Source organism: Citrus clementina, unplaced genomic scaffold (genome assembly GCF_000493195.1).
Source record: "Citrus clementina cultivar Clemenules unplaced genomic scaffold, Citrus_clementina_v1.0 scaffold_1, whole genome shotgun sequence".
Taxonomy (NCBI): Eukaryota; Viridiplantae; Streptophyta; class Magnoliopsida; order Sapindales; family Rutaceae; genus Citrus; species Citrus x clementina.
The window spans coordinates 22,599,900-22,669,014 of record NW_006263303.1 but is presented as its reverse complement, the minus strand read 5'-3'; the positions used below and the strand labels follow the sequence as shown (position 1 = coordinate 22,669,014).

General features: G+C 34.1%; 9 protein-coding genes across 15 annotated transcripts in view; 6 read left to right on the top strand and 3 right to left on the bottom strand.

Moving 5' to 3' along the window:
• Positions 1-3,518, top strand: part of LOC18055208 (UPF0505 protein C16orf62) — a 9,684-nt gene extending 6,166 nt beyond the window's left edge. Inside the window, exons 14-23 of one of the 2 annotated variants that reach the window (XM_006452361.2) lie at positions 2-140; positions 257-340; positions 419-580; positions 658-745; positions 1,626-1,703; positions 2,404-2,470; positions 2,576-2,672; positions 2,786-2,902; positions 2,986-3,042; positions 3,208-3,518. In XM_006452361.2, coding sequence (XP_006452424.1) covers positions 2-140; positions 257-340; positions 419-580; positions 658-745; positions 1,626-1,703; positions 2,404-2,470; positions 2,576-2,672; positions 2,786-2,902; positions 2,986-3,042; positions 3,208-3,357 — 1,039 coding nt within the window. In that variant the 3' untranslated portion in view covers positions 3,358-3,518. The other variant, XM_024177543.1, reaches the window with a different exon arrangement.
• A 950-nt stretch (positions 3,519-4,468) lies between these two features.
• Positions 4,469-8,669, top strand: LOC18055207 (splicing factor, suppressor of white-apricot homolog). Of its 6 annotated transcripts, none has more exons than XM_006452359.2 (4): positions 4,469-4,895; positions 5,443-5,600; positions 6,090-6,860; positions 7,171-8,669. In XM_006452359.2, exons 1-4 carry the CDS (start codon positions 4,628-4,630, stop codon positions 8,584-8,586), a joined length of 2,613 nt encoding a protein of 870 aa, XP_006452422.1. In that variant the 5' UTR covers positions 4,469-4,627; the 3' UTR covers positions 8,587-8,669. The 6 variants fall into 6 exon arrangements, with proteins under 6 accessions (XP_006452422.1, XP_024033255.1, XP_006452421.1 ...); XM_024177487.1 differs by having other exon boundaries at positions 4,808-4,895; positions 5,275-5,600; XM_006452358.2 differs by lacking the exon at positions 4,469-4,895 and adding an exon at positions 5,752-5,927 and having other exon boundaries at positions 5,522-5,600.
• Positions 8,670-15,520: 6,851 nt separating this feature from the next.
• Positions 15,521-18,218, top strand: LOC18055206 (probable WRKY transcription factor 31). The gene is made up of 6 exons (XM_006452353.2): positions 15,521-15,799; positions 15,898-16,008; positions 16,149-16,316; positions 16,448-16,828; positions 17,209-17,322; positions 17,559-18,218. Exons 1-6 carry the CDS (start codon positions 15,521-15,523, stop codon positions 18,213-18,215), a joined length of 1,710 nt encoding a protein of 569 aa, XP_006452416.2. The 3' UTR covers positions 18,216-18,218.
• Positions 18,219-21,267: 3,049 nt separating this feature from the next.
• Positions 21,268-26,855, top strand: LOC18055205 (aspartic proteinase A1). Its single transcript, XM_006452352.2, has 14 exons — positions 21,268-21,529; positions 22,207-22,590; positions 22,703-22,763; positions 23,299-23,393; positions 23,499-23,611; positions 23,726-23,894; positions 23,986-24,025; positions 24,122-24,186; positions 24,825-24,938; positions 25,040-25,104; positions 25,289-25,445; positions 25,578-25,697; positions 26,341-26,429; positions 26,538-26,855. The coding sequence occupies exons 2-14, from the start codon at positions 22,219-22,221 to the stop codon at positions 26,620-26,622; spliced, it is 1,545 nt and encodes a 514-aa protein (XP_006452415.1). The 5' UTR covers positions 21,268-21,529; positions 22,207-22,218; the 3' UTR covers positions 26,623-26,855.
• Positions 26,856-32,113: 5,258 nt separating this feature from the next.
• LOC18055204 (mitogen-activated protein kinase kinase kinase 18) lies at positions 32,114-34,355 on the top strand. Its single transcript, XM_024177883.1, has 2 exons — positions 32,114-33,485; positions 34,291-34,355. The coding sequence occupies exons 1-2, from the start codon at positions 32,168-32,170 to the stop codon at positions 34,353-34,355; spliced, it is 1,383 nt and encodes a 460-aa protein (XP_024033651.1). The 5' UTR covers positions 32,114-32,167.
• A 635-nt stretch (positions 34,356-34,990) lies between these two features.
• Positions 34,991-35,613, bottom strand: LOC112095418. The gene is made up of 2 exons (XM_006452350.2): positions 35,367-35,613; positions 34,991-35,137 (listed from the first exon to the last, which is right to left on the bottom strand). The coding sequence occupies exons 1-2, from the start codon at positions 35,611-35,613 to the stop codon at positions 35,031-35,033; spliced, it is 354 nt and encodes a 117-aa protein (XP_006452413.2). The 3' UTR covers positions 34,991-35,030.
• Positions 35,614-36,609: 996 nt separating this feature from the next.
• On the bottom strand, positions 36,610-37,265 carry LOC18054607. Its single transcript, XM_006452348.2, has 2 exons — positions 36,983-37,265; positions 36,610-36,761 (listed from the first exon to the last, which is right to left on the bottom strand). Exons 1-2 carry the CDS (start codon positions 37,263-37,265, stop codon positions 36,649-36,651), a joined length of 396 nt encoding a protein of 131 aa, XP_006452411.1. The 3' UTR covers positions 36,610-36,648.
• A 700-nt stretch (positions 37,266-37,965) lies between these two features.
• LOC18054606 (syntaxin-61) lies at positions 37,966-41,068 on the bottom strand. The gene is made up of 9 exons (XM_006452347.2): positions 40,885-41,068; positions 40,686-40,763; positions 40,486-40,548; positions 40,161-40,274; positions 39,478-39,591; positions 39,072-39,262; positions 38,827-38,917; positions 38,532-38,597; positions 37,966-38,365 (listed from the first exon to the last, which is right to left on the bottom strand). Exons 3-9 carry the CDS (start codon positions 40,537-40,539, stop codon positions 38,255-38,257), a joined length of 741 nt encoding a protein of 246 aa, XP_006452410.1. The 5' UTR covers positions 40,540-40,548; positions 40,686-40,763; positions 40,885-41,068; the 3' UTR covers positions 37,966-38,254.
• A 17,721-nt stretch (positions 41,069-58,789) lies between these two features.
• On the top strand, positions 58,790-65,031 carry LOC18054605 (imidazole glycerol phosphate synthase hisHF, chloroplastic). The gene is made up of 19 exons (XM_006452346.2): positions 58,790-59,066; positions 59,215-59,297; positions 59,499-59,593; positions 59,822-59,925; positions 60,213-60,382; positions 60,515-60,629; positions 60,938-60,993; positions 61,079-61,117; positions 61,261-61,359; positions 61,536-61,598; positions 61,743-61,805; positions 61,911-61,993; positions 62,181-62,289; positions 62,395-62,448; positions 62,546-62,633; positions 63,294-63,331; positions 63,661-63,766; positions 64,026-64,192; positions 64,459-65,031. The coding sequence occupies exons 1-19, from the start codon at positions 58,889-58,891 to the stop codon at positions 64,516-64,518; spliced, it is 1,770 nt and encodes a 589-aa protein (XP_006452409.1). The 5' UTR covers positions 58,790-58,888; the 3' UTR covers positions 64,519-65,031.
• Positions 65,032-69,115: the final 4,084 nt, after the last annotated feature.

Below are 69,115 nucleotides of genomic sequence, written 5' to 3'. Positions count from 1 at the left end.
GAAATGGTTGTATAAATGATCCTACTACCGTACAGTTGCTTTTTGAAATTTGTCAGGCTCTACATGATGGTATAGATTTTGTAAACTCCAAAGGTGATGATTATCAAGCGGCACGTCTGATTTCTCGTTTTGTCCTCATGGTATTAAATTTAACTACATATATCAGATCCTCAAAAATTGAGCTCTTTAAGTTTTGACAATGTTATGGCTATCAATTTCATTTGTTTGAGATTCATTGTTTGCTCTTTACTGTTAGGTTGACTATGGAGCAGAGATGGAACGACATTTAACATTTCTAGTTGAATGTCGTGGAGCTTTTGGTAGCATAAATGAACTTAAGGTCTGCAGTTTTTCTTTTTTTTTTGGTACTTCTTTTCTCTCTTTCAAACATATTAATATAATTGTTGATGTACTTCAGGAAACTCTTGTTCACTCAAGCAATCATTTAGCGACTAAAGCTTTGAAAGATGGAAGGAAACATTTAAGTTTTGTAAAATCTTGCATAGCATTTAGCGAAGTCACTATACCTTCAATTTCAGATCACATTAGGCAGTTAAATCTATACATTGAGACTTCCGAGGTAACGCTTTCTTCTTTTGATGTGTTTCTGTTGATGTCAGCTACTCCATGTTACTAATTCAATTTTTAACAAATCAGGTTGCCTTGTTAGCTGGTTTAATTTCTCATTCAGATGGACTGGTAGACTCAGCAATCAGCTGTTTACAAAGTGTTGACTTGATAAACGGTTGGTTCTTTAATTTATTATGGTGAAACACTTGCTTAAGAAGGTGCTTTGCAACTGTTACAAACTTTTCACTGTACTAAAAGTTGATTGTTGATATTTATTGGACTTCAATAATCATGTCCATGTTTCCACGCAATCGACTCTTGCTTCTTTCTATGCGGCTCTTAGATTGTAACCTTCTGATGTAACCTTTGTGGATACAAATGATTTAAGTTCTGGGGTCCGGCTACGGTGCAACAGTGGTACCGTGCCACCGTTGCATCCAGCCGTTGGATCCACTTGAATAGATGGATCCATTGGGGATCCAACGGCTGGGTGCAACGGTGGCACGGTACCACCGTTGCACCATAGTTTTCTCCTAAGTTCTGTGAACTGATGGTGGATGAATATTAGGAAATAGCATTTATGGAGCCTTTTAAAGCTTGGATCTGCAACATGGGAAAATCTTACATTAAGAAAATAATTGAATCATTTGTGGGATAAGAATTGGCTTTAGTTTTGAAGATTAGGAGACCAACGCAATCACAGTCAAAGTGTTTAATTTTTTTTTAAAAAAAAAATCTAGAACACCAAGAGATTCATTTTAGATTTCAGCTCAGATGCAAATGGTTGCATGGTGACAGATCACAGTATCATCATTCTAGCACATGACTGTTCAATGCTATTTCTTTATTCCTCCAAATTTGCTGTTTAAATTTAGTTCCATCCCTTTCAAGTTTATTTTGTTATTGCTTTTATTAGATTGCTTATATTCCTTATGTTTCTTCATTTCGTTAATGGTGCAGTAATCATTTTTGGTTTATGTTCTGAGTTGTGAGAATGTTTTGGTTTTCACAGGTTTCTAATTTGTTATTTATTTATTTATTTTTTCCCCCGATAGGCTCCCTAACACCAGTTGATGTTGATGGTATGGTAACCTCAATTCAAAAATTATGCAGCCTCTTGGTTATTGTTCCAGGTCGGTAAACTACTTTTTCTGTTATTTAAGTTCTTAACTTTTTTGTGGCATATTTAGAATTATAATGGAGCTTAAATCACATCCTTCATTCTTTTTATTTTCTTTCAGGGGCCTTGCAGTATTGTATTGAAATGAGACATATACTTAAAAATAAGAAATCCCGAAAAATAAAGGTTATCATGTTTAAATGCTGTGAATGGTTGTTTGGATCAGATCATTTTGAGGGGACTTCTTAGATTATTTGGAAGGAATTGATGGTTGCTTGGTTTGTGTTAAAACAACAGTGAAACCGGTGAATGTGTGATGAAAACTTCTCTTTGGCTTGAAGAGAATCATTTTCTTGTCAGTGCAGAGAAGAAAATTCTCTTATATGCGGAGAAGAAGGGATTTATTTATTTATTATTTTTTAATGAAAAATTCAAGGAGAATTGATATTTCTCTTTATTATTAAGATCTTCCTGAGCTTCCCCTGGAACTTCTTTTCTAAAACATCAAACTTTTGAGTACTGCAAAAATATTTTGAACCATGTGTGATGCTACTTTGTTATTATATTTTTCTTCTACTTTCTTCCTTAAAAGCATCTTAAGCGTAGGATACTCTGTTTGTTTATGGAAATTTCATCTAAGATATATCTGTATGCATGTGTGTGGTACCCTCGTGCACGTATAATTCATATTATTTTCTTTTGTCCATTTGAAGGTAATCCTGAACTAGGGTTTACACACACTCTTAAGAGTATACTTTCTCTCATTACCTCCCAATCATGGTAAGCCTTTCCTCTCCTTTTCCATGCCGAAACCTTACTTCAGTTTCATTCTCTAGTCAATCTTCATTTTGGATAACAGTATAATGTTTTACAAAACCATTGTAGGATCACATCAAAAATAAAGATAAGGATATCTTGTGCTATTGTTTCATTGTCAGCAACTCTTTCTCAAAATAAGCTGCCATACAATGCAGATCTCGAGGTGTTTCTACACACAATTTTCTATTTAATTTTTTTTAAGTTTTGATGGATTTTCAGAATTCAGAAGTCCTTAACAATCATTTATCTGAATCTCTCTCCCTTTTATTTTTGCAGATTTTGAGTAATGACTTGTTGTTCTACGGTGATTCATCCTATGTACAAGAACTTCTCTCTTTTTCTGAGCATGTACTTCAGAATTTAGTTGAAATCATTGAACAAGAGCCTTCAGGGGTAACAGTTGCTTTGAATTTATTATTGCAGTATTTTTATTTCATATTTTTTTATACATGTTGACTATGCTATACTGGAACTAGGCTGCTCGCGGAAGCATGGCACTTGAAGCTTGCAACTGCATAGCAGCATCATTCAAGGTTTGGTTCCTTTCATGTTTTGATGGCACTCTTGATTTTACTACAAGGCAATGATTTCATCTTGCATTCTTCCTGTGTGAAGCCTATTACGTACTCATCTCAATGTTTTGTATTATTCTTTGCTCCTTGATTGATAACTTCCTTTTGTCTTTGTAAATCAAGCAGATCAATCACAATATACAACCAGTTTGCTCCAAACTCATTGAAACTGCCAAATCGAATTTGAGCACCAATGACGCGTATCTGCAGTCCACCATCAAGGTTTTGGATAAGCACTTGCCAACTTCTGGAATTTCAGCTTCTACAACCATCTGACATAACAGTACTTGGGTGAATAGTTTAGGAAACATCAGTTATTCTTTGATTGTTATTTGGTATTTGATCTCTTCATTAGACAAAATAAATACTAGAAGCAAAGCACATTCGTTGTGTACAGAAGTTCTATGATTGTAGATTAATTGCTTCAATCCCATTAATTATTGGACTCTTTTTTTTTTCTTTTTGGGGAAAATCTATGTCTAGCTAATTTCCTTTTTCCCAAAAATAAAAAATAAAAAATGGTAAATTATCAGTAATCTACCTTAAAAAGTTTATTATCTTATCAAAAATATTATAAAAGTTTAAATTTGTTTAAATTTCTATCCTAAATCTTTAATTTGTATCAACCATTAAAAAAATAATTACCTTTAAAAATGATAAAAATAAAAGTAAATGCAAATTATAGTATTAGTTACTTTGTAAACGTAATTTTGTTTTCATTGTAGATGATTGATGCACGTTATAAACTTATGGTGAGGAATTAAAGAAATTTATAGTCTTTTTTTTTATAATAGAATAAACTTAGGGTGGATAGCTAATAATTTTTTTATAAAAACATTTATGGAGAGCGTGTGAAAGACAAACTAATAATTAATGTGAAATATATATATTTTTTATTTTGGATATATTTTTTGAACCAGTTGTAAAATATATATTTGTTGTCTCTACTATTATTTGTATATATTATGATAATAACAATAATAAATTTGAAATAATAATAATAATTTTTATTATTATATTACTAATAAATAATAAAGGACCCATTTAAAAAGAGTATAGAATTTTTGGGTGTTTTCATAAATTTTGGAGGGATGAAAATATAAAAAGACAGAATTTAATTGAGTGTAATTTGCAGATTATGAAAATTCAATAAAAATAAATATAGATAGTTTTTTGGAATAGAATTCTGATTTCCAAGCACTGAAAAGTTAGATCTAGAGAATGATTGTAATTTATAGATTTTACACTTTTTAAAAAATAAATACTATCATTCATTATAATTTTGAACTCCGATTCCCCAATTTGCAAGTAAACACACCCGTAAAATTTGGGAATTCTTCCTTCTAAACTCTTTTTGTTCTTTTTCGTAGTGTCAATTGCAAAAAAGCAAAAGGAAAATTTAAAAAAAAAACAAAAAAAGGCCGCCTGTCAGGCCGCACGTGCGTACATTCGACCACAATAAACTCAAAAAGATCATCACCTCTGTGAAAACCAAAATTAGGGTTTCCTTAGATCTTCCGTTGCACAATCCAACGGCCAAAACTCAATGGATCTCGAGGTAGTGGGCCGCCACGCACTGCTCTTCGACGACGACGGCAGCGCATCGTTCGTGAACTCACCAGACGCCTTGGTCGAATGGAACTCGCTCACCATCGACCGTTACGATGTCCGGCACCTCCTCTCCGCCCTTCCGCCACGTTCCAAGCGTCGCCAACTCTCTCCGCCACGTCATCCAGATTCCCCCTCCGAATCGGAGCTCGATCACGAAAGATATCTGGACTTACCCTCCACGTCACCGGAACACGAACAACAAGGTATAAATCAAATTCGCGTAGCTCATCGTATTATTATATTTCTTATCTTTTGTCCATTGGCGCTGTATTGATATTTAAAAACAAAAAAATTTTAGTGCTTTAATTGTTATCGATATTTTGAATTTGTAATTTACAGTTAGCTGCATAACTAATCTGCTAGTTTAATTGGCATTTACTTTATGTGCTTATGGAATATCTCATTAGTTAAAACTCTTATACTACTTGAAAGCATTAGAAGTTATGCAAACTGATGAGGGATGACCATGTGATGTGTCATGTCATGTAATTTAAACTCGGGCATTCTATGGGTTGTTAGTTTGATGTGTATAGTATGATGGTGTGGCATGTGTCGAATGTTTATTTGCATTAATCTTCCAAGGTTGCAGGAAGAAATGTAGTTTCAAACAGTTTCGTCATTCAGAGAAACAAGTAAGGATTATTTCTCAACCCCGGCTTTTCCTTAAGTTTTTGTAGTGCTGTTGATGCTGGGTACTAGTAATGGTCCGATATGAGCTTGGTTATTAATCCTCTTTTCTTTTATTTCCAGATTTAGATAATGGTGCTCAACCTGTGAATAATGGAGGCTTCAATGCTGTTCCTTTTTCATATGGAAACACTGATGAATCGACCGAGCAAAGGATTGCAGATGCTGAGTCTGGTTTTCGGCCACCCTTCTCACTGCCTGAAAGTTTATTACAAAACCTAGTAAGTATATACCTGGCTGATTTTTTATTTATATTGTGATTTTTAGTGTAATTAACATATAATGGTTTGTTTGATGCTTAATCAGCATGGCCGAATGATAGTTGTGTAAGGTGATTTTGTTATTCTAAGGTTTACAATGTCTAAGTTTCAGATGCTCGAAGCAGAGATGGAAGTTCTTGTGACCCAAGGTTGCCATACGTGGGCTCCTTGTTTCCTTGTGATGTCATGACAAGGGGCCATGCAGGTGGGATTAGGATGATAGGAATTTGTTGCTTTTCAGAAATCTTAACCCCTGAGAGCAAACTGGCTGATACATATCTTCGTACAGTTCTGTTTCTTGATCTTTATGGTTATTTGAATATTAGTGCGATTTATTTGTTTTCTTTTCTTCTTTTTTGGGACATTAGTAAAATTTTATGTATTCTGCAATCTTTTTCTGGTTGAGTTCCACTGTTTGAGACAAATGCATCTCTTTTTCTGTTTTTTCAGCCTCCTTCAGAGAAGGTACATCAGATCATTGCAAGGACTGCTATGTTTGTGAGCCAGCATGGCGGGCAATCAGAAATTGTTCTGAGGGTAAAACAAGGAGACAACCCCACATTTGGGTTCTTGATGCCTGATCATCATCTACATGCATACTTTAGGTTCCTTGTTGATCACCCAGAACTTCTGAGTGAAGAAAACAAGACCAAAAGTGGACCTGATGCTGGAGGAGGTGGTGCATTGTCTTTGCTTGGTTCCATCTATGGAACTGGAGAGGATGAAGATGGTGCAAATGAGGATGCCCCTGAACTTCAAAGAAATAAATCTGATGAAGCTTTTTGTGCTGTTAAAGTTTCCTTTTCAAATGCATCAGAACAGATAGAACCTTCTGGAAATGTATCAGGGAAAGATGAGACAGTTTCAAAGCATTCACTTGCTTCTAGGAAAGAAAAAGTTCCTTTGATTAAAAAAAATCAATCCATTACTGCAGTAAAGGCTAGAACCTCATGTGGGACAAAAACAGAAGGTGATACTGCTGCGGGTAAGTCAGAAACTTCTGCGTTGCCTAGGTTGTCCAAGGCGAACGTACCTGTCTTGGAGCCTCCATCTGATATGAAGAGGGCAGTTGATAAAATAGTTGAGTTTATCATGAGAAATGGGAAAGAATTTGAGGCTGTTCTTGTTGAACAGGATCGCAAATATGGGAGATTTCCCTTCCTTCTGCCTTCAAACCTGTATTATCCTTACTATCTAAAGGTTCTTCATAAAGCTGAAGAGGTGAGTTTCTTTGAAATGCTCTATTTTTCTTTAATAACTTTTGCCAGTTCTGTATGGATTGTTGTCAGTTTGTTTATTGAACCCTCTTTAGGCATGAATATTGGAGAAGACAAGTGCGCTGTGGATTTTGATTGTATTGGTGCTACTATTTAGTTTTTGAAAAGACTTGATTCTGAATTGCTTGGTACTTTGCTCTGTTCTTCATATTTCATGATATAAAGTGTTCTGAATAGTAGTGCATGTTTATCCCATTGGTGAACCTGTATTATCCTTATAATTGCTGATAGTTTTGCTTCTCCTGTGTTTACAGTCGAAATTACCTGGAAAGGGCTTTGCTTCGCAGAAGCATGATTCAACAGGGCTTGAGGTGGACAAGAAAAATACTACATCCAGAGAAAATGATATGATGTACCCAGAATCTGATAGACCCTATGATTCTGACAGGAAAGAAAAGTTTAAGATGATAATAAGCAAGTCGAAGAAGGATGCATCAGATCTACCTTCCAAACCTGCTGAACTGGATAGTGTCGTCACTGTGGATGCAGCTGCAGCTGCTGCTATTCTTCAGGCTGCTACGAGAGGCATTAGAAACCCCAACCTAGAATGTCTAACAAAGATGCCTGTAACTGGTACCAGTCAAGGCCCTAGCAGTGAGGGTGGACAGGCTTCAAGCCTTGGTAGTCTCCTTTCTTTTCGGCCTGAAAGTTCCAACCAGAAGTCAGATCAGAAGGGGGAGCCTAATGTATCTGTCCCTGTTGCAAATGCTATTGCAAAATCAGCTGCTGTTGCAGCTGCTAGTGAGGCTGACTCCTGTGACGCAGGCTTGACCAGAGAGCAGAAGTTGAAAGCTGAGAGATTAAAGCGAGCAAAGATGTTTGCTGCCATGATTAAAAGTAAAGCTGAACCTTTAAAACAGCGTTGCCTTTCTGTAGAACTGCCTGAGTGTGGGTTTTCTGGGTCAGGTGCTGAGGTTGTCAATCTCGTAGGAAGAGAAAGAGAAGGTAGTTCAGTTCCATTTGATGTTGACACTTCTGATAGAAATGAGAAGTCTGAAAAGAAAGATTTGGGTGATGATCTTGATCGACGATCGAAGAGGAAGTATCGTTCTAGATCTACTAGGAATGAAGAAGATGAGAAGGAAGAGGAAGAAGAAATAAAAAATCACAAGCATTCTAAAAAGAAGCACCGATCTCATCAATCTTCACCCCACATCAGGGACAGGAAAAGGCATTCCACTTCTAAGGACAAAGATTCTAGGCATCATCATAAGCATGATAGCTCTTCTGACAATGAGCATCGGCATTCCAGCCGTCGGCATAAGCATGATAGCTCAGATGATGAGCGCAGGGATTCTCGACGATGTCGACACAAGCATGATAGCTCCTCTGAAGATGAGCACAGGCACTCTCGACGTCGGCACAAACATGATAGCTCTTCTGATAATGAGCATAGGCACCGTAAGCATAGAAAGAGATCTTACTCAGAAAGAGAAGTGGAATTGGAGGAAGGGGAGATTAAATCAGATCAATCAAAAGCAGGCGAGGGTAATGCTGGTAGTAGGGAAGCTTCTGTAGATGTATCAAAATCTCATCATAGCAGGGAAGCTTCTGTAGATTTATCGAAATCGTGGCAAGATGATAGGGCCTCATCTCAGCCCTCTAATACTGATGAAATTTCTGATGATTTGAGAGCCAAAATTCGTGCCATGTTGATGGCAACCTTGTAATTAGTGGCAAAATGAAATAAATTTTGTTTTTAATATCAAAATCTCATCATGGCAAATCTATTGCTGTCTAAAGTAAAGTGCATTGCCTGTATTCATTATCCTTTTCTTTTTCCTACTTTTTTATGCAAGTTTTTGCGTTCATGATATCTTTTGATGGTTGTCAAGTGAAATATTTTGATTTGCTGTGACAAAAGTTGCAAAAGTTCATGATAAATTTAACTTCTCTACTGCAATACATTCCCGCTCTAGAGCAGGATCTAGTAGCAAGCTGACTACAGACAGGCTCTATTCCAGAAGACAAATCATACATTGGTTTGTCATAAGTTTCATACATACATTTGTTTTCAAAATGTTTACTTTCAGCTTGTTTCTGCTTATCTTAGCATACATATGCTTAGGTTCAAAGATCTGAGTTAGGTGCAGAAGATTCTTTGTAGAATGGCTTATGCGAAGAGCTGAATGTTGGGGAACCAAGATGGCATGCCTACCTTTTAGTTGTATAGGATTTGTTAAAAGTCCATTTTTGAGCTGCTATGTTCTCACTTTACATCCCTTATTTTTAAGGAAGAATAATGCAACCAGGACTAAGCCCTATAGATTATGCCGATTTGAGAAGAGCCTTTTCCTACCCTATTAATAGGGTTTTATTGTCTTTATTTATTAAGGATTTAACTCCATGGGTTCTTTCCTAGTTCCTACATTTGCCTGCATGCTTAGAAATTAGAAATCTACGTCGGAATGAACAGATTATGAGGACCCTTAGGTGCTCATAGTGTTTCTAATTTTTATATTTTAAGGTACATAGGATAGCAGCAGAAACATTTTAATCCTCTAATCATCTACTGTTGGACCAGCAACTTGGAGCTTACTTATCTTTATCTAACCTAGAATCAAAAATCTAGTGAAGAAAAATTCTAATGCTCAAGCTTCCAAAGTCATATCACATTAGTGGCGAGCATTATAGTAATAGGATACATATATATCCTACATTTCAGGCCTGCTATTTATTGGGTGGTTAAAGAATAGGCTTTTATTATTTGAGGAAATAGAATTTGAATTTAGAAGAGAAATTTTCTTTCATATTAATCATTTTTGCCTTGAAAATGACATCACACCCTAAAATATAAATATATACATATATTTCTCCCTTAAGGTCCAAAGAATTTGTCATACCTTGAAAGATGGACCAAGGAGTGCGTCACCTATGCAACAAGTTAGGTTCATTCTAATGAAAACTCAAAGAGGCTTGATTTTTTTGCTTGCACTTATTATAACTAAAAGAATTAAAGACTACCTAGGTCCATTGACTATGTAGAATCACCATTGATTAACTTAAAGTCTACAGAGAGAGTATTTAGACATACTTTTTGAGATGGTTTCCCCCCCGCCACCCTCTCTTTATTGCATTTCACAGTTCTTGAAGAAATACTGAAAGCAGTATTGCTTAATGAATTAAGTATTGCCAATTAGCTTAGCTTACTAGTGCTCAAAATATCTGTACTAGTCTTGTGTGGTCGATATTCCCCCACTACCCCCACCACCGGGGCGTAAATAGCCTCCCCTAAACTATCTATCTAATTTCAGGTAGAATTGCTATTGCTTCAGCATTTATATCATTTTTTTTTTTTAAATATTGTAACGCCATCAGATTTGGGTAAAAATGATAAAAATGCTGAGGCAATTGCGATTCTACTTGAACTTAGATAGATAGTTTAGGGGAGGCTATATTAAAGGGGAAATGATGGCTTTACAATATTTTAAAAGAAAAAAATACAAGGAAAAAAAATATTGCGAGTCTACTTTCTTTATCTTGCATCTTCTAAAGGTTCGACCTAATTGCAACCAAATTTTTCAACATTCTGAGTTGGCAAAAAGACCACCACATTCTTAATAATTGTGTTGGTCAAGTTCTAATTGTAGCCATGTTTCATCTTCAATTGATTTGAAGATGCTTCCATCTTAATTAAAAATAAAATTGAGCTTGATTGTTGTGAGTGTGAAAACAATAGGTGTATCGGGTGACTAAGTCAAAGTCATCATCTAATAATAATACCCTTAAAAAATATAAAAAAAATTGATAATGGTTATGCTGCAGAAATGAAAATTTCTGATTAGTGAGTTCTTTCTGTCACACGGGGTAGCACGATTTCTGTAAACTTGAAAGAAAGATGAAAGCTACATCACCAATCATCATCGATGCCCCATCACCTATTGGATCTTAATTTAGATTGTTGTGGGGGCATCAGGTGTTTGTATTTGTCACAATTTTCTCCTTATATATACACTGAAAATAGTATAAAGACCACAAAAGATACAAACCCTTTTTTCTTTTTTTTTTTGTTTTATAGTGAGTTTTTTTAATGCTATAATCATTCTTTTTTTTTTTTGTCTTATAATTGTTGCTTTTTGTTATTGAAACAATTGTGTTATTATCAGACTAGTTGTTAGTTCCCACCTAATGCAATGCATGCGTGCCCATAATTTTATTATGTGATGTGTAATTTCTTTCTCTTTCAATCTTCTTTTCATTTTTTTTTTCCTTTCAATGTTGTATTTAAATTGATTCAAGCTGAATTTGTAGGTGTTTTTTTTTTTACTTTTCCAACTTTAAATTCAACGTTAATCCTTTTTGTGTTTAACTTTATGTAATCTTTCACCATGCATGGTATTTATAACATTGTCTGCCTAAGATTTAATTAACCATATTCTCTTACTTAATAAGTACTAATCAAAATTTTAAAAAAAATTACACACGAAATCTACATCTGCATTGAATCTAAATTTGTTTTCCTCTATTTTTTAAAAAAACATTTGTCGGGTGCTTCTTCGCAAAATGCTCAGTATCATTTTCCTAATAAGCATGAATAATTGAGAGTGTCTTTCAGGAAAGTATTCTAAATGTTCCTCAAGGAAGCATTCCGAGTTTTCTTTTTTAATTTTTTTTAAAATATATTATTCATCTATTTCAATTAAAGAAAAAAATAAAAAGAGAGATAGGTATAGAAGACTCACTTCTTGGCAAAACAATGAAGGTGAGTGTAAATATTTTATAATACCAACAGTTAAATTCTCATCTAATCATGTAGAATTATTAGAAAAATTAACAGGGGAAAAAGAAAAAAAAACAAAACAAAAAGAAGTCATAATTGGTAATAAGCCACGAGCGTAGCCATGCATGCCGCCTACCCTAACAATTAATAAAGGGTAATAATAAAATTACCGGCAGCATGCGCGCGTCATGCAATCTGACTTTAGCTGCGAGCCACTTTATTATTAATTTTTTTTTTGCCCCAAATTCATTTGATTAAATTTGATAATTTAATTTTACTATGATGGTTCCGTGAGCCACCGGTCAATTGCTTAACCCTAATTAGCCTAACATTAATAATTATTCTTAAACTAGTATTATCGTTTTGTCAGAACACAAAACAAATTGTGTGCGCGACCCTTTCTCTTTTTGGTCAAAGTCTCTTAATTCGACCCTCTCTCTTTTTTTTTTTTTCTTTTTTCTTTTTATCACTTTCACGTGCATCCACATAAATTAAGGCATTAAATTTGGGGACCTTTTCAGCTTAATTTAATTTAATTAGTTTAATTCTTTTTTATATCCTTTTAATGAAAGACTACCGCTTTTCCACGCTAACTCACCAAATAATCTCTGTTCTCTAATGAACAAATATACGGATTTGCCAAATCTTGACTTTTGTAGTTTTATCAGCAGCGCAACTAAGCATGTCGGGTGTTTGAATTAGCACAAGTAACCCATCAGAATACATGCGTTACAGTTTAGTTTCTGGAATTAATCAAGAACCATTATGCTTTATTTGAGTAAATTAACTGATGACCTAATTAGCGGGGAAGAAAATAAAGTCATTTGTTCACATACATGCTCACACGAAGTCGGTCGCTGAAGATAAAAAGAATTTAATAAAAATAATTGTGATGGATAGATTAATGTCAAAGTGTGATGGAAGGATTGGATTAGAAGTCAATGTGTTATACATATATTTTTTTTTCAGAAATATTTTGTAATTGTAAATTAATTTTTTTTTCCTTTCAAAATTTTGGAGTGGGTAGAACTTGAATCGTATTCAAGATACTATCATCGCAAGAGATTTTATTAGTTACATCAATTAATATTATTAAATAAGTTAACATAATTCTTTATTGAAACGGGCGGATAAAGTTTTGTAGCATAAAGATCTTACAACTCTAGCTCTGGAATGATCGGTCACGCTAATCAAAAGATTTTAGCATCAGTTAAACCAATTGATATCAGTATATAAGTTAATGTAACTCTTTATTAAAACGAATAAAATTTTATGATATAAAAATCACACAACTCTAGCTATGAAATCACGATAATCAGATGCAATCCATGACACTCTTACGACAGCTTTAACTAATTTGATTGAAATTAAACGATGATCACAGCAGATAGTGATCATAGCAGCCGGCACATGCAAATATACATCAACGTTTTTCTTCGATCGATTAAATCTTTGAATCTTGAAGCTTCTTCTTTGAATAACTAGAAAAAAACAAAGAAGAAAAGAAAATAAAAGCTCGATACAATCATATATCATCACAACGTATTTATTCAAAGTTAGGGTACAATTGAAGTCTTTCATCGTCCGCCCATCAGACAAAATGATGGCATTAGTTTCAGCTTTGAGTTTTGATTTCAAACGTTATGGCATCAGCATCATCGCTCCAAATCCCAAACGCTAATTGTTTTGACAAGGTGTATAATAAGATAATGTTAACGTGACTGAAAGGTACGTAGATGGGTTCTTTTTGTCTTCTGCATGTAGCTTCGATTGACTTTCTATGCAAGATACTTTCGGTCTATCACTCAATAGATAGATAGACATCAGAACTACGATGCAATGATTTGTAATTACAAAAAATAAAAGTTGAGAATATACGTGTAAAGTATAAATTTTATATAATAATTTTGATAAATATATTACAAATTTTATATTACGCCAGTATGGAATCAAATCATCTTAACTTTTAAACTACAACAACAAATATTTACTTAGACACTTTAGTATTGTAGTTTTTAAATTAACTACAATTGCGCAATCTCAATACCAAATAAGACCAAAAATTCAATAACACTACATAGTACATGTTTTTTTAAAAAACTTTTATTTGTGTAGATTGATGGACCAAAATTAATATTATTGTCATGTCTCACATTTTTCAGAATAAATAATATGGGACGTAGGACGACCATTCAATATGCTGCATAATTCCTTAATTTGTATAAATAGAGTTTATACAAGCGTTATAGGGAGAATGACACCATAGAAATTTTTTCTACTACTTAGTTCTCTCATAAATTTTTTATTCCCAAAATTCATCCCAAATGTTAAAATAATAATAGAAAAAAACACATGTTGTAACGCCAAATATAATTTTTTTTTAATTGATTTACTGGAAATATTTTTGAAAATGTCAAATATCCTCAAGTCTCATGTTTCCTTCAGTTTGCTATTTGCTGGAGCCAGAAGGCTTTTATCCTTACTTCCTTTGGTTCACGAATCAGATTATTTAAAAATTGCATTATATTTATTTATTAATTTTTTTTTTCATTTTATGCAGGTAGACAGTAGTGATCCCAAAACGTCAACGTTCAAACTATGCGGTGGGTCCCGAGTACTAGTCAGATAACAGTGGCCGTCAAAATCATTGACTTTTACTAATTTCCGCTTCATGTGGGATGCACCCAGCCAATCAGGACCGTCCATTGTAGATCCAGTCAAACTCACAGAACTTTCTTCCTCGGTTTTCTTGTCGACACATGTCGGACTTCAAAATTAATTTTATCATGGGTCACTTGAGATTCTTTTGGACGCACAAATGAATAATAAAGTGTTGCTTGCAGCACCATCTCTATAGTTTCCAAGTAATATCTTTGACATTTTCATCTAAAACACGAACTACAATTAACTAAATATTAATCTAATTCAATATTAGTTTTCAATTTCCGAAAATCTTTTTTTTTTTTTTAACATGGCATATGGGTGTGATTGAAAACAAAAATGGTCAATGGATAATTTGAAATGCAAGAAAATTCAAAAGAAATATTGAAATGCATGAATAGTAAATTGTGTGTGTGTGTGTGTCTTGAAGATATCAATTGTGCTTATCTATATTAGGTTCTATGTTATCAAAATAAACACATTATTAGACATTATCTATAAAAAAAATTTCTATTTACTTAGTATTATAAATAAAAAAAAATTTAAAAATTAAGCTTCTATGTGAATTATTTTTCTTAATTTGACATTTCTCCAATAATATACAACATATGTGTGTGTATTTTATCGAGTCTGGATATTAAGTACATATTTTCGCTCTTAATCAATTTTTTATGTTTATAATCCACAGGCGCATCACACATATACATATGTGTTATAATTTCATTGGATGTACATGTAAAAAAAATAAAATTTCATACTCTTAATGAGAATTACATTATTGTTAAATTCATTCTCTTTATAATAGTTACAATAATTTATTATATAACTACTTTTATTTGTTATTATTTATTTGGCTTTAACCTAAGCCTAAGGACCTTCATATATCTCACCTCCCTTTTGATCCCTTCTCTCTTTTATGACTTTGATACTTAACGGCCATCTGTCTCTTGACGCACCACCTTACCTCACGCTCAAACTCATAAAATCTAAAAACCCTTTTTAAAGTAAGACTAGCAAGAAACTTCAATCTCTTTTTTCAATTTTCACATTCATTTTTCGTCTTGGACCAAACCCTTTTTATTGCCGAGTCCTTTGCTTATTCAGACTCCACACTCTCAAGCTTCTCTTTCACTCTCTCTTGTCCCTATTCCTTTTCTTTTCTTTTCTTTTTCTTTTCTTTTCCTCTCTTGTCTCAATTTCATCATATATTCATATCTATATATATGGACAATTCAGTGGGACTCCTCTTTGATACAGCTGCTGCTGCTATATGTAAGCGCGACATCATCATGGCCAAAGATAATGATCTGATCAACGGTGAAGATCATCGTGATGAGAAACGAGTGGTCAATGAGATGAACTTCTTTGCTCATGATGATAGTCAGCACCATCATCTTAAAGCTTCCGATGATCGTCAAGAAACGTTTAGAGTTGATCGTGTCAAGACAGAGAGCTCATCAGCTTTTGATGAACATGAAGAAAGAATCAAACTCGATATTAATGTAAGCTTAAATATTATTGCATGGTATTTGATTTAAATGATTTTGGAATATTTCTTGTTAATTTTTTATCATTTATCATTTTTTTTTTCATGCTGCAGACTGGTTTAAATCTTTCAACTGCTAATACAACCAATGAAAGATCCAGAAATGTCGATACTGGAATATCATCAAGGAATATCGAGCACAAGAAACATGATAAAAAAATTGAGGTAATTAAGTGATCAAGGCTATGAATATTAATTAATTTCTCTAGCTTAATTAGATTTGTAATTAATTAATATAACTTTTGATATGTATATGTATGTTCATGTATATAAAAAATTAAAGAATATAATTCCTCCTGTTACAGTTGGCAGTTCTCCGGGCTGACCTGAACAAAATGAGTGTCGAAAATCAACGTTTAAGATCCCTGCTTAATCAAGTTAACAATGACTATCGTGCATTGCAATTGCATCTCTGTGCACTTACGCAGCGCGAACCGACTGGAAAATTAGCTGGAAGCACAGCAGGCCGTGAGGTAATTAATTAATTTATTATTGGGTGTAATTACACCACATAATAAGGTCACAATTAATTTCATATTTATTTACGTTTATTCATATATTTCAAGCTATAGACACAATATTTATGTGGGGCTTTCAATTCTAGATGATAAATGACGAAAACGTTGGTGTTGCACGACAATTTATGGATCTGGGTCAAGCTGGAAAAGACGATCATAAAGTTTCGTTATGTAATTCTTCGGAGGATACAACAAGATTTAGGGAATTTAAGATTGTTGAGTCGATGGAAGCACGAAGTGATGATGAAATTGTTGCATTGGATGATCATCAAATGGGTAAGAGGAACATCAGTGACAGAACTGAAAGAGAAGTAACCCCAGATGATGGTCAACGAGCTAAAAAAGTTGCAAGGTTTAATAATAATAATTCATCAAGAGATGTTGAACAAGCTGCTTCACAGTCACAGACCACGTCCTTGATCAGAAGAGCTCGTGTCTCAGTTCGTGCTCGATCAGAAGCATCCATGGTATGAATAAAACTGAGCAATCTTCAATTCATACAATTATTTCTTGCCATTGGCGCAGAAGTTTAGTAATATGTAGCCAGATATAATAACAAAAGAGATTCAAAAATGGTGAGCGTATATAACAACTTTGAGATGGCAATGTAGTAGCCAGCTGCGCCTGATATTTTTGAAGTACAAGCTAAGAAGTTTAGTCAAAAGAGAGGTGTAAAACTAACTCATTAATTATAGATGCCATAATTCTGCCGCAGTATTATTAATCACTTAATTATAATTATTAATTTTTTTCTTGCCTAGGAGTACTTTTTAATTGTCTCTATAATCATTGTTCATGAAAAATTTTAAATCTTTATATAAATCTTTGTTAATTTGTTAATTTACAGATCTCTGATGGATGTCAATGGAGAAAGTATGGACAAAAAATGGCTAAAGGAAACCCTTGCCCTCGAGCTTATTATCGCTGCACCATGGCTTCTGGTTGTCCCGTCCGCAAACAAGTAATTATACTAATTCTTCTCTTTTTCTGCTTCTTTAAGTAAGAGTCCTTTTCTTTTTTCCAAATATTCACATAATTTAGTTAAATTTGGGACCAATATTTATCAGCATTCGGAGTTGATAGGAAAACTTTTTTTTTTTTTTTATCAAATCAATCAGTCTTTGTGCTTAAGAATTGTTACCTTGGAAAGAGAGTATTTTGTCCTTTGTTAATTAAATAAGTTTTATTTTTAATCAGGTACAAAGATGCTCGCAAGACCGAACAATACTTATGACTACTTACGAAGGCAATCACAACCATCCGCTGCCTCCGGCGGCCATGTCAATGGCATCAACCACATCAGCTGCTGCGTCGATGCTGCTTTCGGGATCAATGCCAAGTGCAGATGGCCTAATCATGAGCCCAAATTTATTAGCCAAAAATAATGTACTACCCTTCTCACCAAGCTCGGCATCACTTTCTGCTTCTGCACCGTTTCCTACTGTTACATTAGACCTCACTCACAGTCCAAATCCTTTACAATTTCAAAGGCCACTGGGGCAATTCCATTTCACTTCTCCAAATAACTTGCCACACAATTTTGTGCCCATGTCACACGGTCTTGGTCCGGCTCTTATTGATAATAATTATCAATCAAATTTCTTAGGGCTGCTGAGCTCTCTGGGATTGGAGCATCCATATGATTCGGCTCAAAATCGGATCCAAGCAGCCTCGCTGATCAGTGACAACATCAGTGCAGCAACGGCCGCCATTACGTCGGATCCAGGCTTCACTGCAGCTCTAGTATCAGCCATCGCCTCCATTATAGGCAATAATGATCACCAAAACCACAATGGTAACAACAACAGCCCTAGTACTGCTAGAAACACCAGCGAGAAGATCGAACAGTCTTGAGCAACCGGCTGTAGAGATAGTGCCAAAATCTTTAGAAAAAGCTCTCAAACGGGAACATAGGCAGTATGTTTCATTACAAACAAGTTTATTTTTGTTTCTGTTTGTTGTATGTACATTAAAAAGTTGGATCTTTTATAACAGTTGATTACGAAATCGAAGAAGTTATGCAAGAAGCTGTGATTAATATTTGTCGTTCACTCGTTCTTACTGTCTCAAGGTGTCATTGATTAGCATCGTCTGTCTAGTCCATGATGAATCACATTGAGCATATTAGCTAACAAATATGCATGCATTTACTGAATTTCATTTTGATTTGAGTTTGATCGTAACTAGCTACTCATTTTTTGCCATAAAATGAGGGTATTTTTTCATAAGTAGTCTCACACTATCTTACCACGTGACAAGAATAATACAAAAATATCGACCTGCATGTGATGGGGGTGTTGAGCAGATTATTCCACATTGGCTCAATATTGATGAGGTGTTAAGGAAGTTAACTATTATATAAACCTAAGGTAACTCTCAATTCTTGAGTTAACTTTTGAGTATGAATTAGAATCATAAACTTATATACTAATCACTAATAACTAATTCCATTTTTTTTTAAGAATGAAAGCAGACTTAATATAAGAGTTATATATATATGTTAATACTAGATAAAGTAAAGTTTTGTTCTAGACCTAACCGTAACTTATGCCCATAGCTAGCTAGTTTGTGTTCCGTTTATAGAAACTCTAAGGCTGCATTCATTATTATGAATAATTTCGCATATATAACCCTCCTTCAAAGGACATTAATGGTTCTTTAATTAATTAGAAAAGTTAAGAGAATTGAGGTGAGAATGTCAGATAATTCACCCTTGCAGTTGCTCACACTTCCGGCGAAATTTGCTATTGCTAGGCTAGAGGTATTGGCCTTTTGTGCTATGACTGAAGTTAAAAGTTGCCCATCATAAGTTGATCATATTTAGCCTATTGTGCAAGTGCGATCTAGCCAAGCTATGAATATTGCATACATTCCTTCTTTAGCTTTATTGTTTGAGCTAATTTCTATACTATTCCGAGCAATTAAATATCATCAACAACTAACAAGAATGGTTTAAGAGTTGACTCGTAGCCAGCATACGCACGTTTCTTCTTGGTGTGGGTCAGGAGTTGTGACTTGTGAGGCTAGCTTACCCGAAATTTGATATAAGCCCTATTCACATTTCACACGGAGACAGCATAAAGTCTTTTCAAGTCCTTTTAGATTTGTTTACGGGGGCGATGGGCAAATCCCAAACTAATTTTTTTAGTCGCCAGATAAATAAAATTATTTAAAAACTACTCAGTTTAATTTTGAGGATAATAAAATAGTGATAATTCTTAATTTCTTGAGTAACTACAATAACTTTTAAATTGATGTTGAAATTACATCCCCTCTAAACTTGAAATTGCTTGCACTACTTGTGTTTCAAAAATATGTTAAAAAAAATTGATTAACCGTGAAAGAAATGAATATAGTAAAGCCTCTAAAAATTAATAGCATTGAGACTGTATAAAATCTATTAATTAAAATAGGTAATAAATTAATTGATAGATTAATAATTTATTAATTAATAGAGTGTATTTACAATTAAATAAGCATTCATAAGTATAGTAAAATCTCTCTATAGTAACATTGTTGGGATCAAACTAACTATGAGGAGGTTATAACTTAATATAGGTGTAATTATAAAAATTAATACTTTCATTTAATGATCCTCAATACAAGTAATATAGAGGTAAAATATCCACTATATTAATAATTAATGAAAAGAATATGTCACATTCAATGTGTAGAAATTGATAAATAAGATAGATGTAGTTTCAAAAAATTAGTATGTAGTTTTATGTAAAGTCATCTTAAAAATCTAAATGTTTATTTTTTTAATGTTTTTTCTCAATAAAAATTTTATAAATACTAGACATTGCACAAATCATTATCCCAAACAACTTAAAGAAATATCTTATTTTATCTTAAATCTTTAATGTAACACAACATATATTTTTTAGAATTTACAAATAATTATTACTATGTGAAGGCAAGTTCCTTAAGATGAGATGTTGAATAATTATAATTTATAATAACGTGGAGTTTATTCTTATTTATAATTGGTACAAATTGAGACCATAATTGTTTATGAATATATAGAGATTATTCCTAAATAAAGTATCACTATAGAGAGATTTTATCATATAGTCAGTTAAAAATTCATATATATTTTACCAATCTAATCAATCAATAAGAATTAACTCACTAAACATACATTAAATTAACCAAAAATAAATTCAAAATTATTGCAATTTGAGAATCCAACCTTATAACTTCGAAATTCAACAAAAAATAGAGATAAGATCCAACTACGTTTAAATTTCAAGAAAAAAGTAATAATAAAATTGTATTTTATTTAATAAAATATCATAACAACTATATTTATAATTTTAATAAATTATGAATTTATAATATAAAGAGGACCATAGGGTTATATAAAAATTTCCTCAAATTTTTGTTGTCTTATTAATTTATTGAAATTATTAATTTAGTCTATTAGACCAAATCAAGGCCATAAAAGAAGTAATTATATATAATAGGAATTATTAATTTATTGAAATTATATGGTATATTAATTACTAATTAATTATAATAAAATAAACTAAGGAGGTAATAATATTGGCATCTCGATTTTGAGTTTTACAAAAATAAACCAGGACACTCAAATTTGCGAATGTTTTTAAATAAATGATTATTTGAAAATTTACCACAATTTTGGAAACACTTGATTTTTTTTTTTTTTTTAATGATATGGAAAGACGGGACTAATCCTTCAATGAACTGATTTTGGGGGCATACTGCTGAAATTATCCTTCTTATTAATGGATTGCCACGGAGATTCGATGGTGGGGCCGCATATAAAAAGTTATAATACGTCATTACTTGTGGTTTTCTCCAAACATTAGGGATCCCCATGTGATTATCCCAATTTAAAATGTAGGGTCAAGCTAATCGGACAATCACAGCTACTGCAACAACATCAAGCGCGATAGTCTCCGAACCAGGAAATCGAAAACTCCACAAAATTTTCGAAGTGCAAAGCTCAAACCCTTAACCGCTAAGAAAAGAATATCTCATCAAAGACACGTGTCCGCTCCTCGTTTTCCTAAGTACCCCGTAAATTAATTAATTCTTAAACAACCGAACAATAGAGAATTTTAAATTTCTATTTAAAATATCTAACATCCTTTCGATTATCTCTGCTCACAAGCATTTCTCTGTATCGATCATCGAAAGAGACTGTGAGTAACTTTAACTCCATAACGTAACTTGCTCTCTTTAATTTCTGATTACGATCTTAATTTTAATTATTATTTTGTTGATGTGATTAATGTCCATTTCCAGTTTGACTTTCTCTATGTTGTGTTATGTTCTGTACTGTTTGGTTGCTGAGAAAATAAGACGATAGGTGGTGAGTAGCTGAGAAAACTGAGTACTGTATCTATTGACTATGTATTGTCCGTTTTGACCTTAGGGTATGATTATTGAGTGTGTATTGAGCGAATAATTTGTAATATTGTTTGACCTTATGTATCAACTAGATATTTTAGCTTATTTACAAAAATATTTCAGCTTAGCAAATGTAATTCTAGATATTGGTTTGTTTAACATCTATTTGAAAATGATATTGTTCAAATTAGTTGCAAGAGTTCCTCATTACTTTTGGTGGTTATCATTATGTATGATAAATATCAATTGTTTTGACATGGAATTGGCATTTATTGATGTAGAAATGATCAAATGTGTGTAATGTGTATGTTTCCATCAACTTGGTTGTTGTCTACTTCTGAAACATATTTAAGAAATCAGCTGGTATCATGGGACATATACAAAAAGTATTTAGTTTGCAGTAGATAGTGCCTTTTTCTTTTTTAATCACGTTCATCTTAATTTAACTCTATTTTATAAAAATTTGCAGTTACTTGTCAACATGGGAACGGTATTCAAATCTATTACAGCCGGTTTCTTCCTTTGTTTGCTTCTGTTTCCTGTGGTGTTCTCGACACCAAACGGTGGGTTATACAGAATCGGACTTAAAAAGAGGAAGTTTGACCTGAACAACAGAGTGGCTGCCCGCCTTGACTCCAAGGAAGGAGAGTCATTCAGAACTTCTATCAGAAAATATTCTCTTCGTGGAAACTTAGGAGAGTCAGGGGATGCTGATATTGTTGCGCTGAAGAACTACATGGATGCTCAGTACTTTGGTGAGATTGGTATTGGCACACCCCCGCAAAATTTCACTGTGATATTTGACACTGGTAGTTCAAATTTGTGGGTGCCCTCTTCTAAGTGTTATTTCTCGGTTAGTTCTATGCTTGTCTCCATATTCCTGTTTTCAATTGCCTTTATACTTTGCAAATGCATATATCTCTATTATGGTATTTGAGAGTGAAATGATTTTGCATCTGCTGCAGATTGCATGCTATTTCCATTCCAAGTACAGGTCAGGCCGCTCAAGTACCTACAAGAAGAATGGTTTGCTCCTGCTTCTTACTCATTTTGATGTTATCAAAAAAAATTTTTCTCTAGATTAGTTTGTAGTCATTTAAGTTTATGTTGAACTTTACTGCATTGTTGCAGTTATATAAAATTTCTTTTGTTAATTGTGTCATTAAACTGCTGATAGTATGCTTCTTAGTCATGATTTCTTTGTAAATGGGCTATGCATGATATGCCCTATGATGACGATCTATTTCTTCTTAACTTTGCTTCATCTTGTATGATGGATTTACACAGAAGGAATTCTGTAACTTGATTTGCTTTTCTTTGGAAATTTGTGTGCAGATGCATGATCTCATGTACCAATTATAGATGACTGTACCTAGATCTTCCCATTAAACACTTTAATGTATGCACAATATAGCGGAATTTGAATGGGCATTTTTATATGTACATGAGATCATGAATTATTGCCTTATATGAGAGCAGTGCAATAATACTTTGATTAGAGGAGTTCAATCTGTAGATGACATTATCACAGAAAGCTTATTATGTTTCGATCCTTCAACAGGTAAATCGGCTGATATCCATTATGGAACTGGAGCTATTTCTGGTTTTTTTAGCGAAGACCATGTCAAAATCGGTGATCTTGTGGTCAAAGATCAGGTAGCTTTAAGGTCTTGGTTTTTTGTTACTTCTAATTGCTATTGTATTGATTAATACCAATTTTTTCAAATTCTAGTTTGTACTGATATTTGCAGTATGATTTAGGAATTTATTGAGGCAACTAGGGAGCCCAGCCTCACTTTCTTGCTGGCCAAGTTTGATGGCATACTTGGACTTGGCTTCCAAGAGATTTCTGTTGGAAAGGCTGTGCCCGTGTGGTATGTTGCTGTGCCTTTACTCTCTTATGTGATGTTTTAGATTTTATGTTACTTTTGTTATTAGTCAATACTGTAGGGTTTCTATTTTGGGATTCAAACTTGGAACTGCTTCAGGTACAATATGGTAAATCAAGGCCTTGTCAATGAACCAGTTTTCTCCTTTTGGTTTAACCGAAATGCTGATGAGGAAGAAGGAGGTGAAATTGTTTTTGGTGGGATGGACCCTGACCATTACAAGGGTGAGCACACATATGTTCCTGTCACACAGAAAGGATATTGGCAGGTTGGTGGTCTGAACTTCTCTATGCATAAATGTTTGGTGAATTGGCTTATTGAAGTTCTCTAAATATGCCTGATGCCTCTTCTATTTGCAGTTTGATATGGGTGATGTCATGATTGATGGCCAAACAACAGGTAACATAAATAATTGGAGATTTTGGTTTAAGGAGTCGCGGTCCTTAGTCTTTGTCATTAATTGATTTACATCCTGATTTACCATATCTCTTTCAGGATTTTGCGCTGGCGGCTGTGCCGCAATTGCTGATTCAGGAACCTCTTTGTTGGCTGGCCCTACGGTTTGTATTAATATGTTTTTGTTCTAGTTTGTAGTTAATTTTGTCTGCAAATCTCTGCCTTTCTGGAGATGTATTTTGTGTTTAGAATGACTTAGATGGTGCAGAGTGACTGTAGTAGGCTTGTCTAGTTTGACCCCAACACTTGGTTTTTCTTTTTTCTGTTTGTGTGCATAGATATGTCCTTTTCTTTTATCCAAATTAGTTTTTTAATTTGTGTACATTATCTATAATGAAATATGCACGAGTCATGGCCTATGCTGAGAAAATCAACACTCTCGATTTCTGATACTTCTTTCAGAAGCCATATTGGGAACATCTTTCCTGACTTTTTATCGTAGAACTTCAAAGTCATTGAATATGTTATTTTAGGTTGATGGTTTTCATTATCTGCCATCTCATAGCGGCAAAATGTAGAGCTCTTTGTGTTTAGTTAGATGCATACGTATTCGTGATCTTTTTTTTTTTGGTCACAATGACTGCATTTATTAGTGTTCATACTGGCAATATCATGACATGAGCCCTGTGACAGTCTTTGTGGCATTGTACTGTTGATGCTTTACTATGTCATCTGCATTGATTTATGCATGCTTTGTTACTGCTGTCGCATGGCTGGTTGATTTATTATATATCTGTTGCAGACCATCATAACTCAAGTCAACCATGCCATTGGAGCCACTGGAATTGTCAGTCAAGAATGCAAGGCTGTAGTTTCACAATATGGAGAGGAGATCATCAATATGCTTTTAGCTAAGGTATCTGCTAAGTTGTCTCTGCGCCACTATAAGAAATGGTTGATTATATAAGCTAGTACTTGCTTGTTTGGTTTTCTGATTATCATTCTTATGTTTGCCAGGATGAACCTCAAAAAATTTGCTCACAGATTGGTTTGTGCACATTTGATGGGTCTCGAGGTGTGAGGTAATACTCAGACCAGTTTCTTGTTATTGTACATATTAAACGGAATATAGCTCTTGCTACATGCTCAGACAATCATGTTACTTTATATATAAACATCCAAATACAGACACATACACATTTGATTAGTATCTGCTAGACTGCTATTCACCCCATAATTTTTCTTTTTGGGAATTGCTGTGATCAGTATGGGCATTGAGAGTGTCGTTCCTGAGAATAATCATAGAGCATCTGGTGGTTTCCATGATGCAATGTGCTCTACTTGTGAGATGGCAGTTGTGTGGATGCAGAACCAGCTCAAGCAGAACCAAACACAAGAGCGCATTCTTAACTATGTCAATGAGGTCAAGTATCACATTTCTATCCATTATATTTGCATACTTAACCATATCAATGAGCTGAAGTGCCTCATTTCTATCCATTATACTTTGGTACGATTCAATTTGTGCTAGCTCTAACTTTCATTGTTAATCCAGCTCTGTGATCGGTTGCCTAGTCCTATGGGAGAATCGGCTGTTGACTGTAGCAGATTGTCTTCCTTGCCTATTGTTTCCTTTACGATTGGTGGAAAGATATTTGACCTTACTCCTGATCAGGTATGATAATGTGTTTTGGATATTCTTATGGTATTTCTTTCTGTATTCTTCTGTTCCAAAGTTTGGATGCATCCTTTACAGCTACATTGAGATGCTTTGTTGTTACTTTTGTTTGTGTGGGTATTGAATTTAATTTAACACTTCCAGCAGTGGCATTTATGCTATGGATCAAGACATTAAGACCCCAGAAAGGGTAAAATAATGGTCAATATTTCAACCAATAGTCTGGCTAACTATAAAAGAGAGATTAACTAGCTTGACTTTATGCGACATTTGGACCAAGCATATAAAAAATGGTGATCTTGTCAATGTTACGTGATTTTTTTTTCTTTTTGGGGGGGGGGGTTTGTTTGGGAGAAATGTAGCAGTGGAATCTAGAGTTATGGCCCAATCTTTTTTTCATACAACTTGACCATATTGAGAAATGCTGTGAAATATATTTGTAAAATGAAGTCAAAAAACTTGATTGTTGTCTTTGATTGTGTGGGTTGATAATCCACTGATTAGCATGCGTTGTTGCTGTCATTACCACCCATCCACTTGAGATAGTAATACTGCATTTTGGGCATATTATCTTGTAAATGTTGCGTGTTTAGTGTTAGTCTCACTGCTCTCTCATTATGTGCTGGTTGATGGCAAACAGTACATCCTCAAAGTGGGCGAGGGAGATGCAGCTCAATGTATAAGTGGATTCTCAGCTCTAGATGTTGCCCCACCACGTGGACCTCTCTGGTATGTCTATTCTTGTTAACATTTTTACCTGAATGTTGGTTACGAATTACCATGTACCACTGATTTTGTTTTGTTACTGAGATGCAAATTCATGTGATTGCAATGCAGGATCTTGGGGGATGTTTTTATGGGTCCCTACCACACAGTCTTTGACTACAGCAACATGAGAGTGGGATTTGCTGAAGCTGCGTAAATAAGTTTGTTTTAAATATGCTCAGTTAACCGTACCACATGGAATTTCAGTTGTTTCTTTAAGGTGTTGAAACTAGGGCAAATGCTATGTTACATTACTCCCTGAAACTAAACCTTAAATAACGGTTCTATGTAAATGCTCTGATGTATGACAGCTGTTGAGAAGCCCAAGACGTTGGACTTTGTTTATAAATCCGTGCCTGGACTCTTATTGGGTTTGTGCTCTTGGTTGCAGAAGTATTGGATTCATAGTTGGGTCGAGGAGCTGTGATGTATTATTATTATTATGAAATATTTCATTAGGTAAATCTAGAATCCTGGGAATCACTAAAATGGTAGAAAGCTTTTAGAATTGAAGCCAAAGAAGCAGCACAATAGAGATTATATTACGTCAGATCGATAAACGGTAATTACGTCATCTATGACGCTTTTTAAGGATTTGATTTCTAATTTTAACTATATATACATATACACACGCACATGTCTATGTGTGAACATTTAGGGGTACCTCTTCTTTCTTTTTTTTGGTTCCTAGAAAAAATGATACTTTTATCTGTCGTGACCTTTGACTTTTGGAAAACGAAGTGAGAACATTATGTAACACAGAAATTGCTTGACCGAAAGTTATGCTTCTGCTTCCCGTAACAAAATCATTTTGAATTTTCCTTTTTTTTAACCCCCCCTGTTTTGGTCAGCGCCGTTGATTTCAATAATTGCTTTACTAGAATTTGAAGGTTTTGGGTAGCTTTTAGGATTAAGTGAATGTACAGGAAGCAGCTTCATAAAACAAACAGTTAAGTCGTTGACTCCACCGTACCCGATATCTTATCGTTGAAATCTTTTTGCTTTGGAAACGCTTCTTGAAATAAAGCACCTCAAAAGAAGGCATTCTTAAAGCTGAGAAATGTAAAATGATGTCCAAACAGGGCTGCTTATGTAATTAGGAAGTCTGAGGAGAACGAGGAAAACTTGGAACAGGGAGATTCTCTTAATCTCTTTTGCCCAGGCTCAGGAGAAAACCGAAAGAACCAAACAAGATAATGATTCACCTGAGGGTGTTGCGTTGTATGGCTGGAAAGTTTTGGATCAAAAGTGCTTGTCCAATAGCAGCTTCTGCTAAGAGTAACGGCACCGACCCGCTCAAAGTGGTCTTAGAAGTGTGTGATTTGTGATCCAAACGACCCCACAAAATTTAAAACCAAACCCGGCTTTCATCATTGGATTACGCGAAGTTCAATCACCAGGATTTCAACCACTAATCCCGCATTACCGCCAGTCGTTTCAAGTTTAAACTGACTTTTAAATTTTGGCTTTGGTCTGATTAATTATTACTTTCGAATTCCAATAGTTACGAGTCTGCTCGGGGCCATGGACCTTTTTGTGCTGACCACGTGAATGCTACGCGTTTTCTTCTGGTATTTGAATTTTCTAATGATATATTATTCTACAAAATTCTAATTTCACACTGAAATTAGGTGACGGTGTCACTAAATTTTCACGAGTGCCATGATAGCTGTAACTCCTCCCGAGTCCTAACCTAGAACATTGTATTTGTTCATATTCTGGTTTTTTTTTTTTAATATTTAAACTGTTTATCCCGTTCTTGAAATCTAATAATAAGCGAAGGCAAGAGATACGAACTTTTAGAAGAGAAAATTTCTGATTAATAATGCAATCTTTTTTTTTTTTTTGGAGTTATTTACACTCTAAAAATTACTCAAAATACTCTTATTTCAATAAAATTATTTTATTACAAAAATACCCATGTTGTTATTAACTATTAAAGACAATTTGTTATTAGCAAGTATAATATAATTACTAAATCACACTCATTCAAAAAAGAAATTAAAGTTATTGTACAGAAAAATAAAATCGACAATCATCATCCACTAAGTTCAGCAAAACCCAATGAAAATTCGCCATAAAATGTGAGTCTTAACAGGATTAAGTCAATGTATCATGAGTCATAGCCATTAAAAATGACTACAGACCACACACATTTATTAAGTTAGAAAATTCTTTTAAACGAAAATGTATGCTGACCAAGTTGATAGAGAAAAGCATTCATCCATGATCCATTTATCTTTCATTCTTCTAAGTTGTAGTCATGGCGTGAATTAAATGAGTGAAATATTCGTTAATAATACCTGCAGAAATAATTTTAAAAGAAAACCAGCAGAAATTATAATCTCACTCCTCTACAAGATCTTAAATGCATTATTTTGAGTACTTTGTTATATTTTGTTTTTCTAAGATGAGTTGAGTATTTTTATAACTGCGCAGAGTAAATAAAGATAATTAATTTAAATAGTTTAAGTAAGGACTCTTTTGCTATTTGAAAGGGTGTACAAAATAAAATTTAATTTTTTTAAGATTTAATAAATTAGTATTCAAAGTAATAGAGTGTTGAAAGAAATTTTTAGCGTGCGAATAGTCCTAATTTTTTTTTTAAAAAAATCCGCTTATATACATAAAGAACCTAAATAAAATATTCCAAATTGTTAAAATAAAGAAACCTAATTTACTTTTACAAATTAAAATAGTTCTGGTCAAAATGAAAAGAAAGAAAGAAAAATGAAAAAAACAGCTATACTCAAGAAGTTTTCCTAAATATAGAAAACGACCTAACACCTTTTTTAGGCCTGAAACGATGAAATTGTGTTAGATTACAAGACCATATAAAAAAAAATGTTTGTTTTAAAACATGAATTTATATATAATACTAAGAAATTTATTACCAGAAATAAATATTTTATGACGAATGTAACATGCATCTAATACACGATCATTATTAATAAACAGGGTCATGCTATCTTATGCTATATGTAACATATAGTAACTCTTAAGTTATCACTTAAATTTTTTTTTAAAAATATAACATATAAAACAATTAAATTGTCATGGGTGACAACTTAAAAGATTTGCTGTATGACATAGGCCAGCCTTAATAAACAATGAATATTGTACGAGTTATACAATTACTTTTCATACAAGTAAGTCGGTGTTCCAGCTAACTTGCTTTGTAACATAAGCAAACGAATAGATCGAAGTTCATGCATGCACTGTGCTGTATATATTATATAGGGTATTTTTCAGGAACCTCCCCTGAAGTTTAGTGTATTGACAGTTAGATAGAAAGTATTCATGTAATTACAGGGACCTCCCCTGACGTTAGTATTCCGTTAAGTGAACCGTCAGTTGACCGTTGAAATTTCAAAAATGCCCTTGCCGTTTATCTTCTTACTAGTTACCGTGCTTGCCTTTACTCCACCGAACTCATCCACTCAATACTCACTCAAATCAATTCCAGATTTCCACTACCCAAGTCCCATCATCAATTCATCATCATCTCCTCAAAACCAATAAACCGGCTCCTTTGGGCTTTGATGCTTGAGTAGTTTATCGAAAATGCAATTAAGTATTTAAGTTAATTGGATCCTTCACCTGCAGCATGGGTCACCTGAATTTAACCATATCAAAACGCAAAGCTCAACAATGGAAACTTCTAGACATCATCTCCGCCATAGTCTTCGGCTTACTCCTTGTCTTCTTTCTCCTAGTCTTCACTCCACTCGGCGATTCACTCGCCGCCTCTGGTCGCCAAGCCCTTCTCAACAGAGACGCAGCAACAACAGTTGATTTTGGTTACTGCAACGGAGAGAGAGCCGTGAATTTTTTAGATTCGGATAATGAGATGCGGCTTGGGGTTTGTTTTGTAATTTATTTTAAAATTTGTATTGGGATTCTTTGAGAACGTGTTAAACACGTTCTCACTTTTATTTTTACGTATTTACCCTTCATAATATCGTTATACGTATTTTTGTATTAACGTCAGGGGAGGTCCCTGTAATTACATGAATACTTTTCATCTGACTGTTAATACACTAAACCTCAGGGGAGATCCCTAAAAATTACCCATATTATATATAGAGTACATACAAAAGCCTGCAAATCTAGCAAAGCTAATGATTTGAAATTTTGTTTAAAAATTTAGAAACTTGGACAAAAAGCTAACAGCTTGCATTCGCTCAAAATAAAAAAAAAAAAAGAAAAAGGGCGACAGCGCCCGTTGATTGGTTCACATTGTGATTGTGTTCGATTGCCGCCGCAAAAACCATCCTCAAAATCCAATAACAAAGCAAGAAAGCAGTAGCAATTGGCACATTCATTCCTCCACCGCTAATAACGCAATCCTGGCACGCGCTCACGTGTCGTCATGTGGCTGGCCTTTTTTTTAAATGCCCGGGTAATCCGTCTCGCCGCCCACAGGCGGCCTAGGCTGCTTTGGCTCTCTCCTTTTGCCACGGGTCTCACTCGAACCGCATGCGTATAATATAACACCGAAGCCACCAACTTTACAGAGAAAAAAACCTCAGTATATAGAAAAAGGAAAAATACTACACGGTGCCTTTTTTCTCTTGTGGAGATGATATTTTATTAATTTAATAAATTGGTTTTAGCGAGCAATGTTATTTGCATAGAACAAGCACAGAATAACACAAACAGAGGGGACAAAAAAAAAAAAAAAATTAGCAATCCTTTTTCTTTTAATACTTATATTTTTTTACATTGATATTACAATCAGACTACAATTAGGACAAGTTTAAAAATAATACTACCTAAATTTTAACCGTCATTAATATTGGAAGGATGTTTATGTTATTTTTACTAATATTTAAGTGACGTCCACTCTAGTCACAATTTGTAAGGGATAAGTTTATCTAACATTCGAGGGACGTCTATGTCACCTTCACTAATATTCAAAAGGCGTCTATATTTACTTCACTCGCATCCTCCACTCGACTATATCATAATTAAGGAAGGAATGTAATCCTCATAATATTTTTACAGGGGCTCAAGCTATTGTTTTCACAAATGTGTGAGATCATGTGCTCTCTATTTGAGTAGTGCTATATATTTGGACTGCTTTGTGCTCGTTCTTTGCTCAATTTATGTGCAAATAACATCTCTTAATAATTACTTATAAATTTGGATGATAGAATTATTAAAAGAAGAAAATTTATTCAACTCTTAATGCTAAGAGTTGTAGTTTTATTTTATTAGCTTTAATTTGTTCAATTGGTACAATCTGTTGATGACGTAAAAAATTATGCATTCAAACTATTTTATAATTAATTTGTTGATTCTTTATCGTAATATATTAAAATTAAAGTCAGAAAATCATATATTTGTGTTTCCATTTTACATTCACTGTATTAGTCAAGAATGACTTAAATATTAATTTTTAAATTTACAAAGTTTTGAATATATAATTTATGGTTGAGTCAACTTTGTACGTACATTTGTACTCATAGCAAGAAACTACCAACTTTACACAAAATATTAGGTGGAAAAAAAAAATCTTATTATGATTATTAACAATTCTTTGGTATTAAGATATTCAAATCCACGCAAGAAAGTCACAAGGTCACACATTTATATATGAGCATATTTTAACATTCACAAACATTACTCATTCTCAATCCATTCACTACGTTTCTCTTATTCTTTCACCTTTCTTCTTGTGCTCTCTCTCTTTCTCTTATATGGAGTGGACAAGAGGACCCATCATCGGCCGTGGATCCACCGCTACGGTGTATCTAGCCAACTTAGCTTCTTCCGGAAAATTCATCGCGGTCAAGTCCACGGAGCTCTCGCAGTCTATGTTCTTGCAAAGAGAGCAATGTTTCTTGTCCAAGATCAGCTCTCCTTATGTAGTTGACTACTTAGGCTTTAATGTCACGAACGAAAATAACACGCCTACCTACAATCTTTACATGGAGTACATGCCCCGGGGCACGCTTTACGATGAAATTCGGAGACACGGAGGAAGATTGGATGAGCAAATGATCAAATTATACGCGTGGCAGATCCTTCAAGGATTGAATCATCTTCATATGAACGGAATTGCACATTGTGACATCAAAAGCAATAATGTTTTGATAGGCGATGATGGTGCAAAGATTGCTGATCTGGGTTGTGCTAAATATGTGGGAGAAATTGATAGCAACGCAGCTCTTGCCACATCAGCTTTTTCCGGTACACCGGTTTTCATGGCGCCGGAGGTGGCTAGGAGAGAAGAGCAAGGGCTTGCAGCTGATATATGGGCTGTTGGGTGCACAATTGTTGAGATGGCTACTGGGACTAATCCTTGGCCGGAACTAAATGACCCGGTATCAGCTCTTTACCGGATTGGATTCTCCGGTGAGACACCGGAGATTCCAAGGTGGTTGTCAATGGAGGCTAAGGATTTCTTGTGCAAGTGTTTGACAAAAGATCCGAAGGAGAGGTTGACGGCGAAAGAACTGCTTGAACATCCATTTATTTGTGGAGTGGAGTTTGATCATTTTAAGGATGTTGAGAAATTTATTATGAGTTCTCCATGCACTGTGTTGAACCATGGATTTTGGGATTCTTTGGAAGAAGCTGAAAGTTCAGAAAATCTATCACCCAAGGCATCTCCTTCTACTTCTTCTTCAAACTCTGCTGTTAAGAGGATTCAACAATTGATTGGATGTGCTCTGCCATCATTAGGTTCAAGTGTGCCCAATTGGAGTTTGGATGAAGATTGGATCACAGTTAGAAGCAATGGCATTGAAGAGCCCAAAATTTGTTCTGATGAGAATGATTTGGTCATAGCACATGAACCATCAGCTGAAGCCACATTAGCCTGGGATTTAATTTCTGAAGAAGAGGTTCAGAATTCAACATTAATCGAAGATTTGTTCGAAGGATTCTCCATCGATAGTAATAGTGATATTACCAATGTTAGTGTTAGGCGAGACATTCTTTTACCATTTGATATTGCTAGAGATAATTTTGTATCAGAAAATCTCGATTTTGAGACAAATAATGGAAACTCTGGTTTTGTTCAATTCCTTTCACTCTTTTCTTTTCAGAGCAAACATAACTTTTCTTTACCCTTTTTAATACAATCTTTCAAATTTAATTTTGGCCAACGAAACACGGATCATGATTCTCTTTTAATATGATTTGAGTAAATAATTCAAATTTAATATGATTTGAGTAAATAATTTAATTATTAATTGATAATTAATAAATAAAAAATTAAAATCTTATGCAATAAAATTTTTTTAAAAACTTAACAGATCCAATTCCAGTAAAGTACAACAATCTGCTCTATTACAATTTCCAAGGACGACTTTGCTCAAAAGTCTTCTAATGGGTCAATCACCGCGGTTGGTTTAGACTTATTTGTGTGAACAGAGGAGACTTTTTTGAATATGACAAATTAGTGCAAGTCAACGTAGGTTTCCTCCAACTCAGTGCGTGAATTAGGACAAAAGTCCATGAAAATAAATTTCCAAGTTTGTGCCATTCCAATTCAGATGTCAATCTAGAAAGTGGAATCTGTCTTGGAACCGCCGCCTACTGCCGGTTGCTGACCGGCAAATGGTGTAATACAAGTGTCACCCTAAATTCATGGTAACTATTTACAAATGATATTGGCTTGTGAATTTGAAGGTAAATGACGTTGTATTTCTTAAACAATGAACTAAACAGATGCAGATTCCCCAAACAGAAACTTATTGTTCTTTAATCCCTCGTTCTAGTTGCACTATTCTGGCGTAGTGGGATATTATTATATTCAAACGCAATTTATCAAGTCAACTAATGCTTTATAATCGATGGATATGTGTGTGAACAGAACTGGATTTACGCAAGTGGAAGGTCAATAATGCTTTCATTGTCATTTCTACAATTGGTAGTTGAAATCAGAATAAGTACTAGTCAAACAAATTGGAGGGATGTAGTCAATAAGGAGATAAATGCACTTGGAATCAGTTTGCTGACGCATGCCCGGTCGACCATTTTGGCTGCTGAAAACGGTTTCATTTCAAAGGTCTCTTGCAAGTTGGAACTGATCAACCAGGATTGCTGGTGCAACAAGATGATGTAACCCCCTCTTCGACCACAAAATTATTCCGGCAATACCAAGTTGAGCCTTGCGTTTGATAGTTCAAGATTACAAGTTGAAGTATGCTTTTCATATCGGGCTACTAACAACTTGTTTAGTGTCACTGATTGATGTAAGCTTTTGGTATATCTCAACTGATTTGTTCTGTGAATTTTCGCCTTGGTTTTTGTACAAATATGAATCCAATAGCATAGAATAACTACAGGATTTGGAAGAGAAAATCTCTAGACAGCAGAATGTTATTGAATAACTTTTTGAGATACAGAAACCAGCAGCTGGAGGCCATTCTCCTTATTCTTCATATTATTCTTATTTATGGCATTATTGGAGTCAAATTTACTATGTATTTAAACTGTACATACATCTTGAGTTATTAAGGGAGAGATATTTTAATAACTTCTTATTTATTTTTAATTCCAGAGCTGAGCTGCTGTGTCAGATCCTGGAACCTTCGCATCCTTGCTCTTTCTTCACTGGTTGTGTTGCTTGTTTGGGTTTATTACTTCTTCCAATATCTGCTTCCGTTTGATATAGGAATGTAATCTGTCCATCATGACTGCAAGAAATAGGGAGAATCCTGCAAAATATACCCGAGTGTTAGTATTGCGGCTTGTCATTATCACGCCCCAATTGCCAACAACTGAAGTTACCATTTGAAAACAAACATGACCTTGCATGTTACATGTAGCCCAACATAGGATTACTTCATTTGACAACAATGATAAAAGAATGAATCAAGGCTCAAAAGCTTAGGTGAATCTTGACAATTCAATTTATTTATTCGAAAAACACCAAACATGACGTACCCATGAGGGATGCTTCAAGAAGAAGATCTGCCATGAGAACCTCTTCTGTCGGATTGAGCGCACCGCTTTCTCTTGAACGTTTATGTATTTCAACAACATTGTATACAGCGGAGGATAAGACAACTAGTACAGTTGCTCCAACACTCTTGGCCACCAATGGCCCTCTCCCCTGCTTCAGTTTGTCCAGCCCCAGGATCAATAGTTTCCGTAGAGGGCTCTCAAATAGAAGAGCCAGAATCAAAGCCATTTCAGTGAATACAGTTGTAAAAAAAAGATAAAACATATCTGCAAAGTTGCCAAAAATAGTTTAATAAGTTATGGAGATATGAAAGTGAAATTATAGGGCGGATATGGAGCTAAAAGTTGTGAACATTTTGCTCCCAGTTACTGAAGGTATATGCCTGATAACTTTAATTGCTTTTCTTGAACTTACGATGCAATTAAAGAATTATACTATTCAAAACATGGAACACGACAGAATGCTTTACTGTGAAGATTCAATAGCCGCGGGTTTACAAAGACTAAAATTGGACAGACAAACTTTCACCCTACAGTGTTTTTATTTCCAAGATTGGAATCAAAGGGTTCTTTTGGTTTGTGATGATTTCCAAATGTATATTTTGCCAAAGCCGGGAAAATACTTCAGAAAATCGGATGGAGAAACTTGAGTTGAGTCATTTTTATATCCTTTTGTAATTCTTTCATTTTTATAATCTTCTACACTTGAAGATTAGTTTGATAATCTGTGCCAGCTTGACCATTTTGCCTTGCAGTCGATGTTTTGATTTCAAAGGATATTTGCAACTGACCAACTCGGATTGCCGGTTGCATTCCACAATCAGGGTCAATATGACTAGGTATATTGTTTTTCATAATTTAGAGGTAAGTTCTTTGTTTAATTTAAAACAAATTGGGTCTGTGAATTTCGCCTGAATATCTGTAAAACAACTATGAACCAGCTACTGCAGATATTTCATTATCCTAGATTAACTAGTCGTGGACTGGAAAGAGAATGAGGATAATCATATTAAATCTCTAAACAGAAGAATGTCATTGAGATGCAGAATTCAGTACCTGCAGGACATTCTTGTTTGTATTTTTTATGTTATTGGTTTTTATGGCATTACTGTGGTTTAGTTTTCTATGTATTAAAACTGTACATAAATCTTGGGTTTTTAAGGTTTATAATCTCAGTGCTGAGCCGCCGTGTCAATCCTTCTTCTGTGTTTCAGATTTCGGCTCTTCGGACTCAGTTGACTCCTCTGTTGCCCTGATCTCTCGGTCACGAATGCTTGTTTAAGTTTTTTAATCCTTCCAATGTCTGTCTCACGAGATGAAGCTCTTTGATATAGTAATGCAATCTGTCTGTGATCATTGCAAGAAATAGGGAGAATCCTGCATAATATACACAACCGAGTGTAAGTTTTGCGGCCCCATTGTAATGGCACAATCAGTAACAATGAAGTTACTTCGGAAAATAAACGTAATCTTAGGCATTTCATGGAGCGCTCCAAATGATTAGGAAACAGCATTGATAACAGAACGTAACACGGCTTCACAAATCAATTTATTCGTTTAAAAACAACATATTTACCCATCCATAGAACATGACTTACCCATGAGAGATGCTTGAAGAAGAAGATTCGCCATGAGAACCTCCTCCGTCGGATTGATCGCTCCGCCTTCTCTTGCACGTCTCTGGATTTCCATAGCGCTGTATACAGCTGAGCATAAGACAACTAGTACAGTTGCTCCAACGCTCTTGGCCACCAATGGCCCTCTCCCTCGCTTCAATCTGTCCAACCCCATGATCACGAATTTCCTCAGAGGGTTTCTGAACAGAAGTGTCAGAATCAAAGCCATTTCCGTAAATACAATTTTAAACAGAAGATAAATCATCTTTGCGAAATTCCCAGATTTTTTTTTTGTTTAATCGATTCTGCAGATATGAAAGTGAATTTTTGGGGTGAGCATGGAGAAGGAATTTGTAAACCTTTTGGTTCTTGTTGCTTCTGTTATTTCCCTATCTCCTTTTCTGAAACTTATGGTTCAGTTAAAGAATTATACTTTCATGTCTTGAGAAATAAGTGAATTTCTTTGTTGTGAAGAATCAACAGCAGAAGGTTTACGAAGAATAAATTGTGACAAACTTTCGCCATTCTCTTCTCTTCTCTTCTATATTTTAGAACCTTTCTACGTGACAACTTTTGGGTAACAATGTTCCAAGATTGGAATCTAACTGCTCGCTTGGTTTGTGAAGATTTCCCAAAATTCCTTGAGCGAAACGTGTGAAATACTACAGAAAACCAAATGGAATAACTGGAGTTAGGAAACTATGTTCGCTTTTTATGAGTCCTGGCGTTTTTGCCTTCATGTGATTCAAATGTTTTATCAAACAATTTTCAACCATTAACTTGCTGCAAGTCAGCATTATGTTTTCAATTGTATCATCATGGAACAATTTAGTCCGCACAAGCCATTATGCAAACAAAATGTGCGAGTTGATTCTGTAGCATGTCCGAAAAACTGAAACAGAATACAATAAATGTTGCAATTAAGCCCCTCAATGCAGCTTAAGAGTACGAGTACCGATGCTGTATTTAACAAAACTTACTACTATCATTGATACAAACATTACATGCATACGAAGAACAAACAAAGAAGAATCATGTAAAGCTCTTACAATGTATTTAAATTCAAAATTTCTCAATATCCAATTCTAGTTAACTTTGTTTAAAATCCCTTCCAAGCACATAGATTTTCTTTACTTGAGCATATCCAGTTCAACCAATCAATGTCTGGTAGCCTCCCTATCAAACATTTGAAATTATTTCGACAACCAAAAGCCCGTCTATGTATGAACATCATAGGCTGGTTTCGTCTCCAGCCTAAGTAAGGAAGACCAGAACAAATAGAACGATAAACAGAGCAATCAAAAATAATATCATCATAATTTGACCCTTGGCGCTGGCCTTCTTCATGACCATAGCCACTTTTTTCTGCAAGAAAAAATGAGGCAACATTAACACCAGGTCAGTATTATGCCATTTCGTTATGTTATTTAACTGAAGTTTAATTCAGATTAAATATCGTATGAACTTAGATACCAAGTTCTGAATTTATATCCTTTCAGAAATAAATCAGAAATCACAGGAAGGAAATCACCTGAACAAAATCAAGACGATTAGATGTGCTGTCCATTTCCGTACCAAGTTCATCTATAATCTTCTCCTAAAACACCCAATGATTTACATATTAGCATTAAAATCAGCAGCACTAATCCTGATGTAAAGTCAGAGAAAAACAGATTATACATAGGTAATGTTTGTCATTGTCTGAGAGCAAATCATGTACCATGAGGCTTAAAGAGAGCACACCAGAGCAGAGACTAATACTTTTCTGACATTCTACCAGAGATTTATAGAGACATTACAAGGAATATCTATCCGTAGATACTAACCTGTGCTACGAGTTCATCATGTATGGTAAGCCCAACACCTCCAATTCTCTGCACGCTTGCACTAAGTTCATCCAACTCCTCATCCTGTTGCCTACAACCAACAAATGGTAGGCAATCAGTAACAAATCAAACACAGCACTAGAGTGAATGAATATGCATGCAGATATCAATTGAGGCACCATTGCAGCAAGACAGACAAGAACAATAACAAACAACTCAAGGGAAGAGATAGAAGGAGACCATACTTTACAAGAAGCAATTGTCTATCAGATTCTGACTGGATAAAATCATCATTATCTTGGGCCGCAGCGTACTGGTTTGATTTAGCCTGATGAGAATTTGGAAGCCTCATTAATTCCCGACGCATTCCACTTGCACTCATAGTCCCAACACCATTCGCACCCCCAGATAATACAGCTTTCTTCATGCTGCTGACCTAATAAAGTACAGAAATCCTTTAGGATTCCATAACTGGAAAAATTCAATTGCAGGAATCACCATGTGGTAGACTGTTTAAAGTTTATATTAGAATTGACAGTAACCGCAGGTAGCAAACAAGGTTCATTATGCCATCTCAGCGATCAAAAACTATTGAACACATTTTCACTCCCCTCAGAAACCTTTTGTCAAGTACATTAATTTAGATGATACCTGAGTACGAGCAGTGCTGGTCCATCTCCTTCGTTTTTCAAGTTCAATGTCATCAATACCATACCAAGAAGGATCTCTGCTTGCCACACCAATTGCTTTGTCCAATTCATCTACCTTCCTATCAAGAAAGAAGGGTCTCAGAAATTGCAGATTGGAATCAAGAAGTTTAATTCAATACATACAGTTGTGCCAAAACTTCACGCCAATTGTCTTTGCTAAGAATACAAGTACTCAATTATCACTGAAATTCCACCTCTAAGATGTTTAATGAGAGTACATAAGTTAAAGCAGAAAATATGTGCACCAACTATAACTGAGCTTGCCATGCTTCCAAATCAAACTTTTGTGGCACTGTTTAAGCCTGGCCTCAAGCAAAATTCTCATCAACTAGACTTGTTGCACTAAAAGTAATTTACATGTCATACACATTGCAATAGGAAACATAACAATACAGTTCAATCTTGAACAGGCTCCATATCTTATTAAGCTCATTCAAGCCACAATTGAACTACATACTAAACCCTTTCTAAACCAAGCTTGAGCCAGAATTTTATACCTTAGATAATCTCAAGCCAACAAGTTCAAGCCAAGTTTTCAAACATTTGTCACGTCACATTGAATTACGCTATAAATATCTAAAATTAGAAATGAATACAAGAAATTTTTTTGATAATTCTGGGTACCTGCCACTCAATGCTCTCACAACCGGCGAGTAGTTCCTTCTTCAAATGTACTTGCTCCCCGGGATCAGAAGCACTATTTTCCCATTGATGGAAAGTAGATTGCAACTTATTAATCTAATTAAAAAAATCAATTAATTAATTAATCACCAAATAATATACATGACAGTTTAACAATTCAATTTCGCTATTAAACAAGAAAAATCAAATTCCTTAAAAAGAAAAAATTACTGAAATCGTGGGAGATCCAATCCTAACTCTTGATTTAATAAAAATCTATGAAATCAAACAATTCAAAAAAGAAAAGAAAGAAAAAAAGTTAACATACAGAATCTTGAATCTCTTCTTTAACGATATAGAATGGATCTTGAGCAGAAGACATAATTTAATCCTTCACAATAATAAGCTTCAATCAGCAACTTTATATACAACAAAAGTTAATAACAAATTCGAATCCGCCGTAATATAGATCGAAATATAAACCAAAAGCTAATAATAATAATTAAATAAATTGAAAATAGTTTTTACCGGTGTCCGGAAAAGGAGGTGGCGATGACGAGATTGCTCGTCTCAGTTTCTCAGAGTCTGGGAAGCGGTCTCCCTCAACTGCAAAATAAGAAACGTAATAACTATTGAATCCCCAATTTTGTAAACTTTCTCAAGCAAGGGCATAGTTTGTCTTTTTGTTTGAAATAGGTCCTAATCTCTTTCCAAATGATAAAATTACCGGCTGGTATGCTGAATTTCGACAATTGATTGTTCGGGATTTGCAACCTTTAGACCGAAGGATATTTAAGTCATTTCGTCGCCGGTCTCCGTCAGAGACTTGTTTGATACAAATAGACAGAAATTTGCTTATTGAGAGAAATCGTAAAACATTAGGAACCTCGATGTTATTATCCCACCAAGCAAACAGAAGCAACCATAGAATGACTGAAATACCACTTATATTTGCAGATGTGTCATGCCTGTCAGTAATCTCTCATTGTCGATTTTATTGAGTTTAATAAAATATCAGCCACCTTTCAAAATAATAATAATAATAATAAATAATACAAACAAAAATCAATTTTTTATTTCGGAAAAAAAATGTTCAAACTGTTTTCCACGAGGAAACTGTCTATGCTTAATGAACGAAAGTATCATTTTTTTTTTTGTTTTCTAGTTGAATTTTATATACATTGTGCATACCAAATGTACTTAATGTGAGAACAGAAAATAACAACAAATAAATCATGATAAACTTCAGAAATTTTTTGAATCATGATGAATGTGTGTATGCTTTGCCTATTACTTTAATTTATTTTCAAAAAATATAAATTATTTTTCATTTAAGGACTTTAAATCGTTTATGTAAAACAAGTCTATTTACTCATTTGTTGACACATTTTAAAAACCGAATATGTAAGTAGGTTATTCTTTAGTCTTTTATGTGGTAAAACTAATTATTAGTTCACATTTTGAAAAACTACACACATAAATATATTTGTGATCTTCTTACCTAATTATTTTTTAAAAAAGTGAAATAAGGCAGATGGTGTTGTTATTAGTTAAATAATGGTAATGAGAATCATCAACTGATGAGGTGATATATTGATCTCACATAATTTTGAGAATAAAATGAAGAATTAATAATTAATAACAGCCATACAAAATTTTTAAAATATAAAAAATACATCAAATTCTGCAGTATCTAGAAGAAGAAGAAGATCAAAAAGGTAAAATGGTTTAAATTCTGATAGAATGAATAAGGAAGTGTCTTTCACCTCCAAATCAACTCCATGAAATATTACTTCCTGAATTAAAAGGAAGATGGATTTCTAGTTCATCTAGCGGCTGGTTGCTAACAATTCCATTTGATTTTCAAACCCCTTCACTAGAGCCCGAGTTGAGTTACCTCCACCACCAACATGAGAGCGATAACATCAACCAGCGCTTTTGGATCCCATCTGCGTAGTTCTTGCCACACAATTTGGCCTTTTGCAGGCCAGGAGGCAAGACATGGACGAACGTACAGTTTCATCAAGTTTCAGGTCATCGTAGTGAGACTATTTTATAAGGGTGAATTCTATTTATGCTGTTGATGTTCATGGGTTGTTTTTTCGTATAGATGCTGACCTTCTGCCGGAATCAGTGCACTGCCTATCGAATCACTGGCTTTAGCCCAAAGCGGATACCTCTTAGAGTTGAATGGTGGTCTGCTACAAATCTCAAGGCGTACCGTCTCTCTTACAAAACATTTTTCCAAAAGATGACATGATTGCAGAACTTGGCGCATTTAAGTCTTCAGATTGGATTGGCGTAAGAAAGACTGGATCAAGGTTAAAAGCATCAGCAATAATGCAATATTGTTGGGGAAGCAGAGTTCAAAAGCCGTGGCTGTCGATCACAATACTGGAAACTTGAAGACAAATTGCATATATTTAATCGATGACTCAAAAGTTACATTCAAGAGTACGCTTCCGGGTATAGGTCGTGTCCATGACATCGAAATGGAGCAGATGCTTTAAGGTTAGAGGAGGCCACGATACCTACTAGGGGTGTTCGCGGATCGAATTTTACGGATTTGACATCAATCCATATCCAATTCATGATTTTGCGGATTATAATTTTTCAATCCAATCCAATTCACGAATTGATAAAATTCAATCTAAATCCAATCTATACATCTGCGGATCGGATCTGGATTTTACTCAATCCATATCCAATCCATACGTCTGCGGATCGGATGCGGATTTGACTCAATCCATATGCAATCCACCATTTTGTGCATTAGTTTTCGAATTAAAAATTTTTAGTTCTCTCCAACTAATGAAATAAAAAAATCTAATATAAAAATAATTTTTCTACCAATTAAATTTAAAATTGAATAAAATTTAAATAAATTAATTGTTTAAATAAAACTAAAATAATACATTTAAAGTTTCAACATATTTTAGTGTTAGATTGTGCAGCAGTCTTTATACGTTGAACGAGAGCGTACATTAAGATATACAAGAATACATCAAATTCGTGAGAAATTTGAGGAAAAATTAAAACAAAAATTATATTTTAAAAAAAATTCTCGGATATCAAAATCAAATAAGGAAGCGCAGCAAATTAAGCCATGGTCACGTCTCCCAAATGATCTTTCATACTCAATACTGGAAAAATCGGAGGTTGGTGCTTTGTTAGGATCCGCAGCAGTATGTGTCCCATGGAAATGTGTCATTGAAATGTTATATCCTTACTTGAGAGTGATCAAGTAAGTGATTATATCCGCCAGTTAGGGATGAGCACCAACCCGCCCAATTTGTGAAAGCGATCCAACCCGTATGATTTTTTACGGTTTGAGTTGAATTGATAAAATGTACGAGTTGGGTTGGGTTGTTAAATTCCCAACCCGCACTGTTTGCGGGTTAAAATTATATATATATATATATATATATATATATATATATATATATATATATATATATATATATATATATATAAAGTTTGATATTTTATATAAAAATTAAAAAAATAAATGTAAAACCTTTGAAATGTGGGATTTGTTGTAAGGACTTTAATATTTGTATTTTTTTAGTTTTTTCAGTTAATTCATTTATTTTTGTTCAATATTAAATTAGATTATAAAAATAGAAATTTTTCTTCAAAAACCTAACCCAACCAACCCAACCCAATTGAGATATGTAATGGATTGGGTTGGGTTGAACTTTTTCAACCCGTTATATATGCAGGTTGGGTTGTATATCAACCCGATCCAATCCGACCTATGCCCACCCCTACCACCAGTCCTTTAGATCTCAATTGCTTAGTTCTTGCAACATATATTTGTACCTATGGCGGCAGTAATCGAGGAAATAGCAATTTGTTTTGAAGGGGACTCGTGGCCTATTTGATATTGAGGTATTATATCTTTCAAAGTATCATTATTGTGAAAAAAAAAATTGTAACTATAAAACAAAAGTCAATAGTACGTAATAAATATAATTTTTAAATAATAATTTTGATAAAATTATTAACGATATAATAGATTTTTTGTCATATAAGTGTAAAATTAAATCAACTAAACTTTTAAACTAAAACAGTTATTGTTTACCAAACACCGTTGTGGAAAAAAGTTATAGTATATAGTAAATAAATTTTTAAACAATAATCTTAACAAAATTATTAAAAGATATAATAAATTTTTCATGTATAAGTGTAAAATCTAATCAACTTAACTTTCAAATAATTTAGTGTTATAACTTTTAAATTACAGTTGTCCAATCTCAATACCAAACAACAGTTTATTACGTATAGATTGTGGTCTTACTACAACAACAAGATTGCCTGTTCATAGAAATTATACTTCATTGTGTTCAGTCAATTAAGAGTACTTGGTAGAGTTGAATGGTGATCTGTCGTGACTTTCGAGATGCAGTATTGTGGCTAGTACATCATCTAGTTATAAAAGACAAAGTTAATTATAGAACTTACAACCATCGTGTCTAAAGGTTGGATTGAGGTAAGAAAGAGTGGATGTGGCTTTATTTTATCGGCGATATTAATGCAATCTTGTTGGGGAAGCATAGTTCCAAACCTGATGTTCGCAATTTGAAGGTAAATTAAATATATATTATCGATGACACTAAACAGAGATTCTTGAATAATTTTTGTGATATATATTATTGTCTCTATGATATTGGGTTGCAGCAGTAGCGATATGAATGTGTTCATCACGATTCGCCTATTTGGAAAAGTACCCTACATTGCTTCATTCTCCATTAATCCATGCATTGTGTGTTTATCAATTTTGCTAATCACTTCATCTTTATTGCAAAGTTTGTATTTTAATTTTTTAATGGAGTTTAGTCCATCTTTATTGCGAAGTTTATATTTTAAAATTTTAATATATATAGTGATTATTGGATTTAGGCTTAGAATCTGGGATTAAAATTCGGATCGAATTTACGGTATCATAAATCAGTTCACAACATTGTAAAGTTGATTTATGACATCGTAGATCCATCTTGAATTCTAAATTTAGATTGAAAAATTTTATACATATATAATTTTTAGTGAGAGGTTCTCGTACTTATTAAAGTGCGTGAATGAATTTCACAACATTGCCATATTTTAATAAAGTGAGGGAACCCTCATCAAATAAGCACTATATGTGTGCATATGATTGCTGAATAGATTTACGCTTAAATTTTAGAAATTTGGAATTCAAATCCAGGACGAAATTACAGTGTTATAAATCAATTTACAACGTTATAAAAATCATTTTTTGTGGATAATCATATTTAGCGCCTAGTTGAGTTTTGCTTCATGAAGTGGAGTGAAGATGTGAAGGCATGACAAATATTTGATTCAAGAATTATATTGGCTTGGATGCTTAATTAATCTGTCGTCTTAACATTTAATTTCAATGAATGACTAAACATATCGACCGATTACAGCGACAAATAGCAAAGAACATTTCAAGGATTTTTTGGTGTTTGATAGAAGTAAAGAAATGTTCGATGAAATGCATTAGGAAGAATACATGGCAGCTAGGATACAACAACTCAAAATTTGGGAGCGCAAGGCACTCTTTTGGATAAGCTTAATCAACAACTTCGACAAGAATTCTAGCGAATACACCGTAATTTTGAAGACCGAATGCAACAAGACAGCCTCATCAATATTTTATTCTCTAGAGACTTGGGTATCTTAACCCTTGAAAACTGGTGAAAAGAAGGCTATTGAACATTAGAAATGGTATGGTAAGAAGTTAGAAACTGTATGGTTCAAACTCTATTAATTTATAGAGATTCTAGTGGATTTCTTTTTACACTTTTCTTAATGAAAATTTTGTTGCCAAATAGTGTTGATTTGAATTTGTTGGGCCAAATTTTGTGTGGGCTTTTCTGGGACTTCGGGCTTATTCATATTCAGGTACAAAATCTCTCATTTCTCTCCTTTCTAGGGTAAAGTAAAATTGCCATTAGCAAATGCTATTAGCTTTTATCTGAATAAAGCAAAAGTTGCTAGCTGAGTGTTTGAGACTTAAGAAAATGAATATTTTCTATAAATGAGAGACTAACATGTTAATACGTTTAGTACTTAAGAAAAAAAATATATTAAGAACTGGATAACTATAATGAGAATTTAAGAAATCTTTGCAACTAGCACACCAATCGTGTAATTCACTTACCTAATCACTCAATACGTTGATCTTTGCCACTAATCATGAAAGAAAATGTCAAAAGTTGGGATTTAGTACATGATAAGATTGGTGTCTATTTGCTAGGACATCTCATTTTCTTCATTAATGCTTCAAGAACAAATCATTTCATTTTGTCTTAGGCTTTGTTTACGTCACATTTCCATTCGCTTTTACAACAAATTTGTGCAAATTCGATGAAACGAGTAGAAATGTTGTCTGTGATGAGTTTATATATTTGGAATGAATGCTAAATAACAGAGAAAACAAGTAAAAAATCATGTTTTTTCCCCATAAAATATACCTTAAAATATTCTTATGCACCATTTTTTTTAAATACTGGGCATAACTCTTTTTTATCTTTCCGTTAATATTTTTTTTGGTTGGTTTAAAAGAATTTGCTATCAAAAATACAATTCAAACAGAAACATTACTTACTTTTATTTTTTATATATATTTTAAAAGGATTATATAGTAAAACTCCCTGAAATTAAAAAGTTTATTATATATGGAAAGAAAAAGATACAAAGTGCATCTTTGCTATTGCTTTAGACAGCCAAATAAGTCTACATCCTAATAATGTTTGGTAAATAAATTTCAAAAATAATTATTTAGCAATTTGATTCTCAAATAATTAGTTTTTTTTTAATTGATTCTTAAAAGTAGCTCCGAATAGCTTTTTGAAATCAAAATTTTTAAGAGTCAAATTTCATAATAAACAATACCAAAAATGTCCTCACTTGGTTTACATACTTTTAAAAATAGCCTTTTAACAAAATTAAATAAATAAAAAATAAAAAATTTTAAATTAAATAAAAGAATATGCAGTCTTCCCCCTCGCCCGTGACAGAGATGGCGACATTGTTGACAATCTGGGAACAGTAACGATATTGTCACAAATTTGCGCACAAAGGTTTGCACAAAACGGTGCGTTTTGTGCAAGCTTTAAAAGCCTCTTTGTACGTGCACCAAACAACACACATGCACGCAACAATTGGCAGCAACGTTTGTCACTCGCGTCTGCCTTCTTTCACAGCAACAAAAACCATAGAGCAACGAAAACCACACAGCAACGGCTTCGTTCTCCCTCATTATCTCGACACCGTCCTCACTCTTTCAGCTCTGTTTTCTCTCATTCTCGGTGGCTCCATTCTCCCTCACTCTCTCGGTTCCGATCTCCCTCAATCTCTCGATCTCAGCTGCATCACTTTCTCTCCCCCAACACAACCGAATTATCGGAGCTTGTTAAGGTTAGTGTTCAATTTATTGCTTCAATTTGTAATTAATTGAAGATTAATTATTTTACTCCATTTCGGCTACTTAACCTAGCCTAATGTGGAACCTTTTTTTTGTCATATTTTTCGTAATTTGTGAGCCTTTGAGCAATTAAGTTTTGTTTAGTTCTTTATTTATTTTGTTTAAATTTTATAAAGCATATATTGCAATTGCCGATTAATGTTGATTGTCTTGGTTGTGATTACCTGAATTTTGTTTTTATCATGAGTAATGTGAAATATATTGGTTGATTAATATGAAATATATTCATTTTGTACGAATAAAGAATATGGAGAAAAGCACTGTAGTTGAACAGCTTGAGCAAATTGAGGAGGACAACTTACATGATGATGAGCCAATGATTGGGATTTCATTCATAGTGAGATTGAAATGTATAGTTATTACAGAGAATATGGTAAAAGAAAGGGTTTCCCAGTTATGCGGAGAAGTAGTAGTAAGGGACTTGATGGGATGATACGACATGTGAGTTATGTTTGTGGGCGAAGTGGTGCAACAAGAAGCAAATCTAGTAATATGCTAAGGCCCCAACTTAATGCAAAAAAAAGGTTGCAATACTAAATTGGGAGAAGGATTAGAGGAAGACGAAAAATGGAGGATTTGAGTTTTAAATCTTGAACACAACCATACATTGTTGACTCCAACCAAGTCTAAATTTTTCCAATACAATCGCAGCCTTAGTTCATATGCAAAAAATAAGCTTGATGTAAATGATAGAGCAAAGATTAGATTGTCCCAAAATTATCAATCATTTGTTATTAAGACTGGTGGCCATGCAAATGTGACATTCATAGAAAGAGATTGTAGAAACCATATCCAGAAAGAAAGACGACTACGGCTTGGGGATGGAGATGTTGCTACTATTCAAAACTATTTTATGAGAGTGCAGTCAGAAGGCAATAGGTTTTTTGTTTTTTAGTATGCAAGTGGATGATGATGGTCGATTGAAACATGTATTTTGGGCTGAGCCAATGAATAGGGAAGCATACAAAGAGTTTGAGACGTTCACTTGGTTATTTTGAACATGGCTATCATGCATGTCCAATTCCGCTCTCATTGGAAATATTACAGACCAAGACAAGGCCATGAAAATTGCAATTGCGGATGTCTTTCCTAATACTTGACATCGGTGGTGTTTGTGGCATATACTTAAGAAGATTCCAGATAAGTTAGGGGGCTATAAGCAATATTGTGACATTAGCGATATATTGGATTGTGTTGTTTATGATTCACAAAGCCCTGCAAAGTTCGAGGAAATCTGGGACCGCATGATTGTAGAATATGATTTGGATGGTAATGATTGGCTATAGGGCTTGTATAATGAGAAACATCATTGGGTACCATGTTACCTGAACGATAATTTTTGGGCTGGAATGTCAACTACTCAACGGAGCGAGAGCATGAATGCATTTTTTCGATGGTTATGTTAACTCAAAAACCACATTGAAGCAGTTTGTAGAGCAGTACAGTAATGAATTAAAGAGTAAAGTTAAAAAAGAATTCGAAGAAGGTGCCAGGTTTCTTTCACAACAAATGTCATGTGTAACATCTTACGAGATGGAGAAGCAAGTTCGAGATGTGTATACCATTTCAAAGTTTCAGGAGTTTCAGAAAGAGTAAACTGGAAAGATGTATTGCGAATTCGTCAATTTAATGGGTTGTGAACATATAGTAAGAGAAGATGTTAAACTCGGAGAGTTTAAGAAAATAACTTTTTTTGAAATACATTTTGAAAAAGATAAGAGTGAGATTAGTTGCAGTTGTTCAATGTTCCAATTTAGGGGAATTTTGTGTATACCATTTCAAAGTTTCAGGAGTTTCAGAAAGAGTAAACTTGAAAGATGTATTGCGAATTCGTCAATTCAATGGGTTGTGAACATATAGTCAGAGAAGATGTTAAACTCGGAGAGTTTAAGAAAAGAACTTTTTTTGAAATACATTTTGAAAAAGATAAGAGTGAGATTAGTTGTAGTTGTTCAATGTTCCAATTTAGGGGAATTTTGTGCAGACATGCGATAACAATCATGATACACAATGACATGGAAGTACTTCCAGAAAAGTACATCCTACGAAGATGGAGAAAAGATGTGTGGAGATGCCATAGTAGGGTCAGAACGAGTCATGAGTTGCACAGTTGCACAAATGAGCAAAAGCAGTATGAGAAAATGTGTGTTAGTTTTGCGGAAGTTGCAAATATGGCTGCAACAAATGTTGAGAGTTCTAGTCTTGTTTTGAATTGGATTAAGGATGTACGGAAAGATCTACCAAAGCCAATTCAATGCGGAGGTAAAAGCGCGGGAATTTCGGGTCAAGGAAGTTGTAGTAACAGCATGGGAATTTCAACGAATGCAACTGAGAGAGTACGTGATTCAGAAGTGAGGCGTCGGAAAGGTCGTCCACCTTGTCAAAGAAAAAAGTCAACAAGGTCTACCAAACCTAAAAAGAATTCAATACGTTCGGATGCAGAGGTTAGTTTTACCATTAATTAATTAAAATAAATTTATTACATAAATGGTGCTTAAATGATTTTTTTTGTTGACTCTGTAGGATGGACATGCAGACAATATATTATCTTCTCAAGTGTCTGCTGTAATTCCACAAGGAAGCAATATTGCAGCGGTAAGTGAGGCCGGATTCTTATCCATTTTCTTAATTTTCATAGCTTAATCCTTACATATTTTGAAATATATTGTGGAACTTATGTAGACACTTCAAAACATTGGAGGAAGTGATATTGATACGAATATATACCCTTATGGAACTGCAGACTACTATAATGTAAGTTTTTCACCATATATATATATATATATATATATATATCATTTATTTTATCTATTGTATTTCTTATTATAACATAATGTTTGATTTTTTATAACAGCACCCACAACTCCTGCAGCATGGACATTTTCAGCAGTTACTCTTTCAGCAAGCTAATGAATATGGAGTTAATTCGGAGTTTCAACGTAATTTTGGAAAATAACATTATACTTGTGTTTTAATTATGGAGAATCATATGTTTGCTACTATACTTGTGTTTTAATTATGGAGAATCATATGTTTGCTATTATACTTGTATTTTAATTATGGAGAATTATATGTTTGACTGAGCATAGTTGTGTGTGTGTGTGTGTGTTTTTTTAATTGTATTACTCGGTGTTCAATGAAATTTTAAGTAAATTTATAATTAATGTTAGAAGTACCTTAATTTTCATAAACTTAATTTTCAAATTAAAGTTGCAAATAACAGAAAGTAATATGTTCAACCATAAATGTAATTTTCATTGCAAATAAGAGAAGTTAATACATTAGTTAAATATACAATTTAAATACAATACATATTAAAATAGATATAATTATTTGTGGGACATATTTTACAATAACAATTGGTTGCGAACTTCGTTGAAATTCTCTTTCAAGCAATTCAAATTGAAGAGACAAGCATTCCATTTGATGTCCTACCTTGTGCACTTCTCATAGTAAGAGATCAATTTTATTCTTGCTCATATTTCGATCTTCCACCCCTCGAAACTCATTAGATTCACTGTTCTTCCAATCGTTGTGCCCCACATCCTTTGCAATTATAAAACTTATGATTCGGATTCTCTCTTGTGCGCGAAGTTTGTAAGATTTTATCATTGCAGCACTTTTCACAAGTTTTTATATGTGGATTTGGAACTTCACTCATGCTAGAGGACATTGTGATAGAAATATCCAACCAATTTAAGCAACTGAAAAAGGGAAAAAAAAAGTCATAACAGTTAGTGAGCCTTAGGCAACTGGACAGGGAAAAAAAATAGGACACACCAGCTACTAATCAATTCCAAAGGAAAAAGCAGCCATAACATTTAGTATGCATTAAGCAACTGAAAGTGGAAAAAACAATTGGACAGAACTGTATTTTTCTATAGTAATTCTGCACATGCTCCTTACTAAATGTCTGTTCTCAGGATCCGTTTGGAATATAATGTTTCTTACATCTAATCATGTCATGTATGCCTACTTTATCAGAGAAAATGTTGCTCTCAAGGTTTTTGCCGACTATTTCTTGCAAACTTAATATATCTCTAATAATGTTTGTCAATCAAATTGTACACAGTAATTCATTGGTAAATTACTTATAGATTTTTCAAGGATTCCAGAGAAGAAGAAAGGCAGCATGTTGAGAAATTTGTGGAGTATAAGGTAATGCCTACTTTACTGCATGACATCATGTCTCCAATTTGCTGTGTAATCTGGATTTTGATGTCTAACACGTTTCTGTTCCTATTTGGATGATATAGAATAAACGAAGGGGAAAAAAAGCCATAATTGTATGTGAGCCTTAAGCAACTGAACAGGGAAAAAAAAGGACACACAAGCTACTAATCAATTCCAAAAGAAAAAAACAACCACAACATTTAGTAGGCATTAAGCAACTGAAGGTGGAAAAAACAATTGGATAGAGCAATTAGTAACAATACTTGATTGAGAACTAACAACCACAACAGTTAGTAACAATACTTGCTCGAGAACTAATAACCACAACAGTTAGTAACAATACTTGCCCGAGAACTAATAGCCACAACAATTAGTAAAATTTCTTAAGCAAAACCTGAATGATCAAAATGAATTCCCAAATAACAATAACCAATAGCCGAAATACGGAAAATAAATCAATTCGTTCAAAATCCAAAGCTAATATCTATACAACCCAAAATCACTATAACCTCAACAATAACCATAACCATTCAAAATCCAAGTGGCCGAAATGGGGCAAAATAATTAATCTTCAATTAATTACAAATTAAAGCAATAAACTGAACACTAACCTTAATAAGCTCCATTAATTCGGTTGTGTTGGGGGAGAGAGGGTGATGTAGTTGAGATCGAGAGATTGAGGGAGATCGGAACTGAGAGAGAGAGAGAATAGAGCCATCGAGAATGAGGGTGATCAGAGCCAAGAGAGTGTGGCAAAACAGATCCAGCGAGAATGAGGGAGCACAGAGCCGAGAGAGTGAGGGAGAACGGAGCTTAGACTGACAGTACATGGAGACGGGATAAACTGCTGGATTTTTGTTGCTGGTGGGATTTGTGTCGTTTCCAGTGCTATGAAAGAAGCGAAACGCGAGTGGGAAAATGATGCTGTGAATTGGCGTGCATGTGTGTTGTTTGGTGCACGTACGAAGAGACTTTTAAAGCTTGCACAAAACGCACCGTTTTGTGCAAACCTTTGTGCGCAACTTTGTGAGAGCATCATTTTCCATCTGGGAAAGTGATCGTAAAGCTACACCACTATTACCATTTTATTTATATTAGTTTGATCTACTTAAAGGTGCCGATAGCGTTAGCTGCGGAGGTTTTTTGTAGGAATGGAAGGAATCCCCACGGGGATAAGAACCCTTAGAGATTTTCTTTATTCAGAGAGGGTATGAGAATAATTTGATACTCAATTTCTTTTTCAAAGAAGAGACGAAGATAATTTTTTATCTAGTTTCTTATTCGAGGAAATGAGGATGAGGTGGAATCCCCATCCCCACTCGATTTTTGTATTTTAATTTTTAATTTTATTTTTATTTTTAAAATTGCTACTAAATAAATTATAAAATATTAAATATTAGTACAAATAAAAAATATCAAAATATTTATATTATTGAGCTTTTGGACCTAATTAACTAATTGTAGTCTTAAATTTTCATTTAGGGCATTGAAAAGCCTGGATAGATCCTGCTAGCCCAAAATTTTGTTTTATTTATAATATTCATTAAATATTTTAAACTTAAATCTAATAAAACAAAGGCTAACGCATAATTGTAAACACAATAGTTAATACCTAATTTCTAATTTTCACCATTCGTGCCCGCCTTAAGTCTCCACTGTAGCTATAGCCATTCACGATCATCACCCACATCACGCCACATCCATTTGCTTGCCACCATTTATATACACTACGTTGCCATAGTTGCATAGCCATTCACAATCATCACCCAATAGTAATTCTCAATTCTCTCAATTTATATGTTTAATTTTTTATATTATTAATTTCTCTCACTGCCACAACTCACAAGTAAATCAAGATTTTGTCATTTTGTGTAACAGAAGTAATGGCCTATAGTTGAAGACAACTTTGATGCTTTTGTTGATTTTATAAAATTCTTGTGCAAGTGTGTGTGAGATTAATATTTTGAGTTGGTGGAAAACAAATACACATAGGTATCCTATATTGGCTTGAATTGCTAAAGATATTTTGGCAATTCCAATTACAACTGTTACTTTCGAATCAGCTTTTAGCAGTAGTGGTTGAGTTGTGAGCCCACACCATAATAGACTTCATTGAGGCATATTAGAGGTTTTAATGTGCTGTCAAAGTTGGCTGCCAGTAGAGGTGGCAAAAATACCCGCCTGGTCCGTACCCGGGCGTTGTGGGTCGGGTATTACCCGGCCCGGGTATGAAGCCGGGTCGGTCTTGGGCATCACTTAATAAACTCGAAACCCGGATTTTATTAAAAAAAATTATAAAATATATATTATTTTAAATATTTATATTTATTTGACTCATTTATTATACATATATAAAGTTTTAAACACTTAAAGTTTATATTTTCATGTCAAATTTTATTGAAATAAATTTAAAACTTATAAAATTACCAAAAAGTATAAAATATATACACATATAATATTAAAAAATATAAAATTTGGGTACCCGGATTAAAACCTGGCCTGGACCCGGACCGGTTGCATCCGGGCAGGGTCCGATCATTGCAATACTCGGACCCAGCCCGGGGTTTTGCCATCCCTAGCTGCCAGCTTACAATGGCAGTGTGAGTTTATTTTATATTGTAATTATATTATATAATTATTAATATTTTCACTTATAAGTTACATTGCTTATATTATTTTTATTGCTTTAAATTTGAAATCTAAGGTTATCTTTGAATTTGCCACATTCCTCGAGGAAGAACATGAGGAGCACAAGAGGTAATATTAATCAAATATCTATATCTAATTCATTTATTTTATTGTTGATGTAAAAGTAATTTCTTCCTTTTTATTATAAGATTATAAAGATTGACAAAGATAATTATTTTGATGATTTGTATTTTGTAATGTGACTTTTGTAATGGACTAATGTTAATGTAAGACATATTGTCAAACTTTATTTTTATTTTAATATGATTAAATTAAAATCAAAAATAAAAATGTATCAGTTATTCGGGAATTGTGGACCCTCGGAGATCCCTTATTATTATTCAAGGAGGGGATGAGAATTCCCTCGAACATTTCTAATACGGACGAAGAGGGGACGAGAAAATATGCAAGGTATGAGGAGGTCAGTCCCTTCCCTTCCCTATTGTCATCCCTAGATTTGTGATGGTGCACACGCCACTACACCACTATTGGTTTTATAACGGTGTATCTTATTTAGTTGTTGTTTGATTGCGGCGTAGTAGAGGGTGCCATAATTTAGATGGTGTTGCACCATTTTCAAACCTCCTTTGTAGGTGTGGTTACCATGGTTGCGTAAATCATAAAATTTTGAATTTGTTGATACTGAAATGCTTCAACTGGACTAAATTTTTTCTAGTGTTGCCGTTGTTGAAATGTTAAAGCCAACAACATTTTTTAATTTTAATAATATTCCTTAACATATTTATATTAATTTTCTATTATTATAATAGTTCAACAAAATAATTTTGTACTTTATTAAATATGAAATGTAGATAGTAATTGTAACTTTTATTAATTTGTCCATTTTGGTAATTTCAATAAACATGTTTCCTTTTATCATTAATTTACTGAACATAAATGCTACATTACTTGATAAATACTTATATTAAAATCTAAAATTACCGATCATGTGACCAAATTATTTGTTAATTAATTTTTTAAAAAATAAATCTCTTTTTTCATTTTATTAAAAAAACTCAACCCCTAAAATAGAATATTTGGGAGATCGAGGAATACTCAGGAAATTTATAAAAATAGCCATAATATTCTTGTATTTTTTTAAATTTAATCCCTCAAATTTTTTGCTATCATAACTAGCCAAATATTGAACTTTTGGACCAAATTATGCTCGTCACTCTAATCAAATTTTCAAACAATGCCACTCTTACAATATTCAATACCTTTAACAAATTGATGATTTTATATTTTTATTTTGTTGAGAGTGTTGAGATTTATTGAAAGTGTTGAGGGTGTTGAGAGTGTTGAATATTGTAAAAGTCGCATTATTTGAAAACTTGATGAAAGTAATGAAGATAATTTGGTTCAAAAGTTTAGTATTTGGCTAGTTATGATAGAAAAAAATTTGAGAGGTTAAATTTAAAAAAATATAAAAATATTATGGTTATTTTTATAAATTTTCCGGAATTGAAGGGAAATTTACGAAATTAGCCATTATAGTTTTGTATTTTTCAACTTTGGCCCCCCAAACTTTTTTCAATCAAAATTAGCGAAATACCAACTTTGAAGACCAAACTACCCCTCTCATTCTCACCATCCTCTCTCCCCCAAATCCTCCCCATCTCACCGAAAACTTCTCACTAGAATTGCTTATCTATCGTCGGCGGCATAGAGCGGCACCGGAGTCCATCATTGACGGCCGAAATCACCTATCACGTTCAAAATCATCCAAGATCTCAAAAATCAATTGTAAAAATTCAAAACCCTAGGTGAGTTCTTACTTCTTCTTTTTTTTATTTGTGTTGCGATTTTGTGGTGTTGTTGTTGTTGTGGTGTTGGGTTAGTGGCGGAAGTGATGGATTGATTATTTGCGGTTGTTGATGGCGGTGGTGGGTTGGTGTGTTGCAAGCGGGATTGGAAATGTTTTGTATGTATGTTGATGGGTGTTGGGTGGCTGCTACCCCCCATTGGACGGAATTTGCAGCAGCCATCGCGCGATGTGCTCGCCATCGCACTAGATTTGGTGCGATGGCTACTGCCCATCGTATAAAACACCGAGCGAAGGCTCTGTGTTTTGTGCGACAAAAGCATAGGCTCTATAATTTTGTGCGACGAGAATCTCGTCCCACATGTTTTTGTGTGATTGGATGACCGCCGCACAAAAATACAGTGCTTGTGTACAGAACATTAAATTTTTTTGTGCAATAATATGCTCGTCGCACAAAATTATATGCGATGGGATGCCGTCGTACAAAAACATAGAGCTCTCTGTGGATAATTTGTGTTTATTTGTATTTTTTTGTAAAGTTTATTTTAAATTTTTATTGTAATAATTTTGTAAAATTTTATAACGAATAGAAATTTGATTTTGTTTTAGTTACATGGCAAAAAATAAATTAGCCAAGCGTAATCTGCCTGCACCGAGGAAGGGTTTAGGTGTGATGAACTTAGGCTTTGATGATCATTTCTCAGGCCGTATTACAGAGATATCAAAATTTAAGAGAGTCATTGAAGCTATTCGGAGTAAACTAACACGAAAACAATTATCGTTATTCAAGAGTGATATTTGCGGGCACTTCTTAGATTTGGAGAGCTATACATTCAGTAGTGTTATAATCCACAACTTGTTGCTTAGGCAAGTCACGCACGAAGAAACTGATAAAAATTAGTTGTGGTTTCAAATAGGAGAGCATTTGACTCGTTTATTAATCGGAGAGTGGTGCCTAGTCATAGGGCTTTTCGGCCGTCAAAATATCATACCAAAAATTCCACCAGTGCACTATAGGCTACTTTATAAGTATTTTGATGGCAGATTTAAAGCTTTAATCTCAAACAGTTGGATGTTTCATTTGCCAATTTGAACTTTCGTGCTATGGACGGCGATGATACCCTAAAAATTGTATTGTATTACTTTGCAGATAGGGTTTTGAATGGGCGAAAGGATAACCGTCAAGCTGATTTCAAATTGATGAATCATGTTGATGAGATAGATAATTTTCGAAGTTGCCCATGGGGTCGTATATCATGGGAAACGGTATAAAACAACATTGATAATGCACTAAACTAGAAAGCCGAGAAATATAAGAACGATACACTATATTACTAGACCTCAAAGTTGTCTTCATGATAATATTGTATTCATTACGATTTATTCGTAAAACATCATAAACTCTTGCTAAAAACTGATCAAACGTATAATATTTCTGAATTAGAAAAACTGTATTATTGTCATTCACGTACTCTATACGCCCATCAGCCAACATCTCCCACTAACCGTCATAACACAGTTGAAGCAAAAATGAATCCATTAAATCTGAAAAATAGTAAAAAAAAAAAACAAATGTGGTTACACACTAAAAAACATAATAAAGTTAATATACGACACATTTTACATGGATATTATAGAAACGGTCATAGTAAATACCTGTCACACATAACTTGAGGTAAATTTTTTATTTAATCATACGAGAGACCAGGAAAAAAGGTTGTGGGTTTTGATTCATTTCGTTGCAAGCTTTAAAACGGTATATTTTACGCAAAAAATGGACACATATAGCCTAAATTATGACCTCCTAAATATAGTTGTCGGGTGAGCTGTCGCACAAAACTTGTTGCAACAGGCAAGCCGCCGCACAACAATTCTGATTATATAATCTAAATTTTTGTGCGACGGGAGACTGTCGCACAAAATTTTGGGCGACAGATAAGTTGTCGCACAAATTTTCGTGCGATGGGTGCTGCCCATTGTTTGAATCTTCGTGAATTGGTCAGCACCCATTGCAAAATATTCCCACCAACACACTCCAACAATACATTAAGACCACCGACAACCTCCACCACCACCACTACCACCAACACCACCACCACAATAACAACAACACACAACCATAACACAAAACAAGAATAAAATAAAGCATCTATTTGAAATTGCTCACCTAGGGTTTTTGAACTTCAATCGTTGATCAAGAAGATTTTGATTGCTATTAGTCGTGATTTTGGTGGAATTGGTGTTATTTAACGTGATTCCGGCGAGATTGGCCGCCGGTGATAAACTCCGATTTGCTCTATGGTGCTGTCGATAGGTGAGAACTTTGAGTGAGTGAAAGATTTTGGTGAGCTTGGTTGAGATTAATAGGGGTAATTTGGTCCAAAATTTTGTTGTTTGACTTGTTTTGATAAAAAAAAAAATTGTGTGGTTGATTTTGTAATTTGTTAAACTATAATGGTAAATTTCCTAAATTTTCCGGAATCGAAAGTGCCAAACATACCCTAAATAAATAATTCAAAAATCGGTGCGTATTGGGTTTGCCAGTAACGAAGTTCAAAGTCACTTTTGAGTTCTACAGATACGCACACAGAGCTGAAACAAGCAGAGCTGAAAATGGCGGCGGCGGCGGCGGCGACGACGACACAAATGGACAACACCCGATCATTATCTTCAATATCGTCCACGTCATCACTTCTATTCACTCGCACTAACGAATTTTATAAAATACAAAACCGTGTGAAATTCAAATCTCCCAGAGCTCTCTCAATTCGCGCCACCTCTTCGGATTCTGGTCTGCTCTCAATGTTCTTATTGCTTATATTGCAGATTATTTACTTATTCATCTATCTCATTACATATTTTCTTTTCGTTTTTAATCAATAATTCAGATCAATTTTCTGCCTTTTCTTTTATTTTGATTTTGTTGGATGTATTTACAGTTGTAACCTTGCTTGATTATGGAGCTGGCAATGTACGTAGCGTGAGAAATGCAATTCGTCATCTTGGTTTTGGAATTAAAGATGTAAGCTTCCTTTTTTTTTTTAAGGCTTTGTCATTATTTGATTTTTTTTTTCTCTTGTGAAGCTACATTATATTTATTTCGTTGGAATACAAAATACTAAAGCCATATGTATAATTTTAGTCTTGCCATAACGATTATATTTATCTCTTTTGTATTCTAAAGTTTTGATTTAATTTTGTCTTTTTAAAAATTGAAATGTAGGTGCAAACTCCGGAGGACATTCTCAATGCGAACCGGCTTATCTTTCCTGGCGTTGGGGCATTTGCTGCTGCCATGGATGTGCTTAACAAGACGGGGTATGTGCTTCCAGTAATATTTGTTAATTCATATTAAGTGTTGTAAGTACCTTAGTCTGAAATGTAAATCCAAAGCTCGAATATGTTAATAGTGATTTTTTTGCATTGGAGTATGGGGTTAACCATATGAAACTTGTTATGTTTTTGGTCTTCTGCTTTTTTTTTTTTTGACTCTTTAGTTTCATGTTTGATACATCAGTGTGGAATGTTTCTGCTGTTTATTTGCAGGATGGCAGAAGCACTATGTGCCTATATTGAGAAGGATCGCCCGTTTTTAGGCATATGTCTTGGACTTCAATTGCTTTTTCAGTCTAGTGAAGAGAATGGACCAGGTCAATGAATTAAATTTTCATCAATTTTCAAAATGATAATATCATCATTGTTTGATAAATAATTAAAGAAAACTCAAACATAGGGAGATCTGCAAGCATCAAGCAGTTGAAATAATGTGTAAAGGAGTACAGAAACTAATTATTGTCTGAGCTATCTATTCCCAGAACAAGATCAGATTTAGACATTATGCATTTACATATCATTTCTTTTTCTTCTTTGAAACTAAGTCTGTGTTGACCTTGGAAGAAAATAAAAAATAAATCCAATTTTGTTTTATGTGTTGTAGTGAATGGTCTCGGCCTGATACCAGGCGTGGTTGGGCGTTTTGACTCGTCAAATGGCTTCAGGGTACCGCAGATTGGCTGGAATGCTTTGCAAATCACAAAAGACTCTGAAATTTTGGATGATGTCGGAGATCACCATGTTTATTTTGTTCACTCTTACCGTGCCATGCCAGTATGTTTGCCTTCCTCCTCCAGTCCTTCCCTCCTTAAATTTCCCTTGCTAATATGAATTGCTGTACATGATGACTATACCTGTTCTAAATTTCGTGCTGTTTGGTGACCATCTTTATTTATTTGTCCACAGTCAGATGACAACAAAGAGTGGGTTTCGTCTACATGCAATTATGGTGACAATTTTATAGCATCTGTTAGAAGGGGAAATGTGCATGCAGTTCAATTCCATCCAGAGAAGAGTGGTGGTAAGACATCCTTTGCTTTGAGTTTTTCTTCTTTTATTATTGTCTCGTGATAAAATTTCTGATGTTGATATTCACCATCTTTACACACAGATTTGTGGCAAAGACATCATAATTAAGAAAACCACTTTCGAGGGTTTGAAGTGATATTTTACTCAAAAATCCTTAAACCTTTGCTTTAATTTTATTTTAAAACAAAATCATCAAATTTATAAATACACTTTTATCTGGAGAAATAATTCCTTTGAAAAAATGCCTATGATTTGAATGAAGTGCTTAATGACACCAATAATACAAAATGAATGTTTCAGATGTCGGTCTTTCTGTATTGAGAAGGTTCCTGCATCCCAAGACTAATATACCAAAGGTGGCTTTTGTATCTCTGACTTATATGTGCCTCATATTTTGCTTTATCAATCCATCTAATGATCAAATGGTTCACATGAAGACAGAAGCCAACTGAAGGGAAGGCCTTGAAACTTGCAAAACGGGTACTAACTGTTGAACCTGTACTCTTGGAAGTCTTTTCTTGTGCTTTTGTGGATTTTTTAAATTGCAAGTATATCTCAGTTGACCTACATAAAGCTATTGGTGCTCATTATGAAAGCTCTTGTAATTTTACAAACTCTGACAGGTGATTGCTTGTCTTGATGTGAGAGCAAATGATAAAGGAGATCTTGTTGTAACCAAAGGTGACCAGTATGATGTAAGAGAGCATACAAAAGAGAATGAGGTACATCATAGAAATTGTGTGGACTGCAGTTTATATGATTTGTATTAATACCTGTATTTGATGTGATGACCAAGATGATTGAACTTGAATCAATTTTACCATTATTTGGGAGCTGTGCAACTTAGTATATCATATCTAAATTTTGGTGTGATAGAGATTATTTTAAACTTTTGCAGGTGAGAAACCTTGGCAAGCCAGTAGAGCTTGCTAGACAGTATTACAAAGAGGGAGCTGATGAGGTATGCTATCTTGATATAGTGCATATTTTGATGTTTGAATGTATAAGAAAGCAAAGTTATACTTCACATGATTTTCATGTTATACTTCACATTATTTTCATGTAAGACCTAACATTTTTGTTTATTGGATTGATTGAATTTCAGATTAGTTTCTTGAATATCACCGGCTTCCGTGACTTCCCTTTAGGGGATTTGCCAATGCTGCAGGTTTGTTGATTTGACAGTAGACGAATTTTACTTTGTAAATCATTTAATCAGACAACTATTAGCATCTATCACTCTTTGAGTTTTTTTTTTTTTTTTTGGTGGTAGGTATTGAGATTAACATCGGAGAATGTTTTTGTACCACTAACAGTTGGTGGTGGGATAAGAGATTTTACAGACGCGAATGGCAGGTATTCTCTAGGTTGCTATGGTCGGAATCATTGTAGTAAATATTTTTTAATTTTTGTCTTTCAATTCCTTAAATGATTATTATTGTTATTTTATTTAAGAATTCTTGTGGTTCTTTAGTTTATGATTAATGTTTATGTTAAATTGTACCATTATGCTGAAGACTGTTTGGTGATGCTCATTTTCCAGGCACTATTCTAGTTTGGAGGTAGCATCAGAATATTTCAGATCCGGGGCTGATAAGATTTCCATTGGAAGTGATGCAGTTTATGCAGCTGAAGACTATTTGAAAACAGGAGTATGCAGTAATTTTGATTTTCCATTTACTTGACAGTTCTGGATCTGATGTGATTGTGCATGTTTATGTGTTCCTAATCATGGTTTTACGAATATCTATTTTCAGGTAAAGACCGGAAAGAGCAGCTTAGAACAGATATCTAGAGTTTACGGAAATCAGGTAACTCATTGTCTGATTGTTGATATATGCGTGCCCCTACTGTTGATTGGTGTATTCGTCTTGATCATAGAGTACTTGTTGATAACTTGTTTTGCAGGCAGTGGTTGTTAGTATTGATCCTCGTCGAGTCTACATTACTCATCCTAATGATGTGGAGTTCAAGGCTGTAAGGGTGACAGACCTAGGTGATGAAGCAGTTTTTCTTCTTCCTTTCCTTTCCTCTCTTGCTCCAGCTATCTCTCTGTCACTGTGGCTTGGATTTGCTATTCAGATGCATGATTAGTGTTCATGGAAAGCCTATTTGGTGTCCATGGAAAGATTGGCAGGGATTACATATTTTTTAAGCCCCCTGCTTGAATAATTCTGTTTTTTTTTTTAATTATTATGTTAAGTCATAACTTTGAAGTCAAGTTAAAAAGTTTTGTTGGGGGGGGGGGGGGGGGGGAGGTCTTGTGCCTTTACCCAATGGTTGTTATAGGTTATACCAAGTAGATTAGTGAGGCTTGATATCCTCCAGAGACAATTGTCCAGTGGTTTATATAGCCAGGGATTTACCACGCCCTTATTTTGACTTCTTGTTGAGGACTAGGTTGGCCTTCATATCTTTTCTTAAAATCTTGTTTACCAAAATATTTCTTTGGTTCAGATGGACTCATCTCCTTGTTTCTTCTGAGGGCTTTTGGGTACTTTTAATTATCTTTTGGTTGAACATCAGTACTTTGTCTAGCAATTTGATTCTGTTACCTTGCCAGTAGGGTGTGGCTGTTTATATCTGTTTTGGCTGGACTTAACATCAAGTTAACATTAAGAGTCTCTTGATTTATTTTTTTATTTTGAAAATTCAGGTCCAAATGGGGAAGAATATGCCTGGTATCAGTGTACGGTAGGCATTCTTTGCTTCATTGTCACATTCTTATTTGTCCATACAGTATGTCAACCAGAACCCCAGAGCCTCAGCAGCAGTAATAGTTTTCCAGCAGACTGCATGTAGGTGGAAGCTTTAACACAAGAAGAACTGATGAGGAAATAGATTAATTTTATGTTATCTTTTTTCCTTTTTTCCCAGGCCACTCAGTCTGATAAAGCAGTACAAAAGCCAAAATCACAAATCACCATCTTCTTTGTTTAGTTGTAGTTTGTCAGGTTTAGTTTGACTACCCGGTAGTTATGTTGTTTTCCATCTTAAACAACCTCCTATCATTTGTTGTTAAGGTTAATGGTGGGCGAGAAGGTCGACCAATTGGAGCTTATGAGCTTGCCAAAGCAGTTGAAGATCTTGGAGCTGGAGAGATACTATTGAATTGCATTGACTGTGATGGTATGAATAATGCTGTTTACCCCGAAGGAGTTTCCATCATGCATTTCACTTTAGCAATAAATTGTGGTTTGAAGCATGTGTTGAAAAATGATAGTAAAAACTTATTGATTGATATTTCTGTTTTGAGTACTTAGCTGTAATATGTTAATGGAATGCAGATCATATAAGAAGGCAACACTTCATTTATAATAGTATTTCTTTCATACTAAATTCTTTTGCTTTCTTCCATGGACATAATGCTTTCATGTGGGTTTTTCAGGTCAAGGGAAAGGGTTTGATATGGATCTAATAAAGTTGATCTCAGATGCTGTGAGCATCCCTGTGATTGCAAGTAGTGGTGCAGGTGCTGTTGAGCACTTCTCTGATGTTTTTAGGAAAACAAATGCATCTGCTGCCCTTGCTGCTGGCATTTTCCATCGAAAGGAGGTAAAACTACACAACTTAATGCAATTAATAATTCATTTTAGTTGTGGAATATATGGTTCAGTTCCTTGTTTGCAAAAAGGTTTGATGATCTTTTTTGTTAAGTTTCATATTTTTGTTGGCTGGCTGAATTTCATGCAGTTGCATGGGATAAATTCTCATTTTAGATCAGGATTTTGAATTCATCTATTCTGTTGATGTTTGCCAAGAAATGCAATGTTATCTACATTTAGAATGCTGTCTGAAATCCTCTTTTCTGTTGGTTGCAGGTCCCCATTCAGTCTGTAAAAGAGCATTTGTACAAGGAAGGGATAGAAGTTAGGATCTAACTTGGTGAATTCTGGGTAAGTTGGGATTTAATGGTTGGCATTTGAACTTGATGAATACACTTTGCTTCAAATGAAGAATGAGGTAGTGAAGACTACAAGTAAAGATGGGTTGGCCACTCCTCAAAGTGGCTTTTTGTTGCTGTTTTTAAATGATAAAATGGTTAAAATTTGAGTATTTGACTTGGCATTTTCCTTTTCTTTTTTTTTTTCCCAAATGGGGTTGGAAATGTTTGAAACGGGGTTGTTGATGTTGAAATGGCTTGGGGTTGTTGGTATAGTGGTGTTGAAATGTTAGGTTGCTGATGTTGAGGGCTTGCTAGCGTAATGGTGTTGAAATGTTTGCAGTGGTTTATTGGTGTTGTTTTTGAATGATAAAGGGTTAAGATTTGATTATTTGGCCCGCCATTTTCTTTCTTTCTTTCTTTCTTTCTTTCTTTCCTTTTTTTCCCCAAAAATTAGGATGGAAATGTTTGAAATGGGTTACTGATGTTAAAATGGCTTGGGGTTGTTGAAATGTTTGCAGTGGTTTATTGTTACTGTTTTTGAATGATAAAGCGTTAAAATTTTAGTATTTTGCTTGCCATTTTCTTGATTTTTCAAAGGGGGGTTGCTGGTGTTTGAAATTGGATTGCTAGTGTTGAAATATGGTGGTTGGTCACTGAATAGGGGTTGCTGGTATAGTGGTGTTGAAATGGATTGGGTAGCCAGCAGCAAGAAGTTTTTTTTTTTTGAAGGAAGCAACAAGTTTTTATAAGCAAAAAAGTAACCATTTTTTTGGATCTAACGGCTACTTTTTAGGGTAACTGTGTAATTTTATCTCTTGTTATTTATTTTTTTCAAAAGGCAAAATAATATTTTATGCTTTAGGGGCAAAATTGACTTTTAACATATTTTTGTTAAATATTTTTAATGAAATAGTGGTAAAGTGCTAACATCACAAAAGTTTGATGATAAAATACTGTTTTTACAAAAAGGTAATACTTACTTGATGTGTCAATATAACTTTGATGAGAAAATGATAACATAGCTTTCTTTTATATTTAGCAAGTATCTTCAATCAGTCAACTTCGTTATTTCTAACATCCGTTCCCAAAGACTTCACAATAAAAATATGATATTTCCATCTGAGCCAGTTCCCATGATTGATATTTTGATAAGAATCTGTGTCCATGTCCACCGCAAAATTGTTGTTTAAACCAAAATATGATATTTGTGGAAATCGAATGGGGGTGTCAATAAAAGTAATTTTGATCCTTTAAAATTATTTCATGGGCCATGTTTAGAAAAGGGAGTTTTTATTGAGTAATGCGGGTGCCAATCATAATTTCATTACCTTTGCGAGCAAGATCGCGTCCTTCATTACGAGCTTGGACACATGTTTTTTGAGCTACTCGATTAGCTACAGCGCCAGGTGCATTTCCCAAAGGGTGTCCTAAAGTTCCTCTACTAAATTGTAGTTGCGTGTTACTCACCCGTCCGCCACTAGAAACACCACTTCCCGTCCGACTTGCATGTGGGTGCCAATCATAATTTCATTACCTTTGCGAGCAAGATCGCGTCCTTCATTACGAGCTTGGACACATGTTTTTTGAGCTACTCGATTAGCTACAGCGCCAGGTGCATTTTCCAAAGGGTGTCCTAAAGTTCCTCTACTAAATTGTAGTTGCGTGTTACTCACCCGTCCGCCACTAGAAACACCACTTCCCGTCCGACTTGCATGTGTTAAGTATGCTACCAGCATTTATCCTGTGCTAGGATCGAACTCTCCATGAAATTTATAGTTGCATTACTTATAACTTCCTTATTTATAGACAAAGATGATTTGGAATTGTCTTTCATTCCGAGGCATAACTTGTATCCATACGCTTCATATTCGCTTGGAGTTCTCTCCTAGAAATATAGCCAGCCCTACCCCAATGAAGAACATTAACCCTCAAGCATGAGTAAGCAAGAACTCAACACAGCCCAAGAGCCGCATGGGCCTCCCTTGCATATTCGGTTAATAGAAAAAAAGATTAATTTAATGCTGTGTTTACTTGTTAGAGTGGGAGTGAGGAGTGTAGATTCCTCCCACTCCAGCGTTTACTTCCTCTAAATGAGAAGGGAGTGGGAATCCCACTCCGTGGACCCCATCCATTTTTGGAGTGGAGAGTGGGAGTGGGACTCCCATTAGGGGAGGTGGGAGTGGGAATCCATTCCCACCTCTCAATTTTTTATCCTTTTATTTTCTTAATTTAATTTAATTTAATTTAATATTTTATAATTAATAAAATAAAATAAATATTATTATATTTATTTGAATAATAATATTATATTTAACTAAATAATAATTTGCATTGATTCTAAGTTAAAATTATTTTAAAATAATATTATTATATTAATAGAGAATTAATAAATATAATATTATTATATTTATTTTAAAAATAATAGTACTATATTTATTTAATATTAATAATAATAAATAGTTTATTCTAAGAAAATATTAATTTTGTACTAAATAATATTATATTATTATTTTATATAATAATAAATTTAATATAATTATATTAAATAAAATAAAATAAGGTTTCATTTTGTATTAAAATTAATAATTTATTGTTCATAATTAAGAATATTAATAATTATAATAAATTTACAAATATAATAAAATAAATATTATTCATTAAATATATTTTTTTATTAGTTTTGTAATTAAAAATTATAATTCTTTAAATAAGGATAAAATTGTAATTTGAAACTATTTACTCCCAATCCAAGACAAAGTAAACACATAAATTGGATTCTAATCTCTATTCCATGCTTCCATTCTAATGTAAGTAAACAACCTACTCTCACTCCCACTCCACACATCCAATCCTAAGATTCCCACTCTTTAGGATTCCCAATCCAATCCAAAAAGTAAACGCTACCTAAGTTTACTCAGAATTGATAATTTTCAAATTGTTTCCTTTACTTTTGAAAATATCATATTACTCCTTAAAAGTAGTTAATTTTAACGATTGACTACATTTGCTTGAACTGTTTTCCAAAAAACGGTTGTACATCTTTGTGCGTGCATGGAACCTTTGATTATATATCGACGAAAATCCGATTTTTTTCCAATAACGGGGTAAAATCACATCCTCTTTTGTCTGGTGATCAACAACAGCTACTAAACATTTGGCTTTTCATGAACGAAATGCATGTTCCGCTCTTACATTTTCATCGTATCCTCTCAGTTCTTGGTTTACATTATCGATTAATTTGTATGACTATTAGGGAATTCTTTCATTAATTTCTTTTATTGTTTTTTTTTCTAATTTTTTGATCGGTGGAATCTGTTATAACTGTATCAAATAAAAAATTTAAGCATTTTATTTGGTCTTTGGAATCAATGTGTTTTCGTTTCTGTTTTGTAAATAAAGACTGCACTTCTTCGCTTGAAAATGATTTTCGATTAAATCGGCCTATTGTTTGTTCATTGACTGACGTTAACTCATTAAAATACAAAAATATCTTTTTCAAGGATTTGAAATGTATGACATAAAGTTACTTAACAAACCAATAGATGGACATTTTGAACTTGGGTGCGGAAGACATTCTGAAAAAGTTAAGTTGGTCAATTCTGTGAAACATAGTTGGTCAGAGTGTCACTTGTTTTGCTGGATTGACATTCCAAGGTTAAGCTCCGGGAGTTCTTGGCTTGGGTACCATAATTTATTACATTGTGATAAATGGATATTACTGCATACAGCATCTCGTGGGTAGGGAGTCTTGGATCAAACTAATACGTTAGCCTGTTAGTTGGGCACCGAGGATTTAGATTTGAGACTCGTTTTTCATGCAACCAGATCGCACTACGTTTTTCAAGCAACCAGACCGTACCAAAATGTTAATTATTGAACCCAGCTGATAAAATTTATTTTTACTATTAAAGTTATTGCAAGCATATACCTTTCTATTTTCTACATATTTCAGACAAGTGACGCACGTCCACAGTACATGTTAAGGCTCTCTTGCTCTAACCTATTGTGTAAGATATATTGTAACATTCTTAATTGTTTCATGTAGATTCCTTATTGCATCCAATCGAGTACAATTTTATTTAAGGAGAAGAAAACTCGGTAACGTTTAAAATTTAAACTATTAGGCTTAATAGCAGAGCTGTAACTCATCATACTGCCTGGACAAAAGCATCACTCCATATTTTGGGGGAACTTTAATGGAGGATAAAGCTTGAGATTTAAGCATATCTGAGGAATAAAATCACTCTTAGCTGCTTCCCAAAATACTTGGCCAGAACATTCCAAATGTTTTTTAACTTATCTGCATTACCAGAATATTAACGGGGAGGATTTTTATAGAATTGGGCCCACACTTAGGCAAATAAGCCAGTTCCTAGAGCAACACCGAGGCATGCATCAGCGAATGGACATTGCGGCGTTAGTTCGTCCCAGGGTCGGTGACAGAACCCGACCCAAATGGCCAAATCTATCTATGTATATTGCAAGGTCCTGTAGTAAGCACTAAATCTGATCTGCTTCATGGACAATGACAGGAGAAGTGAGTTATATATGTCTGCAACCCTGTCACCAAAACTTGGAAGAAGCTTGTGGTA

What these genes read in the sequence shown, in the direction of transcription:
- LOC18054606 (XM_006452347.2), bottom strand. Translation starts at nt 40,539, where the DNA reads ATGTCTTCTGCTCAAGATCCATTCTATATCGTTAAAGAAGAGATTCAA. An exon ending in AAGAAGAGATTCAAGATTCT is followed by an intron (nt 40,275 to 40,485) that starts GTATGTTAACTT and finishes TTTTTTAATTAG; the next exon opens with ATTAATAAGTTGCAATCTAC. An exon ending in GTGAGAGCATTGAGTGGCAG is followed by an intron (nt 39,592 to 40,160) that starts GTACCCAGAATT and finishes CTTGATAGGAAG; the next exon opens with GTAGATGAATTGGACAAAGC.
- LOC18055205 (XM_006452352.2), top strand. Translation starts at nt 22,219, where the DNA reads ATGGGAACGGTATTCAAATCTATTACAGCCGGTTTCTTCCTTTGTTTG. An exon ending in AAGTACCTACAAGAAGAATG is followed by an intron (nt 22,764 to 23,298) that starts GTTTGCTCCTGC and finishes ATCCTTCAACAG; the next exon opens with GTAAATCGGCTGATATCCAT. An exon ending in ATCTTGTGGTCAAAGATCAG is followed by an intron (nt 23,394 to 23,498) that starts GTAGCTTTAAGG and finishes AGTATGATTTAG; the next exon opens with GAATTTATTGAGGCAACTAG.
- LOC18055206 (XM_006452353.2), top strand. Translation starts at nt 15,521, where the DNA reads ATGGACAATTCAGTGGGACTCCTCTTTGATACAGCTGCTGCTGCTATA. An exon ending in GAATCAAACTCGATATTAAT is followed by an intron (nt 15,800 to 15,897) that starts GTAAGCTTAAAT and finishes TTCATGCTGCAG; the next exon opens with ACTGGTTTAAATCTTTCAAC. An exon ending in CTCGATCAGAAGCATCCATG is followed by an intron (nt 16,829 to 17,208) that starts GTATGAATAAAA and finishes GTTAATTTACAG; the next exon opens with ATCTCTGATGGATGTCAATG.
- LOC112095418 (XM_006452350.2), bottom strand. Translation starts at nt 35,613, where the DNA reads ATGGCTTTGATTCTGGCTCTTCTATTTGAGAGCCCTCTACGGAAACTA. An exon ending in TCTTGAAGCATCCCTCATGG is followed by an intron (nt 35,138 to 35,366) that starts GTACGTCATGTT and finishes TATATTTTGCAG; the next exon opens with GATTCTCCCTATTTCTTGCA.
- LOC18055204 (XM_024177883.1), top strand. Translation starts at nt 32,168, where the DNA reads ATGGAGTGGACAAGAGGACCCATCATCGGCCGTGGATCCACCGCTACG. An exon ending in GACAAATAATGGAAACTCTG is followed by an intron (nt 33,486 to 34,290) that starts GTTTTGTTCAAT and finishes GTGTGTGAACAG; the next exon opens with AACTGGATTTACGCAAGTGG.
- LOC18055207 (XM_006452359.2), top strand. Translation starts at nt 4,628, where the DNA reads ATGGATCTCGAGGTAGTGGGCCGCCACGCACTGCTCTTCGACGACGAC. An exon ending in ACCGGAACACGAACAACAAG is followed by an intron (nt 4,896 to 5,442) that starts GTATAAATCAAA and finishes TTTTATTTCCAG; the next exon opens with ATTTAGATAATGGTGCTCAA. An exon ending in TTCTTCATAAAGCTGAAGAG is followed by an intron (nt 6,861 to 7,170) that starts GTGAGTTTCTTT and finishes CTGTGTTTACAG; the next exon opens with TCGAAATTACCTGGAAAGGG.
- LOC18054605 (XM_006452346.2), top strand. Translation starts at nt 58,889, where the DNA reads ATGGCGGCGGCGGCGGCGGCGACGACGACACAAATGGACAACACCCGA. An exon ending in TTGGTTTTGGAATTAAAGAT is followed by an intron (nt 59,298 to 59,498) that starts GTAAGCTTCCTT and finishes ATTGAAATGTAG; the next exon opens with GTGCAAACTCCGGAGGACAT. An exon ending in ACAAAGAGGGAGCTGATGAG is followed by an intron (nt 61,599 to 61,742) that starts GTATGCTATCTT and finishes ATTGAATTTCAG; the next exon opens with ATTAGTTTCTTGAATATCAC.
- LOC18054607 (XM_006452348.2), bottom strand. Translation starts at nt 37,265, where the DNA reads ATGATTTATCTTCTGTTTAAAATTGTATTTACGGAAATGGCTTTGATT. An exon ending in TCTTCAAGCATCTCTCATGG is followed by an intron (nt 36,762 to 36,982) that starts GTAAGTCATGTT and finishes TATATTATGCAG; the next exon opens with GATTCTCCCTATTTCTTGCA.